Source organism: Podarcis liolepis (assembly GCF_965112155.1).
Source record: "Podarcis liolepis genome assembly, chromosome: 12".
Taxonomy (NCBI): Eukaryota; Metazoa; Chordata; class Lepidosauria; order Squamata; family Lacertidae; genus Podarcis; species Podarcis liolepis.
In genome coordinates, this window is record NC_139563.1 from 52,533,032 (window position 1) to 52,605,120 (window position 72,089).

Below are 72,089 nucleotides of genomic sequence, written 5' to 3' on the forward strand. Positions count from 1 at the left end.
GAGGATGTTGCTGTAAAATTTCAGATAGAGAAATATGAGACTGGTGAAGGAAGAGGAGCCAAAATATATGTGAAGTTTGAGGAAATGGCCCCTCTGTTTTCCAAAACTGGATCTCTTTTCTGTTTTACCTGCTCCTGGTTTGATCGTGGGAGCAGTTAGGGCTTTTGTAGGGGAAATAACTAGAGATGGAATGGAACAGAACATTTCACCAACAAAAACAAGGACACTTATGTTCTTGTTCTATTTTCATATCCAGGAAACTGTCTGAGCACATTATTACATTTTACTGAAAGCTTTGCTCCATTGTATTAATTTCTTTTACAACAATTGATGACAATGCCTTCTGTTTGAATAGGTAGCTATGGAAGTGTGGAAGAAAAGCAATGCACTGGCATTGTACTTCTGCAAGCATCCATTTAAATGCATGAGCATTAACATCCAGAGTGGGGAAGCTTCTTCAACCAGAGGGCCACATTCCTTCATGCACTGCCTTCTGAGGGCCAGATTCTAGTGGTGGATGGGGCCAGAGGCAGAGCAATGGATGCTGCCCTTACATTTGTACCTACGCTTCTACAAAAGCTCTCCCCTTGCTGTCTTCCATACAGACATGCAAGAGGCATTTTCATAATCCAAGGACACATTGCAACACAACAGAAGCACTGGAAGATGTTGCAAAGCAGCATCAATGACTGGTGTGACATAGGGAGAGGCCATGGAGGAGGACCATAATTGGCTTCTGGACCTTAGATTCCCCACCCCTGGCCAAGATACTTTGGGACCCCTCTCAGAGATTAACAGTGCAGTGCTTAGCACATCTCAGAAGTAATTCCATTCGGTTCAATGGGATGTAATCTTAGTAAAGTGTTATAAGATTTCAGCTATGCATAACATTGTGCTGTTAACTTCTTGAAATCCGGAGAGGGAGCAGAGTCCCAAAGAATTCTGTTCTTGTACATGTGTGTGCATTTTAACAACAGATATCCAGAAGGCAAAATGAGGACAGGGTTTGACCATGTATAAGCAACCCAAAATCAGGACAGTTGGTTTACATGGAACGTCATGTATTCCTCGGCATGGTTCTGAAAGGATTTGCTTTGGTGCTTGTGTCATGCCTGATTGTACTGGCAGAAAGTCAAGACAAGCAGAGCAGCCTCCTGTCTAATCAAAATGAATATACAATAATAATTGGAAGAGTGCTGGAACAAAATACTGAATAGAACCAGTAAGGCAAAAATATCATGCTGAGCCCAATGTGTACATTGCAAAAACAAAAAAAGGAGACTGGAGCGGAGCAGCTTTTGACTGTGTGTGTTGGAGAAGCAAGCTGAAGCAGAGGAGAGAGGAGAATTAGTAACCCACCCTACTTCCCAGATTTCCTTGCTAGCATTTGGGAGTTTGATCCAAGAGACAACTGCATAGGTGCCAAATTTGGGAAGCCCAGGGGGCAAGGATCAGACTACAGCTATGTTTAAGATAGTGAGAAGCAGGCTCCTTTGGGGACAGAACTGTTGTATTTTCATCTGCTGTTTCATTCTGTTTGCAAGTCTCTCTGCGTGTGTGAAAGAGAGAGAAAAGAAGATATTTTATTTATCATTTGTAATTTACCAGAGCTCCACCTAAAACGGTAGTAAACAAGAGGTTCTCACATCCTTAAGACCCAATATCTGACAGCTTGTGTGGGATTTGTCTGATGGTTTGGGTGTTAAGCTGGACTTGGCATTAACTTCAATTTGCTATCCCCAAATGGAATATGAAAGGGCTGCCTCCCATTTGCGTGTGACTGAAGCAGATCAAGCAAAAAGCCAGAGTGAATGGTGTAGGGGAGAGATGCCAGCAGAACAGATAGGCTAAGAAATGAATCAGAAAGAGCCATTGGGGCAGAATATCTGAGGGGAGAGACTCAGAAAATAAGAAGAGTTGGACAAAGAAGTGAAAGATCTCTGTGGCCACCATTTGCTTTCCTCACCAGCATACAGGGCACCTGGAAATGTGATCTTGGAGCTCAAAGTAATCTAATATTAAAATTAAATACACAAGGAATTGCAGCTGTACTGAAAAGATTCCTGGAATCATTCCATAAATGTGATAGAATGGTAGACAACCTAGACATTCACAGTTGAAAGCTGGGTCTCTTTACCTTCAACTTCAGCTCTGTCTCCCTTCACACATTTGCTCTCATCTCAGTAACTCCCTCCACACAAAATACATGTTTCTTATACTAGTGAAAGCCATTTTGTGGACCTTTGGCTGTGAAAATGACCCGGAGAACCCTTTCACCGCCTCAGATTGATGCTCCAGTTACACTTTTTCCAGTGAGATCTGACCTGACTACATCCGTGTATGCTTTGGTAACACCCAGGTTAGGATCACAGAATTGTAGAGTTGGAAGAGACCAAGAGGATGACCTTGTCCAACCCCCTGCGATGCAGGAATCACCCAAAGTGGAGCTCGAACTCACAACCCTGGGAATAAGAGTCTCATGCTCTACCAGCTGACTACTGTAGTCTGTGCATAGCTGGTGCAAAATGCTCTACTTGGAACCTACCATGTGGCACATATGGCACCACTACCGAATTATCTGTAGTCCTCTTCAGTCAACACACACACACCATTACTATTGTGAAACTGGAGAATGAGATGGGTAGACTTCCTGGCCCCATGCCCTCCATTTCATCATCATCACTGATGCTCCCACTGCCCTCCACATGTTGTGGGGCTGAGCAGGGAGCCTTTTCTGGTCATGATATTTCCCCATGCAACTTAGAACCCCGATTTCCCATGTTTCCAAATTGAGCAGGAGTCCATATGACTAGAGAAAACTCACCACTGCAGAAATTCATGGTGGACTATAGCAGTGATGATGTTGATCAAACAGTGGGACCAATGGGACCATTGACTGTGTCCTCACTTTTCCCAACAGCTGATGCTAATTACATGGCAGGAAGAACACCTGAATGAAATATGAATTCTCATCTTGCTTTCAGGCACAGTTCAAGGTATTCATTCACAGAAGAGGGAGGAGGTACTCATGGTATACATACAGCTCTTTGAAGACCTAAATGGCTTGGGCCCTTTAGCTGGCTGTAATGACTTCTTCCATACCAACCTTCCTGCTCTCTTAGCTTGACACTTTATAGAAATCTGAATTTATTTCTCAGCGTTTCCAGCATACACATGGAGAAAAAACCCTATATATCCAACTTGATTTTTGCAAACTCTACTTCCAATATAATTTCAGGGAAGGGGGAAATAAACACACCTCAAAAAGAGTCTTATAAATGGGAGGTGGGTTTCTATAGCTGGAGAGAGGCTAGTTTAATAATAAAGTAATTAGTTTGTAACCTTTCGATAATTGCTTTGAGTTCCCCATTAAATCTAACTCTGATTGTTTAACAGATGTTCCCTTGCAGCAGATAGTACTAGCTCTTCTACATTCAAATGTTAAATGCTAATTTAAATTTGGCTGTAGCTATTTGCAAAACTGGCTTTAGGAAAGCTATATTTTTCTTTTCTCTCTCTCTCGGCCTTCTCTTTGCTTCACCATTCAATTCTTTTTGGGCTTGTTAATAGACTCAATTCTCTCCAAGATACTGCAACTAATACGGTTAATAAGGTCACAGCTGCTGTTTAGGGTACATGATGATTTGAGGAAGAGAATGCCGGTCTGGAAAGCTTGTATAATAAAGACAAAGGATGTGAGGCTGCCTTATGTTTACATTAGTTTAACTCTGGATCCATCAAAGTTAGTCTTTATCTACATCAAAGAGAGGAGATTATAATTCATGGTGTACATACAGAAGGGGGAATATGTGGACTGGTAGATGATAACAGAATGACATCTAGGTCTCCATTTTTCTTTCACATGATATAGTCTGTAAAATTACTTCATTTTCTGAGGAATACTGGCTGTAGAAAGCATCAGCTGCCTCTTCTCTTTACATTCATATTCAATAACTTCAGCACTGCTTGAGAGAGCTTTAAAAAACAAAGAGCATATGCCTATAAAATGAGGGGTGGGTGCATCATCTCACATCTGTTCCATTCTGGTTCTTCATGACACTGGACTGAGGTACGTTTCGTCTCATTTTCATGTCAATTTTCAAAAGAAAACTCATCAAAAAAAAAATGTGATGAAAAAAATAGGATGAAACAGACTGGGAGTGGAGGGGGATATAAATACATATGAAGTGGTCCATATGTATTTTTTTCATTTCAATTTTGGGAAACAATATATAATGAAATGAAAAAATGTTCAGATATTCATTTAGGAAAACATCAGAAGGTTTCCTATTGGGAATAGTGCCAGAAAGTCTAAAGGAAGAGGACAAGGCATTATATTTATACGCAACAGTAACCGCAAGGCTATTGATTGCGAAAAATTGGAAAAGTGGTATAAAACAGAGTGGCTTGCCAAATTATTGGAGTATTACAATATATCCAAAACAGTGGGAGAAATCGGGAGGATCTCAAAAGAGAGGATAGACAAGGACTGGAAGGTGTTTAAAGGATATTTGCAAAATCATATTGAAAACTCAGAACTCCTATTAGAAGAAATAAGTTCCGTTATAAATACTGAAATACTAAATAAGATGGATAAGAATGTGTAACAGAAAAAGAAGCAGAAAGCTGGTTTAAAAGTGTGTGAAAGAAAGTAATAGAAGTGGAAAGAAATTGCAACTGAGTAGATTGGAAGTCTAACACAAGGGTGGGGTGAGGGGTGAGGGATGGTGGTGGGAAAAGGAAGTATCTGTGGGTATGTATAAATGTGGGTATGTGTGGGTATAAGTGTGGGTATGGATAAATATTTTTAAGGATTGTATGAAATGTATGTTTGTATATTCGTAATATGTATGTATTAAAGTTGTATTATTTTAATAAAATAAATATTAATTTAAAAAACTTTTTTTTAAAAAAAGAATTGGTCCAAGGACTGCCTCTCTCTATTTTTTAAAAGAATTGTAATTGCAACCACCTACATGAGTGGCTAACAAATGCGTGGGCCTCTGCTGCTATGCATATACAAAACAATGGAGCGGTGCTCTCTGGGAGCAGCAGGAGAGGACTCCATGGGGAGCAGCCATCTTGGCTGTGAGTCCTGCAATACTTGCTGCCTGTCTTGTAGGCCTTTTTCCACCTTGACTGGGAGGGCAAGGCCTGGACTGACTCCAGCTGCAAAAGCTGAGGCCGCTGAAGAGGCCAGCTACCATCTTGGCTGTCTCTTAGTGCAGACCCACTTCACTGAGCCTGATCTTCCACAGGTGCCTCCCACCGTGAACCACCATTGACAGAACTGGCAGCAACAGCAGTTGCTTATTATAATACTTCATTCAATTGGTAGTTATGCTTTTTTAAAATGTGCATTTTCTAATTGACCTTTTTTTGGTAATGTTTTATTTTGAAATGTTTAAGATAAAAAAATGTGTTAACTTTGCTGTGTTGAATGTGCACTCTGCAGTTGACCTCTTTTGTACTGTTTTATTTTAAACATTTAAGATAATATTTTAGCTTTGCTTTGAATATATACTTCATATTTTCTTCTGGGTTGTTTCATTTGATGTTTTAATGTGTTGTAAACCACGTTGAGATTCCCCCCCCCCTTACAATGAAAAGCTGTATAGAAATGAAATGTATAATAATGATAATGGTGCCTTTATCTGCACAAATATCATGAAATCCTGTTTCTTCACAGCAGCATTGCTGAGTTGTTTTGAATATGGGTGGTGGCAGAAACCCAGCATGGAATTATAATTCCCTCCTCCTAAAAAGACACAGAGAGGTAGCCCTCAGTAATTTATTTTCCAAGCCTCTGAGTTTCTGGAGGCGGTTGGAGGATCGATGGCAGCTAACAGATTGAGGTTGAATCCTGACAAGACAGAAGTACTGTTTTGGGGGGACAGGAGGCGGGCGGGTGTGGAGGACTCCCTGGTCCTGAATGGGGTAACTGTGCCCCTGAAGGACCAGGTGCGCAGCCTGGGAGTCATTCTGGACTCACAGCTGTCCATGGAGGCGCAGGTTAATTCTGTGTCCAGGGCAACTGTTTTTCAGCTCCATCTGGTACGTAGGCTGAGACCCTATCTGCCTGCAGACTGTCTCGCCAGAGTGGTGTATGCTCTGGTCATCTCTCGCTTGGACTACTGCAATGCACTCTACGTGGGGCTACCTTTGAAGGTGACCCGGAAACTACAACTAATCCAGAATGCCGCAGCTAGAGTGGTGACTGGGAGCAACCACCGAGACCATATAACACTGGTCTTGAAAGACCTACACTGGCTCCCAGTACGTTTCCGAGCACAATTCAAAGTGTTGGTGCTGACCTTTAAAGCCCTAAATGGCCTCGGTCCAGTATACCTGAAGGAGCGTCTCCATCCCCAGCGTTCTGCCCAGACGCTGAGGTCCAGCTCCGAGGGCCTTCTGGCGGTTCCCTCGCTGCGAGAAGCCAAGTTACAGGGAACCAGGCAGCGGGCCTTCTCAGTAATGGCACCAGCCCTGTGGAATGCCCTCCCACCAGATGTCAAAGAGCAAAATAACTATCAAACTTTTAGAAGACATCTGAAGGCAGCCCTCTTTAGGGAAGATTTTAATGTTTAATAGGTTATTGTATTTTAGTGTTTTGTTGGAAGCTGCCCAGAGTGGCTGGGGAAACCCAGCCAGATGAGCGGGGTATAAATAATAAATTGTTATTATTATTACTGCAGCTTGGCTCCTGGAACAATCAAAAACATGCCTCAGACTTTGAGTTCAGAGGAATATATGCTGGAACTGAGAAAGGTGGGTGAAAGAAGGGGCAACCACAGCAAATATTATTCATTTATTTCTAAAAATATTTATATACTGCTAGCTCACATAGGAAGCATCTAAGCAATATACAGCATTTAAAAAGAAACACAACCCCCACAATAAGCATAAGAAAAATACAAAAGCAACAACAGGCCAATCATGAAAAAATTATCCAAATGAAAAGGCCTGTCAACACATGAAAGTCTTCAAAAAAACCATGGTGATCCTCTTTTTAACTGAATTTCATTTAGGCTTTTGTTTTTATCCAACTCAAAATCAAAACAGATGGGGTTTTGAACCAACACTGACCATATTAAAGCAAAAGGGATTGAATCTATCAAATCCCCAGCGAGCCCAAATCACCCAGTTGCAAGTAGCTCTAATTCTGAAGTATACTCATACATCAGTTGTTAAATTCTACCGCAGTGCTCCAAATATATTGTGAAATATGCTTCGTTTCCTAGTGTGAGCATGATGAAAATGGCAATCCTCTGAGGAGAGTGTATCGTTTTATGTTTGTCATAATTCATCTTCTGGCCCAGGCAAGACAAGGCTCTGCAAGTACACATTCAAACCTGCCACACATCCAAATTGAGGGAAGTGTATGGCTTGAGTCAAAACCTCAGTGACAGTCTGTCCAATTAGCATTATCAGGCAAAATGTTAGCAATTAAGAAGATCTACAATTGGCTAATAGGAGGTAGTGATTTATGCTCTGTAAGCTAAAATTGTTCCATTGCTATGGAAATTTCCTCTTTATTCATTCCCTCACACAATGAAAAATGAAACAATATATAAGAAAATTAAACCGAGGAGCTCCAATTAGTTCTGAATGCCATATATAAAAAGCTTACAAGACAAAAAGAGTCCCATTTTCCTCCATCACCCCTTTCTTCCTATGGAGTTTACACATTTACTCTCATGCTAAGCTCAGTGGATATATTAACAATTTCCAGAATATTCACACAATTTAAGAAGCCGTCATCTCGTTTCAGTGGCTGTGTTCCATGTTCGTTGTATTTGCGTGGACAGGCGGAGTCCCCAGATTCTGCACGGTCCCCCCGTCATGTGGAATAACGACTCAAGACAACGTGCTATGGGATTAAATTGGCCACAACTTTATTAAATTTCAAATGTGGGTAGACCTTGGCTCAGGCATTGGGCGTTCTCCCTCCCCGGTCCCCAGCCGGGGACCTAGGGAGCATCAGGGTTATCCAGTGTGGGGGGGGGATGGGCCGGCTCTGGAGAACATATGTTCAAGCAGAGATGGCCGCCCCCGTAACGCTGCCGCCACAGGAGAGAGCAATGATGACCTTTCGGTGTACGGCCAAAGCCTCCCTTCAGAAAACCCCTTTAACGGGGAACCCTGGTATCGCCGCCGCAAGAGGAAGATGGACAAAAGGATTCCGCCCAAGGCCTGATACCGCCAAAGTTGTGACGTTTTGCTCCGGGAAAGGCGAAACCTGCCAATGCAGGGAAATTCCTTTCCGGCCCTTTAACAGCGACCTTAACGTAGCAGCGCCCGCATACCTGTGAAGAAAAGTTAACCTGCAAAATAAGACATTAACTGAGGGTGGGTAGGGTGGGAGAAGCTCTGGAGCCAAGTGAGGATTCCTAGGTAAGATCCTCCCTCTATTGTGTGGGCAGGTAATCCCTCCCCTATCTGGCCTGGTCTCCTTGGTAACGCTTCCCCCAGGTGGGATTGGACAACTGACTGAGGTAGGCGGAGACCTCCAGGTATCCCACCTGAGGGAAGGCAAAGCCAAGCCTATGCTGTTGGAGCCGCTCCAGATCTAGGGGCTGCACGCGCCCGCGCAAAGGTCGCCCCCCGTTTTAAGCGGGGAGTGGTCATTATGAACACATTTGGACCCTATCCTATCTACATTTAGGCAGCAGCCCCCTACCCACTTTCCTGGGAGTAAGCCCTGTTGCATTCAGTGGATCTCACTTTTGAATAGACATGTCTAGAGTTCCAGTGGTTGCGTGGCAAGGTCCCAAACCCTCCCAGTAAGTGGAATAAAGACACACGAAATAGTATTTTAGGTTAGTGGGCGAAAATGGCCACAACTTTATTGGTTACAGAATGTGAGTGGTATTGGCTTAGGCATTGGAAACCACACGACTATATCTGACTCATACCTGTCTGCAGGAAGTCTTGGAAGGGTTAACCACCAGTAGGGGGAGCCCTGCTGATGCACATCAACTAGGGACTCCCCCAGGGTCACCACTAGGTGTCTTGACATGGCCCTAGCCCCCTGTCTGGGGCTTCGGACAGAGACCACGCCCCTCAGATTCCTTTAATGGAATACCCTTGAATTCGGAAGGGTAGGCGATGGCCACTACCTCCCCTCCCCTTCAACCGAATACTCCAATGCCTAACCGCCAAACCTTACAAAGTTGTGACAATTTGCTACGAGGTAGGTGAAAAACCAAATGGCCGGTGCCAATTTGCCAAGTGGGAAAAAAATCCTACCAGGCCCCTTCAACAGGCGACCAACCGAGGTCCATAGCAAGGTCAAGAGATAAAGAGCCTAACCTAAGGGAGGGAGGGCAAGAGAACAGACTGAGCAGGGAGAAAAAGGGGCAAGTCCTCAGCCACGGGCAGTTTAAATAGCCTGCGCCACGCCCCCGAACTGTCCGGATTGGACGGCCTAGGGATGATGTGGCTGAGGACCCTCCAATGGCACAGGGGCTATCCCATCCCTTGCACGTGGGGAGGGCTTGCTCCCAGCCCGCAACTTCATTTCCCTGGGAACGGGAGATGGCTTATTTAGTCTTCCTTGCTTTCTGTGGAAGTAGTCTGATCTTTGTTCTTACTGTGACTTCTTCATTCATCTGGATAGAGGCTCATTGTGGTCTGTCTCCCCCTTTCTTGGGACTCTAAACCTTTTCTTCTTCGAATTTAAAACGATGTAAGCCCAAATGGATCATTGGGGGCACATTATATACTTGTGCTACACAGTTTTGCCTTGCTTTTCTAATTCCAAGTACTGGCCTTGACCTAGAAAACTCTTAATGTCTGGGATCCAAACTGCACAGCTTTCATTCCATTGTCCCATCACAATTTCCGACCTAAACCAATGAGGACATTCGGCAATATACCATCTCAGCACATTGCATGAAGGTACAGAGAGGAGCCGCTGCTCTAACTTAAAATCACAACAGCTTGCCACTCCCATTCCAACTTGCTCTGCTACAGCTCCTCACTCCAAGCATTTCTTTCAAAGTAGCCTCAAAATGGAAGACCTGGGAAGCTCTGCCGCCACCAGTCTGCTTGAGTGAGGAACTGTCTAGGCAAATTGAGCAAAGCCCCACTTTAAAAATCATTTTCAGAAGCACACATTTCTTATGTTTATCAACTTCCCACCCCATTTTCCATGGAGTTGTTGTTTCTCTCCTTCTGCTGCACCCCATCTTCTACCTATTAAATCATAATCACCAGTGCTTTTTTTTCCTAGGGGGACACACAGCTACACATACCCCTAAACATTTTGGGAATCTAATGGGGGAAGAAGAAGAAATTAAAATTTTTAGTTTCTTTATCACAATGAATCATCAGTTCCGTTGAATAGCACAGTAAATCATCAATTCCGTTGCTACCCCTGATGGTGCCCTCATTTCCTGTCACACTGTTTCCTGAGTTTCAGATAGAAGTGAGCGTTTAATGTGTGAAGTAGGAGTTGGAATCTAACATAGTGATTGGTCAGTTTAGTTGTTACCACCTCCTATGGCAGCTTCATTTCCTTTCCCGTTGTTTCCTGAGTCTCAAATGGAAGCGAGCGTTTAATGTGTGAAGCAGTGTATTCATTTCCCCCGATTTGAACTATAAAATGGTGATTTTCTTGAGTCAAAATGAGAGTACCCCTAAACATTTTTTTAAGAAAAAAAGCACTGATAACCACAATATTATAATCTAATTACTTCTGTTGCTCATAGCTCAAATCCTGCTCACAAGTTCATCATATTATAATATTTCTTTAAATAGTCTGAAAAAGGCATCCATTCTTCCATAAAAACACTCATCATTAGATTCTGTTAATTTTGCTGTTAATTTTGCCAGTTCTGCATAGTCCATTATCTCACTTATCTGTTCTTCTTTGTGGATGGAACTTCTTCTTCCTTCCATTTCTGTGCATATAGAACCCTAGCTGCTGCTGTTACATACATAAACAACTTTAACATTTGCGGGGGGGGGGATTCTTCTGTAATGACCCCTAACAGAAACGCTCCAAGAAGGAAACCCTGATGTTACATGAAGGGTCAGCATCTGCAAAATGTGCACGATTTCTCAGTAGGGGGCAGAGCAATGTCCACATTTCCATGCTCTGCAAGGAGAGTAGTAAAGCTAAGATACAGCACCTGTATGAGGCCAGGTACGATATGAGATTTCATTTATGCTTCCTTCACCATCTCTGGTTCTCTGATGGTGCAGAGAAATGAAACACCTGCTGAAAACAACACTAATTAGGTGTGCTAATGTAGCATGACCAATCTGAATATTCATACATCGGGTGTCCGGAAATAATTTGCAAAGCATGTACATTATCTGGCCCTGATTTGCAGGGTCGGCGCATTGCAACCTAGCGAAGGTATACCCATCAAATGCAAGGAGAATTTGCAGCCTGCTTATGCTGCTAGCTGGTAAAGGCAGGTGTCAATTCATCAGCAGGAATGGGCTATCTCCTAGGCTTCTTTCTCCCGGGAAAACTCAACTGAGACCCAGAAGCAGTCTGTGAGGAGGGGAGGTGCTGTGCAACCCCCTCAGCTGAGTCACTGCTGTCTATTGAGAGAGCAATATGTGGGGCAGTAGAGAAGGTAGCAATTGAGAGGAGTGCTGGGTTGCCTCTCTTGAATTAGTGGCAGAGCGATGAGCTCCCCACCACCTTTCACTGCCCCCTATCATAGAAAAGGTAAAGGACTCCTGGATAGTTAAGTCAAGTCAAAAGCGACTATGGGGTTGCAGCACTCATCTCGCTTTCAGGCTGAGGGAGCCGGCGTTTGTCCACAGATAGCTTTCCAGGTCATGTGGGCAGCAAGACTAAACCGCTTCTGGTGCAACGGAACACCGTGAAGGAAACCAGAGTGCACAAAAATGCTGTTTACCTTCCCACAGGAGCGGTACCTATTTATCTGCTTGCACTGGCGTGCTTTTGAACTGCTAGGTTGGCAGGAGCTGGGACAGAGCAACGGGAGCTCACGCCGTGGTGGGGATTCAAACTGGCGACCTTCTGATCGGCAAGCCCAAGAGGCTAAGTGGGTTAGACCACAGCGCCACCTGTGTCATAGTATATGAGCACAACTAAGTGTTTTCAGCTAGTAGCCTTATCCAAGTGTGCACATAAGCTAGGCAACTGTAGCATCCTGCCAACTTGGGGGGGAGACTTTTGCAATAGGTTCTGTACACACAGTCAGAAATTCAGGAAAGGTTAAACTTCCCTCACCATTTGGCAAGCCATGACATAGAAGTAGTTAATTATATGAGCATTGTGGTAAGTTATGGCTTAGTAAACTTAACAAAAGGCTACAGCTCAGTGGCAGAGCAACTTCCTTGCATTCAGAAGGCCCCAAAGTGTGGCTGAGAATGCCCCCTGTTGGAATCCAGGAGAGCTGCCGCCTTCCCGTGTAGACAATACTGTGCTGGGTGGACTGATAGCCTGACTCAGTATAAGGCAGCTTCTTTTGCATGTCAAGTAAAATGGTTAAATATACTCACACTTTGAAGCCGAGCTCTCCCTGCTCTATTTGAATTAACATGGGGCTGGATCAGATGATATATACCGTATTTTTCGTCCTATAGGGCGCACCGGCCCATAGGGCGCACCTCGTTTTTGGGGGGGGAAATGAATTTAAAAAAATTATTCCCCCCCCCCCGCCCTGGCTGCCGCCCCAAGCCTTGCGCTCACCTGCCCGAAGCACGGGGCACCCTCCGGAGGGCTCCCCGTGCTTCGGGCGACAGGCTGCCGCCCCAAGCCTCGCGCACCCGGCGGGACCTCCCGCCGGGCGCGCGAGGCTTGCGGATAGCTTCCTGAAGCCTGGAGAGCGAGAGGCGCACCGATGCCTCTCACTCTCCAGGCTTCAGCGAAAGCCTGCATTTGCCCCATAGGACGCACACACATTTCCCCTTCATTTTTGGAGGGGGAAAAGTGTGTGCTATGGGGCAAAAAATACGGTATCCCCAGTCAAGGACCCCGGCTTGCCGTCGCAATGGAGGGGGGCTGGCATTGTGTGACATGCACCCACCATGCAACAAGCCGGCATCATGTGCACATGCTCGCGACACACTGCGCAATGTGCTTACATCACTCACGCATGCCGCTGGCATGTCGTATGCATGCTACGCAGCTTGCGCAAGTGGCGCAAGCACACCACATGGCATGTGTGAGTGAGGTCACCACCACAGAGTTTTGAGAGGACCCAATCCCTATTGGTAAAACCTATTTGGTGTTTCGCAACTTTCTGACTAGTTGCAGGACCATAGCCAGACCTAGCAGAGTAAACGCAGAATCCACGGAAGCAATTGGTGACTTGGCTGCAGACAGGATAGACGAAGCAGGAAGCAGGAACTTGTAGTTAGGTGTTTATTATATACAGTGGACTATTTACAGGAACAGAACATGGATCTTTAGTTAGCTCTCTCTGACACGACTCACAACTCCTACACTGACACAGAACAACTGAACTACTGAACTCTGAACCAATACATTCCAGTTAGTAGGCCGTTAATTATCACTCCCTTGAGAGAGCATGACCAATCAGGGAGCGGACTCCATGTCTCTGTGTTATCACCAGGCAGACTTACGCCTTCAGGTTGCCTTCTGGCTGTCTGCCGAACCTTAATTGGCTCTGTGTGAGTAGCTGCACATACACAGTTTCCCAACAGTCCCCTCCTTGAAATTTTTTTGGGGGGGCCTCAGCCCCCACCCCATGGTGCCCAGTTTTGGCCTCCATTGGCTACTGGTCTGTTTCCTGGCACAATTCAAAATGCTGGTTTTAAAGCCCTACACGACTTGGGTCCAAACTATCTGAAAGACCGTGTTGCCTCAAGTTCTGAGATCTTCAGGGAAGGCCCTTCTCTCGGTCCCACCACCCTCTTAATACACACAGGAAAGGGTCTTCTTGAATTGTGTTGCAAAATACTGTGTGGTGGTTCTTTCTGTTGAAAGCAGGACATCAGCCGCATGATTTACACCTATGTGCTTTGAACTGAACATGCAGAGATAAGGTTGGCACAAATGATTTGCCAGGTGGGCAGGAAGCACCTGTGTGTACTGCTGCCTTTCACAAATTGGGCTAGAAGTGGAAAGGAGCATACCTATAATCTGATGCAGAGTCTTGTCTGCAGTAAGAATGCAAGTAAATTAACTTTCGCTGACACCTTTCGAATGGAAAGAAAATATAGAAGTTGTATTAGTCACAGACTATTTAAGTGGTTTTATCATGGTATGTTTTTACTTGCTTGTAAAGTGCTTTGGGGCTTTTCTTAGTGAGAATCAATACATAAATTTAATAAACCGAACCAACCAAACCTGACACCATTACCTTTTGATGCAATGACTCGTGTGTTATTGACAGCTACATATAACAACAGATTTCTTGTTTGAGAACAAAAACTAATGGAAATCATAGGACACGGAGGATACAATATTAGGTTCTAAGGGTGGAAGGATAAAGTATACCCTGCAGATGTCATGCTCAAAGTTTCTAATTTAAGTTATAGCTATAACATTTAAAAATATGGTATTTAATGAGATCTGATTAATACTGCAGTTATCATCAAGTATTTCTGCCAAGGGTTCTCTTGTAGCACTTACAAGGTTTACTGTTGCAGTCCTGTGGCAAAAATCCTGCAAGAAAAGAAAATGGAAATTCATACTGTATATAACCTTTACTATGCAGTCTGAAATTACGGGGAGAAAATGTTAAATATACTGTTTTCATTTTAGCTGTAAACTTTATACACCATTACTGAACAGTACCATAACAACTTTGTATAACAGCAGAAGCAGTTCTTTGTGCTGCTTTCAGATCCTTCCAAAGGCAGCCTTTCTCTTTTTGATCTCTCCTTTTCACCACTCAACCCTTATTCATCATATGGAAGTGAATCACATTCTGTATCCTAGCCTGTGTTGGCTCATGTGCCAAATGGGAGATGGAGCTTCAGCTGCAGAAATGTTATATGGGATGGGGGCCCACCATAAAACAGCATTTAGGACCCTCTATTTCCATTCCTAGCATTGGATTTGTTTGTATGGATGGTTTTTCACTGTCATCCCAGCTACTTTTTTGGGATCCCAATATGGATAAAAGCATATAATAAGTGATTTAGATAAGATACACTCAAGTTTCTTGAGACGTATCCTGGGGCTCCCAATTTCAGTCAAGTATACACACAATGAAGGGACGTGGGTGGCACTATGGGTTAAAACACAGAGCCTAGGACTTGCTGATCAGAAGGTTGGCGCTTTGAATCCCCGTGACGGGGTGAGCTCCCGTTGCTCAGTCCCTGCTCCTGCCAACCTAGCAGTTTGAAAGCACGTCAAAGTGCAAGTAGATAAATAGGTACCGCTCCGGCGGGAAGGTAAACGGCGTTTCCGTGTGCTGCTCTGGTTTCGCCAGAAGTGGCTTAGTCATGCTGGCCACATGACCCAGAAGCTGTACGCTGGCTCCCTTGGCCAATAAAGCGAAATGAGTGCTGCAACCCCAGAGTCGGCCACAACTGGACCTAATGGTCAGGGGTCCCTTTACCTTTATACACACAATGAACTATTGGGTGTGGACTAGCACTAAAAAAACCTGGTTGTGTTGCCATTTTCATTGCCAACCTTTGAGTCTGCTTTCTGACTTACTTAAGGACTCTTATAAATCCAGATGGTTCTAACTCTGCAAAATTCGATCTATTGGTATCAACTTGGAACTCTTCTGGGTTCTTCAACTTATTGTGATTACCTTTTTCCTGCCAGAGAGGACGGTAAATGCTTGTGGTTTTATGTGTCGGGGCTCGAATGCATCATGTGTGGCTGGGATGTGGAGAAGGAAACATTTGCTCCTCCACCTCAGACAACAAAGAGACAGCGAGAGAGAGGGTGGGAAGATGTTGGTGCAGTGTAGGATGAAGTTTTAAGTTCTGCATGTATTTATTGCTTGCAAGTTCACCTCTTGTGACTACCAATATATGGCTGACACTGGCGTAGCTGGCGTTTAGAGGTCCCACTGCCCACATACCTATTGCATTGGCACAAAGTCATTGCTAAAAATCAGGTAGCCAGAATGACAATATGTACAAACTGGGGAAATGCCATCCCCCCTTCTGGAGATTCTGTTTAAGGCAAAATCTGGAACACGGCAAACATGAGGAAATGGGTGGATTTGGACAGAGTGAGAGAGTGTGGGCAGCAAGAAGCCAAATTTAACAAGACGTTGAGTTTGTTTATCTCGTATTGGAACAATGAAGTACAGCATTTGGCAAATCCACCCTCTTTGCTGGGGGATGTTTAAAGACTGGGAGTACAGATGAGTTAGACTGAATCTAAAGCTGATAAAGAAAATATTTTTAAGAATGTATTGAATTGAAATAGCAAATATAAATACCGGATATAGTTATTTACTGACAAATATATATTCTATTTATTATAATTTTAGAGGTTTGCTTATTGGATTAAATATTACATATTTGATTAAATATATAGAATTCTATATTATCAATGGGTGGCACTGTGGGTAAAACCTCAGTGCCTAGGACTTGCTGATCGCAACGTCGGCAGTTCGAATCCCCGCGGCGGGGTGAGCTCCCATCGTTCGGTCCCAGCTCCTGCCCACCTAGCAGTTCGAAAGCACTCTTAAGTGCAAGTAGATAAATAGGTACTGCTATATAGCGGGAAGGTAAATAGCGTTTCCGTGTGCGGCGCTGGTGCAGGCTCGCCAGATGCCGCTTAGTCACGCTGGCCACGTGACCCGGAAGTGTCTCCGGACAGCGCTGGCTCCCGGCCTCTTGAGCGAGATGAGCGCGCAACCCTAGAGTTGGACACGACTGGCCCGTACGGGCAGGGGCACGTTTACCTTTTTTATATTATCCATACAGCTTTCCATATATATATTTCATTTTTTTAAAAAAGATATATAGGCTACCTATGCAAGAGAGTTCTTAAATTAGCTCCGCATGCAAAATTCTACCACAGTTCTTATATCACCATTGCTCCGCTCCCCCCTCACTTTTAAAGCAGCAGCTATTTTTATTCCCACTTCTGAGACTAGTAGCAGGTGGCTAGCGCCATTCAAGCCCACAAATATCCTTTTAACATTCCAGTTTGTTTGTTTTTTTGACAAACTCCCCAAATTGCAGGAATTCAAAAGTACATGTTGCCCATGACTCCTGGCTTAGGAGCAATTTAAACTGTAATACAGGCATTTCTGGCAGCAAACGACATTCAATGGAGCTAGCTGAGGAGTGTGAGGCTTGTGGGAGAAAACGCATTGCAATTTGTAATGCAGATCTTCCTTGATTCTCTGCAGGATTTCACAAATCCCTCACGGTAGACACAGCAGGGAAATTCTTACCTTTCACATTTCTACAGTGCAGGCTCTCAGAGAGGTCCTTGAATAACGCCATACGATACAATCTACTTTATGAGCTGGTGTACCGCAACTGCAATGTATATAGTTTCTTCGATGTTTATATCTTTGCAGGGTCCGCACCTAAATTTTAGGCAAGGAATTGGGCTTTGTTTCGTTTATGTTTTTAAAGTCTAAACACAAAATTGATGGCTGGCTTTCATATCCTGGCATTTTTATTTCTATTTTAATGCTATTTTGAGTTCTTTACTTGCACAGTAAGAGAAATGGAAAGAGACTGTTAAATAGATTGGCAGGAGCCTGCACAACTGGAAAAGATTATTTGTGTGACTGGCAGTTATAAAAAAAGGTAAAGGACCCCTGACAGTTAAGGCCAGCCTCGAACAACTCTAGGGTTGCAGCGCTCATCTCGCTTTACTGGCTGAGGGAGCCGACGTTTGTCCGCAGTTTTTCCAGGTCATGTGGCCAGCATGACTAAGCCGCTTCTGGCGAACCAGAGCAGCACACAGAAACGCCGTTTACCTTCCCGCCAGAGAGGTACCGATTTATCTACTTGCACTTCATGCTTTCGAACTGCTAGGTGGGCAGGAGCTGGGACCGAACATCGGGAGCTCACCCCATTGTGAGGATTCGAACCACCGACCTTCCGACCGGCAAACCCACAGTGCCACCCGTGTGGGACCAAATTTTCATAGATGCTTGGCAGCCATGTAATCTCAGCAGGTACTAAAAACTGCACCATTTGTACTGCATTGTAGGGGTGAGAATTCCCCCCCCCGGGGGGGCACATATAATGGTCAGGGACTGCACTAAGGTGGTGGTGGGTAATTCTCTCTCTCCCCCCCCTCTCTCACAGACACACACACATACCCCACTAATTTCTTTTTACTTCCTCCTCCACTCCTCCATAGATGGGAGTGCATTTCTGGTAGACTGGAGGGGAGCTTGATTCCTTAGCCCCTCCCAAGGTGAGCTAAGCCTGGCCTATTCTATTGACTTAATCCCTTTGTGCATTAATTAGACTTAAGCATGTTGGTTATAAGTTATTCCCGCAGTTGGGAGAAGGGTGAAGAAGTTGCACCATCTCTGTCTCCACCCTTCCCCTCCTGACTGCAGATTTATTTAGAGTTTAAAACACTGTTTAAACTTTAGAGCCGCTCACCCCATCAACTTGGGCCCCAGATCCAGGTTGGGTTGACACTGAATGCGCATGGATTAGTGTGTTTGTGTGCTAGTAATCATGAGCCTTTGCCACTATCAATGCTTTCCCCACTGATTTCAGGGCTGCCCCTGTTTGGCTTGCACTATATTGGGGAAAGGGTACTATTATATGGCTGTAGGACCTTCAGCAGAGACTTTGTGACAATGGCATCAACATTTATGCGGTTGTTTGCACTTCTCACCCTTCTTCCCAGCAACGAGAGGGGAAAGAATATTGATGGGTAATGAAGAGACTGCACAATTTTCTTCGGGATCAGCACAAAGTTACACATAGCACAGGTGTGCTTTTAACAGAGATAAATTTGGAAAGTTTGCATTGATTAATTACTCTCAAGTTCTCACATTCATCTGCCTAGTGTGAAAAGAACCGGGATCAAGCTTATAGACACAGACACACATTCGTGTAGGCATTATCATGCATACACATTATATATTTTTAAAAAATGTTTAAACTGAGGAATAAGTAGCAAATGCTAGACATTTGAATAATTTTGTTCCTCAGGAGCCAATTAACAACAAATGTCAACAGCCACATTACCAATTAAAATTATTGGACTGGTTAATTCTGCGTCTAGCTTAGGTTCTAGAAGGTTATTTTGTGGGGGTTGGAGGTGGGGTAGACGTGTTATAACACTAGAGAAAACAACCAAGTAGTAAAATGAGAAACCAGGACCAAATATTTAGCCCCGTGGGCCTATCTTTTAGATCTGGGAACCTAGCAGCTACATGGAGAGCTTCTGTGTTGCAGTCCAGACACTGATTATTAATCTAATTTTAATAGTCCAGTTTTTCTCTTTCCCAAAGTTCCCATTTTCCATTGCAGTTTATTTCTTTGAGGCCTTGATGGGCAATCTCAGGGCCAGGGTCCTCCTGGCTTCTCAATCTGGCCCTTAGAACTGTTCCCAGGATACATCCCTCACCAGGGTGCTTAAGGATGCGCAAGTATGTGCAGAAACTAGTCTACTGTACAAAAGTTGCTCTGCTCACTTTTACCCACTGCTGCCATGTGACACCCCCATGCCCCTCCTTGAAGGTTGCTCAAAAAGGAATGAAGCCCTCTGGCAGAAAAGAGTCCCCCATCACTGCTTTAAAGTAATAACACATTCACCATAAAAACAAATCACTTCTGAGTAAATGCAAAACTTCCCATAAGCCAACTTGAGGGACTTCCTGGAGCACAGTGCATGGAGCCTTGATTGAAGGGGGTATCAGTGGGAACCCAAGGCATATACGAAACCCAAACATTCCTAAGCAGTCAGTTGATAAAACGCAAGAATTTGATGTGCTAGCCACACCAACTCAAACTTCAACTCAAGTGGCTCTTGGGAGAGGGTACATCACACAGAGGTATTCAGGAACACCAGAAGATGCCTTATGTTAGGGTTGTTGCAATGGAATTCTTGATCCTGTCCTTGTGCAGAGTATAAATGAATGCTGCCCATCACAAGAATGACTTTCAAAGCTTTACTGGAAACTGTCCTAAAACAGATACAAATAAATGTCACAAGATGCAAAGTAACACATTGCTACTTTTTTTTTTTTTACAAGCTAGCAATGCAGCCCTGTCTTCTTTAGAGTCCTTAAAACAGTTCTATAAACTTTCCTCTCTCTGATCCCAGAGAGACAGATATCCTAAGCAACTTGTTTTTTCACCATCACAGAGTTTAGCTTCAATAGCTACTAGCTCCATTGCTGTTTGTTTGTTTTTTTAAACCACTTTGGTTCCGCCTTCCTTCTGTGAAAGATCTGCAGCCTAAAGACTGAAATGGAAACATCCAACCTTTTCTGCCGCATTTGCCAGAGTGTAACCTCCTGAGCCTAATGCAGCCTTCCCTCTGCAAAATGTTTTCAAACACAATGCGTACAAACATTACATTTTGAGCATATTAAGTTCTATCTTTAACACCTTAAACTGAATCAGGCCATTGGTCCATTTAACTCAGTACTTTTGACACTGACCGGCAGCAGATCTCAAGGGTTTCAGGCAGGGATCTCTCCTAGTTCTACTTGGAAACACCAGGGACTGAGCCTGGGACCTTCTGTATGCAAGGCAGCTGCCCCACCACTGAGCTATGACACTGCAACACTGAGATCCCCCTTTTTTTTTTTTTTTGGCCAAAATATGCTGGGTATTGAGCTTGGGATCTTCTGCATGCAAAACATGTACTCTACTTCTGAGCAGTTCCCCCTTCCTGTGAGCAGGTTAAAGTCATTAAGGTAACTATAGCTGGCTGATGAGTTTGACAGCCTCTGCATTCCCCCCCCTTCCCAGTCAACATATTTAAGTGCTGGTGTTTGAGCTGTTATTGCTGTGGTACACCTCATTTCTATTTACAATGTGCCCATTTCTATCCAACAGGAGAAAAAGAGATAGAGTGAAATGATTTCACAAAATTGCAGGAAGGAAATGCATAATGTAATTGAGAATACAATAAATGGCACTGCCCAGACTAACATGCTGCATTCTTCACTCTAATTAGCTCCTTTGGAGCAGAGCAGATTGCTTTCAATAAGCCCAAGAAAATTGAGTTTGATTCACTGGAGACAATCTGGGTTCAGTGGTTAACCTCACAGCCTTTAACAAGGGAACTTCTTAAGGATACACAACAGTAACGAGTGAACTTGTCAATAGAAATTGGGGGCAATGTCAGGATTTGACCTGGTTTCAGATGGAAACAGCTCTTGGAGGGAAAATTTGGACAAGAGAGGGGAACAGTGGCTATTTCAGCACATTGGAATGGAATGGAATTGTACGTTTTGCAAAATGGAAGTCACGTGTGACCGAGATAAAGGCTCCGTCCTGCTCAAGCAGCTTTGTATTGTGTTGCTACTGTCTTACCATAGATGTGTGTTTATTATGAATACCAGTGAAAAGTAGGTCTCTAATAATATTTGATCAAACCGTTGGCCAGAGGACCAGCTGCGGCAAGGAGCTTGCTTTCTCCTCCAATCAGAAGAGAGCTTCGATGTTTCATTTCCTTAGCAAGAGGAATGACAACATGATTCTAATGATACAGATATGAGTGGCTCTCTTCAGATGATCATGTGTATTACTTCCCATACTTCAGAATGTGGTAAGTTACCCATGGTGTATTTATCACCCTCCTGATCATTCTATGTAGAAGAGGCCCTGAACTTCTGCCCCAAAGTGCTACCCTGATGGTACCACTAGTTGGAGAAAAAATAGTGGCAGTAGTGGCAAATTGAGATGGTGGCATATTGGGATGAGAAGAGAAGGGATGGCATGGAGATAGCTCCTGGCTAACAAACTCAGCTTGCTTCTTAATGTTGCAGTCCTGTGCACACGTCAGTTGGGGTAAATCCCATTGAACTCACTTACTTATGAGTAGAGTTGTACAGGATTGTGTTGCAAAAATGGACCCAAACAAATGATTCCCAACAAGCAAAAATGGGCCCTTTTGTTCTGTACAAGTTCATTATAAACATGCAATATGATTTAAAATTAAGCTTTGAAGAGTCATTGTTATATATTGTTGTACTGTGTATTTTGGGTCTATGGACTGCAATAAAAACACTGTGTGTGTATACTGAAATTGTCTTCTGCAAACATGTCACACATAGCTTGAGAGTTCCAGATTTGCTACTTGGGTTTCTTTCTTTTGCAGTTCTGGAAGGGGTGGTGAAGGTCACACAAAGTAAACGCTTCTGCTATTTGTATTAAGCATAAGAACTTAATGTCATGGTCTGGCCTACAGCTGCGGACGTCGGGACCGGGGGCAAGATGGCGGGGTGGGAGCAGGAACGAGGGTCCAGAAGTCAGGGGTCCAAGGGTCAGGAAGCAAGGAGTCACAAAGTCAAGGGTCTGAGGGGCAAGAAGCAAGGAGTCACGAAGTCAAGGGTCCAAAGATCAAGAAGCAGGGAGTCAGGAAGCCGAGGTCCGAGGATCAGGAAGCAAGAAGCCACATGCAGCAAGGCAGGAAACATGTTGCTGTGGCAAAGAGCTGAAGGGAAATGTTGCCCCAACCCAACCACCACATTAAGATGGGAAAGGAACTGTAACCATTCCGGTCCGATGAGAATCTTTGAACAGCAGCTCTTAATACATTGCTTTAAGAATGTTCACCTCACGTAGCGAAGTAGTTTTTAGCATCCTGCAATTAACCTGAAGGAAGATCTGGCAGCAGTTGTGGAGGTGGGCAGAGGGAGGCGGGGGAGGGAGAACCTAAAGAATAAGGGATCTGTTCATGTCATGGAACCAAACATTTGGAGAAGAGCTTTTAAGCAAGATCGATGCCTATAATGAGAAAAGGGTTTAAAAACCAGCAAAGCAATAATGCACATATTAGCTTTTTGATTGAGCGTGCTGATATCTTCCTCAAAACAATTATGCCATTCATCCTGTAACAAACATAATGACCCTGATAGGCTCGCACGGGAAGCTTGAGTCAATCAATCCCAACCTCTTATTCCGATAGACACCAAGCACTGAGGCGGGCCAGCCCTGCTTCCTTGCTGCTCTTTTATTTGCTTCTTGACACATGCCATTAAGGCCTAAACTTTACGGAAATGTTGCCCTTTTTGCTTCCCCCCTCGAACAACCCCACCCCCCTCTCTCCAAAGCCTAATTGACTCCTCTAAACAATATATTATCAGGCTAATGATTTGTTCTTGTAGCCTGGAGAGTTTCCGACTGTGTTTTCTTTTGAGAAATGCATAAATTGTAGCCCCATAATCCTATCGGGAAGGTTTTTAATAAGACATGACATTTCAGAAAAACTAAAGCAAGGGACGGGGTGTCTGCCACTCTATGGGCATTGTGCTCAGGCCTCGGCGCTTAATCTAAGATATTGAATGCCAGCTGCCAAATTGTGTCTGTAACATTTGACTGTGCAATGCGGTATGGTTTTAATATTCATCAGAGAGCTTCAATACAGGCTGACAGTACAGAGTACACTGCTATTATTACAAAATGATTTCTGGGCCTTGAGGGAACTTGGTACCATGCTGACTGAAGCCATATAGCTAAGTACTGAAGTACATGGCAGCTTTGTATTCAAAGTACCTTTGCCATCTTTATTCATCCTTGGAAGAAGGGATGTGGGTGGCGCTGTGGTCTAAACCACTGAGCCTCTTGGGCTTGCTGATCAGAAGGTTGGCGGTTCGAATCTGCACGATGGAGTGAGCTCCCATTGCTCAGTCCCAGCTCCTGCCAACCTAGCAGTTCGAAAGCATGCCAGTGCAAGTACAGTGGTACCTCAGGTTACATACCTAATTCGTTCCGGAGGTCTGTTCTTAACCTGAAACTGTTCTTAACCTGAAGCACCATTTTAGCTAATGGTGCCTCCCACTGCCGCCGTGCCGCCGGAACACGATTTCTGTTCTTATCCTGAAGCAAAGTTCTTAACCCGAGGTGCTATTTCTGGGTTAGCAGAGTCTGTAACCTGAAGAGTATGTAACCTGAAGTGTATGTAACCCGAGGTACCACTGTAGATAAATAGGTATCACTGCGGTGGGAAGGTAAACGGTGTTTCCATGCACTCTGGCTTCCATCACAGTGTCCCATTGCACTAAAAGTGGTTTAGACATGCTGGCCATATGACCCGGAAAGCTGTTTGTGGACAATCACCGGCTCCCTCAGCCTGAAAGCGAGATGAGCACCACAACCCATAGTCACCTTTGACTGTACTTAACCATCCAGGGGTTCTTTACCTTTTTTACCTTTACCTTCATTGGAATAGCCCTACAAAGTTAATCAATGTTCCCCTTTTACAATGGTGAAATTAAGGCTGAGAAATACCAGTTTGCTCCCAGCCAGTGTTGGCTCTAGGTTTTCGTGGCAAGAAGACACTCTCCATTCCTTTGGGGGGGGTTCCTTGGTGGGTCTAGCTCCTCATTGCAGCTGGTCATGGAAGCAGAGAATTGTAGAGTTGGAAGGGATCCCATGGGTTGAAGGAGCTGCGTATGTTTATCCTGGAAAAGAGGAGATATGATAGCCATCTTCATGTGGTAACATGGAGACGGTTTTTTTCACTGTTGTCACCAGTGTTGTGGAATGCCCTCCCTGCTGAAATAAGAGAGTCCCCATCAGAATTGGCATTCTACCAGTTCCTGAAGACACACCTCCCATGAATTGATTGTGATTTCATTGTTTTAACTGTTCTAATTATTATGTTTTTAATTATTTGTTTTATTGTATAATTTAATTAAGGATGCTTTAATGTTATTTTGCCTTTAATTATGGATTGATTTTGGAGTTGTAAACCTCTTAGAAGATATTTTGGTATTTAAGCAGTATATAAATTAATAAATAATAACACTAACTGGATAGGCCAGAGATTGACCTTCTGCATGGAGGTCTACCACCAACCTAAACCCCATCCCCAAATGCATATATAATTGCATGGAGAGGGAGAAGATGGGTGACCAACAGGAATCATGCTGCCCCTTGTTTACAGATATTGCTGGCGTCTGACCGGATACCAAAATCTGGTTGTATATTAGCCACAGGGGAACTAGAAAATATTTTTCCAGATCCAATATTAGGTGTCCACAGCAACATCTATCTGATATCATAAAAATCTCTGTGCAAACTTCCCTGAAAGAGAGGGGAAAGTGCAAAGGTACCAAATATTAAGAAGATATTAAAGCTCACTTGAGGTTTCAAGATTTATTGAATGGAAGGGTAAATATTGAGAGAGATTAAGAAAGATTATAGAGAGGTTATCGGGTCATTGTTGACTCAGTGGGAAATGAATCGCACTATTCACTCGAATAAGTGCATGGGACTAGGCAAGAGGAGGAAGAAAAGGTACCCTACCTAGCTAGCAGACACAGAACGAAAGGAATCTTAGAGTAATTTAATTCAGTAGATGAATTAAAGCTGAATCCATAACATTCACATCTTCCATCATTTGAAGTTGGTGCTCATCAAAATTTTGCAATGCAGTTCTTCAAGCAATGTTTATAAAAGTGTATATATTAGGGGAAGGTTTGCATTAAAATGAAGATATTAGTGAATTAAGGGGCACAGGTGGCGCTGTGGGTTAAACCACAGAGCCTAGGACTTGGCAATCAGAAGGTCGGCAGTTCAAATCCCCACGACGGGGTGAGCTCCCGTTACTCGGTCCCTGCTCCTGCCCACCTAGCAGTTCAAAAGCATGTCAAAGTGCAAGTAGATAAATAGGTACCACTCCGGTGGGAAGGTAAACGGTGTTTCTGTGCACTGATCTGGCTCGCCAGAAACAGCTTTGTCATGCTGGCCACATGACCTGGCAGCTGTATGCCAGCTCCCTCGGCCAGTAAAGCGAGATGGGCGCCGCAACCCCAGAGTCAGCCACGACTGGACCTAATGGTCAGGGGTCCCTTTACCTTTTATTAGTGAATTACTGCTTGCAGAAATGTGTACATTAATCAAAACGACATAGAGCAATGTGTTTAATCAGATAAATTTGCACGTTTACAGGTTTCTATAGGCATGGCAGTACAGAACAGTCCATTGTTTGGTCAGGTGGTATAACATCTAAAGGCTCTTGTAGGCCAGATTAGGTATTGCAGGACCTGTGCAACTGCCGCTGAAAGCTGCAGTCCTGTACATCTGCCTCCAATTTCCCCCTATAATGTCTACAAAATGCATGGCATACATGGCATGAATGATGTTACTTTCTCACACCAGCTCCACTTCATTGACTGTGGAGGTGAGAAACTTGCAACATGATGATATCATGCTGTGACATTAGCAGTGAAGGCAAGAAGAGGAGAGATGTGTCATGAACACATCTGCCCCAAGTAGAGAGGCACAGCATGAGTTAAGAAGCAGCCAGCAGCAGGGAAGCTTGCATTACCCTCAGACAGTGGGGAGCAGTCGGCTGTCTGCTCCCCTCCCCCCCCCCAACAATGAAAGGAACGCAGATAAGACGCTAGCAGAGAGTGGGATGGAGAAAAGCCAACTAGCTCAAGAAGCACAGGCAGGCTCAGAAAGCAGGAGGGGGGATATTTCCTCACCGGAAGAGGAGGCAATTAATCCTATGAGCCCAAGGAGTAGACGGATGGGAAAGACAGGAAACAAAACCAGAAACGTAAGGGTCATAGGTTCAGGATATTCTGCAGAAGCAGGAAGAACTCATCAGAAGGGTCAACTGAATTGTAAGTTACAGAAGCTCCGATAGAGCTTCCAAGGCTGGTTGTTTGTTTTGGAATAAATCTTCAAGCTAATTACGATTTGTGTGCTGTGTTATCAAGACGGTAGCCTGGGCTCCTGACAAGATGTGGCATCTTCCATCATCACATGTCATAATGTCTAGTTCTGACTGGACTAACACATCTTGAGAAAGACTATGTTCTAACCACATTCCAATTCATAGATTTTGGCTCGAGATTTGTCAGATCTGTCTATTCCTGTGTGAACCTGCATGCATATCATGGGCAACTTCTGATGCCCTATTCCAGGTCCCTCTGCTGCTGTCTCCAGAAACAAGAAGTTGATTCCAGAGAGCATTCCATACATGGAGAGCTGCTGCAGAAAAGGCCACCCTCTCATGTTGCCACCCTCTGAACCTCTCATGGAGGAGACACATGGAGAATGGCCTCAGAGGATGATCTCAGGGTCTTGGTAGGTTCATATGAGGAGAGGCAGTCCTTGAAGTATTGCGGTCCTAATACTTAATGGGTCAAAACCAGCACTTTGAATTGGGCCTGGAAACTAATTGGCAGTTAGTGCGGTCTGACCAAGATCGGTGTAATATGCTCAAACCTTCTTGCCCCCGTGAGAACCTTGCTGCTGAATTCTGCACAAGCTAAAGTTTCCGAACTGTCTTCAAAGACAGCTTTATGTATAACACATTGCAATATTTTATTTTGTGGCATTTTGTTATTGCTTTGCTTTGGTTATATTGCTTTTATTTATTTTTATTTTTGGTAAACCGTTCTGAGAGCTTTGGCTGAAGAGCACCTGCTAAATACTCCAAGCAAGCAAATAATTGATACTCAACTTCTCACACAGGCATAGCCACTCCATCTTGCTTTATGCATTCGCACACAACATAGACATGTGTTAGTAGACAGATATGGTGAATTTAGCATCTCCAGTGCAACACAGGCAATTAGGATGGTGATGGATGTTTTAAGGGCTCCACTAGTCCGATGCCATGCACATTGAACTTGATTAGCATTGTGTCCACTGTTTGCATTGTCAGCTCACATATGCCTGTCGTCTTGTACAGCTTCCTCAAGCCGGCGTTCCAAAATGATGCACATGTCACATCAAAGCAAGCAATGTCAACTTGCATTGCATTACATTCTATGACATGCTGTGATCTTATGTAACTGAACACAGCACATTCTGTCATTTTGCACGACAGGATTAAAGAGCAGGGAAATTATCTTAAAATAGACCATAACACATTATACAAAGCTATCTCTATCTTCTCCTACCTTCCAAGATTACAATTATCCATTAGGCGGCACAGGCACACAGGAAACTTGACTGAGAATGGGACTGCCCTGGGTAGACTAGTTTGAAGTTACTTGTCCATCTCCAAGTCCACAACATCTGAATGGCATCACACTGACTACCCCTGAAATACACTAATATATAACCACTTCCAAACCACAGCAGTAAAAATAATAAAACAGCGGCATGTCCAAAACCTGTATCAGTTTTATTTATTTATTTTAAAATGTGGGTTTTTAAAAGTCTTTTAAAAGTGGAACCTGGTTTATCAGGGCAAATGGGTCACTGCCCCACCAATCTTAGTCTACCCTCAGCCTCAAAATCACAGTCATGAGGCACCATCATGTTCTACCTTGGGTTGACAGGCTGTGGGGAATGAGAAGGAGGGTGAAGAGGAGTATGGGATGTGGGGGCTCATGCAGCAGAGCAGAAGTAAGATGAGGGAGTCCTCCTCTTTCTCTGAATCTGGCAGCTCTGGCTGGAGAGGCCATTCACATAAGACATGGGGATCTCGTGAGTAAGCTCAACACACCTTGCCTTTAAATGTTTGGTGGGTGGGCATAGGAACCCATTGGGACAACTCAATAGCTCCCATGTGGTCTGGGAACCTCTTGCCCTAGTTTTGAACTCAGGACCTCCTGCTCCTAGCTCTGCTAGTCCTGTCATTCAAATGCTTAGTCAGAACCTTGGAGCTGGTATAACTCCGAGTCTGTTGGTGAGTCTGAGCCGTTATGTTGCCTCAACAAAAATCTCTTCCCTCCGTTGAAGAGCCTCTACCATTGTGTTTTGGATGTGTCAGGACATAGCTCAAGCTCCTGAATTGGGCCTGGATATGCACCAGCAACTCAGCTTCCAGTCCATTGATTCCTGGCCAGCAGAAAATTTATTTTACTGGTCTTGATAGTCATGTTCAACCATTAAGTTTCAGGAAGGCCTCTCCTCCTCCCGGAGGGGAGGTGTTGTGGGCGGGAGACGACTCCCGCGTCACGCAGGAAGCGTTATGCCCCCTGCCCCATCCACATGGCTGGTGCGCCACTCCTCCCGGTTGAGCACCCAATCGGGCGGCTTGGTGGGGGCGTGGTTTGCTGCTCAAGACGCAGCCGCGCCAGCCATTCAGCCTCTTTGCTCACCTTCTCGTCGCGAGTCACCCACCCACCACTCCCTTAGGGTTTGGGGCTTAGCTTTTCTCTTGACCTTGCTATGGACCTATGGTTGGTTGCCCAGGTTGCCCAGGGGGCCTGGTAGGGATTTTTCCAACCGGCATTAGGCCTTTTGGTTTCTTCGCCTACCTCGTAGCAATCGTCACAACTTTCTTGGTATTGGGCGGTTAGGCATTGGAATGTGTTGTTGGTGTGTGGAAGGGCAAGGTGTGGCCATCACCTACCCCTTCCAATTTGGGTATTCCATTAAAGGAACCCAGCAGTTGTGTATCCTGTCCGATGCCTGTGTGATGGGGGGCCATGGCACGACCCTCGGTGACATCAGGGGAGAGCTTATAGTTGTATTAGCATCAACAGGCTCCCCCTACTAGTGGTTAACCCCCTCTTCAGACTCACCCCTCTTCAAATGGGTGGAGTCAAATTTTCCATGGTCTAATACCTAAGCCAATACCTTCTCACTTGCTGTAATCAATGAAGTTGTGGCCTTTTCTTGCCCATTAACCTTATATTCTGTGTCAACGTGTCTTTATTCCCCAAGCAGGGATCGGGTCCTCGAATCACAACAGCATGCCTTTGAATACTGATCGCAGAATAGGGCTGTTTTCTTTGTTGAAGTAAGGGTAGCAAAAATGCAACTAAGAAGCTCACATCGTAAAAATTTCTTTGGAAATTAAACCAATGTCCAGACTTTAACATTCAAAAACTTTACTTGCAGAAACTGATAGTTATACAGCAGATGAATTAAAACGTAACATTTACAGTCACATGCTTTTCCAATCATGGGTTTACAGTTTCTTCTTCTAACTTCCCAACAACCAGATTTTCCTCTCTTTCCAGAGCTCAGCACTCAGCCTTCCATATCTTAATTAGGCCATGCCTTGCAGAACCTATGAGAGATTTCCATTTTTACCTTCTCTTGCAGTTTTTCTTTCAAGCAGAGAAGAAACCCTCCAACACTCTATTCAACTTAGCAGTGTTCACAGTGGATTAAAACACAGTCATCTTGCTTCACAAAAAATGGAGTCTCTCATTTGCTAGATACTTCCCATGTGACCAACTTTACCCAATCACATGAAAACTACTAGAGAACTCTCTAGAATTCAGTTACCGACCAATCAAATTTAAATACATAATAATGCATACAATTATTTACAATTTCAGTGAAGTAAATTACTATACTTAGCAGTCTTCACATCCAGCTTGCAGACTTCCCAGCTCAATCTGATGGGCTACTGTTAGTAACAGAAAGCTAGACTAGCAAGGCCTTTGATTTGATCCAACAGGGTTATTCTTACGTTTTCTTGGCCTGAAGATAAGTTGTGTGGAAAACTTCACCTAATAAATTTCTACATGCCTGGATATTGTTAATGAAGCGGGGCCAAATTAAAAAAATCAAATTCCAGTTATCCTATCCAAGAACTGCTATCTTGTCAGCTGAGTGCAAAGAGCTCTAAAATACAAGAGTCTTATTTGGCAACTGAGCTTAATTCAGTTAAGTGATGATTTCACCTTGCACAGTTTAAGGTTTTAACCATGATTGATATAGAACCTTCTAAAACATAAGTAATTATGGATGCCTGGCAGAAGGGGGGGGGGCGGCATTTGAACTTTTTCACTTGCTTTGTGAAAGGCAGCTATAAATCCTTCAGTATTTAATTGCTGCAGTTTATATGCCAGCACCTTTTCTGCCCCTGTCTTCTCTGTCACATCTTCCTTTACTTTTTACTCTGCCAAAGATTTACTTTTCCCAATAATTAAATTAAATTAGATAAATTAAAGCCTAACTGAAGCTAATTTTGCATAATATCCCAAACCATTTGTGTAAGACTTCTAAAAAAGAAATCTTCCAGCTATTTCTCTAGGCAGTAGGTTAGCTAATTATCTACCTCTCCAAGCAGCCTTTGAGCTATCACGGATCATATGCTTAGAAGGGGAGAAAATTCATTCGATTGCAAAATGAATGTCCATTACCATCCTGATGTATCATAAACATTCTGCTTTCCTCCCACCGGGAATAAACAATTTTTCCTCTCTGGGATATGTTTGATCACATAACATAATAAGCAGATTACATATTATCATTATCCTCTGAATATCATCAAGTCGGCAATTTATTCCTGAAACTTGTGGGAGATGCAAATTTGGCTGAAGTTTAGAACTCCAAAACTTTGAAGGTGAACCCCGACTGCTCATGGCCTCCAAATATTTGCTGCTATTTCAGAGTGTGCCTGTCCATCCAGCACATTAATTCACCACACCAGAGGTGGATTTAGAGGAGCCTGATCAATTCCTTTACATTGGATGCAGAGTCTTGGGGCCACCGCTGAGGGCACTATGGTTTAGAATGGAGCAAGACAGGAGGAGGAGTGCTTAATTTTGGCATTGCACAGGATGCTGCCGAAATTTGAGACCCCAAGATCCGCCAATAACCAAATCATATTTCCAAGTTTTATGCTTTTCATTGAGTTCCTCAGAAGTGAACTGTACAATCCTATGGCTGGGAATTCAGAGGGCTTGCTCTCAGTCCTCAATCCACCATATGGCAGCTCCCTATTGCACAAATCATCCCAAACTGGGGAGGGAGAGGGGGGTGAAAATGGAAGTCACATGATGGGAGGAGCAATTGTCTTCTTATCTCATCCCCACCCCCCAAAGTCTATGAACTGATAATTACATCCACCAGGTCCTGCTCTGTAGAATGTTTGTGGGCAACTCCATGGAACTGGAGAGGGGGCTTAGCTCTAATAAAGGTGTGCTCCTCACTCAGACCCTGTCTGTGACCTCATTTTCAAGAATCTATGGGCAGCTCTTTCAGTGGAGGGCCACCACAGGAACACAAAGTCATAGGAGTGTGCTGGTCAGTAATCAAAGAAGGAGTTAATGCTTTATGGGCAAAAACACAATCTCTACAGACTTGGTTGAGTGTCTGGCCTAATGAGCAGACCAGTTCATTCCTGATGGTCTTCCTCCATGAAAATCAGTTGCCGAGACTGCCTCCTCACAGCTGTGCCCTCCTTTCCAGGGCTTTCCCCAAGCAATCAGAGACTACGCCTGCATGCAGCCCACCTATCCACCACTCTTTTCATGCCTCTTCTGGTATTGGGAGACCAGGGGGAGAGGAGCTTGTTGCAGGAGGGGAAGACACCTGTGATTCTTCAGCAGCCTGAATCAACTCTGCCTCTTGGCCTCCCTACGTCCTTACCAATGAATGGTGAATGTGGCCTATAAGGGTATACTAAGAAAGCAGAGACATCACCTTGCCAACAAAGGTCCGTATGGTTAAAGCTATGGTTTTCCCAGTAGTGATGTATGGAAGTGAGAGCTGGACCATAAAGAAGGCTGACTGCCGAAGAATTGATGCTTCTGAATTATGGTGCTGGAGGAGACTTGAGAGTCCCATGGACTGCAAGAAGATCAAACCTATCCATTCTTAAGGAAATCAGCTTTGAGTGCTCACTGGAAGGACAGATCCTGAAGCTGAGGCTCCAATACTTTGGCCACCTCATGAGAAGAGAAGACTCCCTGGAAAAGACCCTGATGTTGGGAAAGATGGAGGGCACAAGGAGAAGGGGACGACAGAAGATGAGATGGTTGGATAGTGTTCTCGAAGCTACCAGCATGAGTTTGACCAAACTGTGGGAGGCAATGCAAGACAGAAGTGCCTGGCGTGCTCTGGTCCATGGGGTCACGAAGAGTCGGACACAACTAAACGACTAAACAACAACAAAGAAAGGATTGTCTACAGCTCTGTCAAGTGTCTGCTCAGTGGCCAACTCGGATTTGTCACCATATAATTTGTAAAAGTGCCCTGGGTAGAACTGATTTGTAATGGAAGATAGCAGAAGGGTTGGACCATTCATTTATACTATCATAAAGTCCCATTGCCAGTTTATCTTTCTCTTCTAGCAGGGCTTTAAAAGTTAAACTGTCCATAAGGTATTTTTGCCACATTAATTTCCCTTGAGGATGTCTTACAGTGTCTCCAGTAAATCACAGCCATGACTGACTATATCTGTGGGTGCATCATCAGTCCAGAGGAATTAGACAAACCACCAAAGATGAACTCCAAGAATGCAGCTAACATGTCATGTTACCCTCTCCAAAGCTGATGTTCAGAACAACTAATCATGTCCAAAGTACAGACCATATCAAGGTAATTACTTTTAAATCCAGCCCAATAATCATGTTTTTAATACCAGAAACATACAAGTTGAGCTTGGGATGTGTGTGTGTATGTTTCAATTCTGATGGACGCAGCATCATAAAAAGCAAAAATGTGTCCCTGATGGTAAGGGATGAACTTCTTTGTTCATTAATGAATGATATTTTCCCTGTCTTGGGGTTTATTTTTCATTTCAGCAACTGGGAGAATTATCTGCACTGTATATGGACTCATATCAACCTGTTTAACTGAGATAAAAGACACTTATCATCTTCCATTTTTTATATAAAAAAGACAACCTTCATTTCAATTTTTATTTTTATTTTTATTTTGATACTGTCACTGCTCCATTACTTGAATAGAGGGTATGTCTTTTCCAGATAGCTCTCAAATACTTCCTAATTTCACTTGGCCTGGGGAATTTTTTCAGTAAAAAATATATTTAAAACCCCAATTAATTCCATTTTGAAGTCTCAGAGGCAATGCTTGACAACATTCCATTTTTTTCCATGAGAGCTAATAAACTAAAAAAAAATTACATCTGTAAAATGAAATAATTCAAGCTTCAGGATCAAAGAAAAATAGCATGGGGGGGAATCATCAGTAAAACAATGAAATCCAAAGGAAAAACTCTAAGACAAAGGATGGAAGCGGGAGGGAGTTTAGGAGGATGCAAGTACCATTATACACCTGTGTCTTGACACAGGCATAATGAAAACAATATGCTGAATTAGAGCTTTGAGTGACAGAAGAAAATTGGAATGTGAGAGTGAATGGAAGACCTCGGAGTATAGAAAATTTTTAGAATACTGGATTGGAACAAGGAAATTGTCAGGCAGAAAACTATTTAGAAAGCGTATAATAAAGATAGCAATTAAACCAATCATACTCATAAAACATCTTGTTTTGGGGGGGAAATTACAATTCATTTTCATTCCACTAAATTTGTCCTTCATTTGCAATGCATATGTCGTCCGTGTCACACTCATTTATAAAATATTTTTAAAAGAAATATATATATATCTTCTCTGAAGAGAGTGTGTTTAAATCATAGATCAAGATGCAAAGTTTTTTTAAAAAACAAAACAAAACAAAATTGCCTTGATTATTTCTCCTCAAAATCTGCCCCCTGCAGATTCTGAGACTTAATGCACAAACATATGAATATCTACTTAAAACTAAGTTCCATCTAAGATTGTAACCTAAACATCAAGCAACATGTGACATTTGCCAACTGGGTTAGACACCTGTCAGTACCTGAGAGGCCACAGCACTTGCTATCTAAAGCCCTGTGTTGGGGGCAGTGGGTATTGAAATTTGAACACTTTTGACATTTGATGGATACTAGTATATTAGTTGAAAACAGTTTATTGAATACATATATGCCAGATCTTTCTTTGAGAGACCTTAGGTTGTCTACATGTCTCTTCTCCCATGCTCACCCCCCATTTTATCCTCCTAATAACTCAGGTGAGTTTCATGCCCGAGTGGGGAACTGAACTCCTTTCTCTCCAACACTTTTAAGAAAAAGAAGGCCCTAATGGATCATACCAGAAGCCTACAAACTTCAGCATCCTGTTCCCACAGTGGCCATTAGATTGGAGAAGATGCTAGAATTCTTCTCCCTGATTTTCTCCTTGCTAATTTTTCATGTACAGGAAAGATAGGGAAGGATTCTTTCTCTCTCTCTCTCTCTCTCTCTCTCTCTCTCTCTCTCACACACACACACACACACACACACACACACACTTGGAATCTATAGTACAGTACCAGTAGATCTCTACTTCATAATTTTGACAGCATAGTTCCTTCAGTGACAATCCTGCTTAATTCTCTAATCCAGTGCTGGCCTGATCAACCGCTGGTCTCCAAAGTGGTGCTGATAGAGGATTTTAGTGTCTGCATTTGATGGCCTCAATTGCAGCCACAGCCTTTTAATGGGAATGTGTGTGTCTTTCTTCACTTCACTTCAAAATGTAAGAAGATGGCCCTGCTGTGATTGTGGGTCTTTCTGCTCATTCTGCTGAATGAGGCCTTGGACCTCTGTCTTGAAGTCCTGCTCTGAGTGCACCGATGGGTTTCTACAACATCATCAAAGGCTAGCCAAACCTTCATGGCAACATCTGTTTCCATGACCCACAGCAATCCACATTCCATGGGTGTCCATACTAACAGGACATATTTCTTACACCATTGACTGCATGGCCGTCCTTTATACAAATGTGAGCATTGGGTTTTGTTTTGTTTTGTTTTGTTTTTTTTCAAAGCCTCACTTCTGCCTGCTGTTATCCCTCAACCTTTCAATGATGAGCTCTTCTGAAGCAGAGGCTTTGCTAAGAAGCGCTCTTGAGTGCTGCATAAACAAAACAATTGAAAGAAGCATAGGGCTTTTCAGGGCAACAAATGAAAGAAGACAAGCAGCTTTGCAGATTTGCCGTGCTTTCTTTGGGTTACAATTATTATCCTATCTGCAATGAATACTGTTATTTTGTGCATGTTAAAATTTGTATCATGACAAACATGATTCCAAAGAGCCCTCTGGGCAACTAACAGCATACTATTAGAATCCTACAGAAACAATATTGAAACCATGCCCACTTAAAATACAAAAAAATATATGCAATTTTTCATGTAATTATAAAGTAGCAGCTGCAGAGCCAAGTAGTTTTCTTTTGCCCCAAAAAACACTTTTGCCTGATTCAAGAAAAAAATGTAAATTAAGGAAATCAACCCTGGGTGCTCACTGGAAGGACAGATCCTGAAGCTGAGGCTCCAATACTTTGGCCACTTCATGAGATGAGAAGACTCCTTTCTTAGATCATATTTTTAGGGGACCATTATATCAAGCATGGGAAAGGAACAAAAACCTCCTCGAAAGAAAGACCCCATGGTGGATTTCACCAATAGAGGCCTTAACGATTAAGAAAATAAATATGGAGGAGATAAACGCCACCTATGAAGAAATGTTAAGAAAAACTGACCAAGGGCCCAAACTCAGACCTTATGAAGAAATAAAAAATTTATTCACTGGTTGGCTGCAATACCACCAGGTGAATGATTTGTTAAAAGAGGATAAGAGGAAGGCGGGTTTTGATGATAAAAAATCAAAATTTAGTATAGAAGTAATAGAAGGCAAAAATAAAACCCTGTCCAGAATTTATGATATATTACTAGAGTGGTACACAAAAGATGAGGAGGTGAAGGAGGCAATGATTAAATGGGCAATTGACTTTGGTTATAACATTGATTTTGAAAGGTGGATAGAAGTTTGGAATTGTAACATAAAGTTTACAGCATGTATGGCATTGAGAGAAAATATCTGGAAGATGCTATATAGATGGTACCACACCCCTGTGAAATTGGCCAAAATGTATAGATTAAAGGATAAGAGATGCTGGAAATGTGGCGAGGTGGAGGGTGACCTATATCATTTATGGTGGACATGTAAAAAGGTGAAAGGCTTTTGGGAATTAATTTATAATGAACTTAAAAAAATATTTAAGTATACCTTTCCCAAGAGGCCTGAAGCCTTCCTGTTGGGAATGATGGATAAAGAAATTAAAAAGGAAGATAGGACGATATTCCTCTACGCCACCACAGCAGCGAGAATTATGTTGGCACAATATTGGAAAGTGGAAACCATCCCCAACATAAAGGACTGGCAGATTAGAATGGTAAACTATGCTGAGCTTGACAAACTAACAGGTAAAATAAGAGATCAGGATGAACAGAAATTTCTGAAAAATTGGAGTAAATTTTGGAAATATATTGGAATAAATGCTTAAAGTGAATTGACGGGGTTAGAACAATACGACCAGCGAGTGAATTTAAGACTATAGATTGAAAATCAAATACGTAATGGAAGGAGATATTTGATACTTATCAAAAGGATGGAGGGAAGTTCAGATTGTGTGTCTTTCTTTTTTCGGATGTGTGGTTTTTCTTTTTTTTCTTTTTTTTTCTTTGTAATTTTTTCTCTGTATTTTCATATATATCTGTTTTTTGTGTATAACTTCAATAAAAATGCATTTAAAAAAAAAAAAAGAGAGAAGACTCCCTGGAAAAGACCCTGATGTTGGGAAAGTGGCCAAAGTACAAGGAGAAGGGGACGACAGAGGACAAGATGGTTGGACAGTGTTCTTGAAGCTACGAACATGAGTTTGACCAAACTGTGGGAGGCAGTGGAAGACAGGAGTGCCTGGCGTGCTCTGGTCCATGGGGTCACAAAGAGTCGGACACGACTAAACAACAACAACAATGTCATCTTGTTAATCAACAAAGTCTCACACTCCATCCCGACCCCAAATGTCCTGGTGGGCTTCCTTAGGTAGGGATTTCTACCATGAGAAAGTAAACACAAAAAGGCCATGCTTTATATCATCGTCAGTCTTGCTTCTTATAAAATATGAGAGGCACAATGAGAGGAAGGAAGCAGGTAGGAAATCTCTGAACCGCCAAACTTTGTTGGATTCCTACTGCCATCAGTACCAGCCAACATGAGGAGTGATTATGGGCAATGAGAATTGTGGCCCAAAATCTTGAGGGTCACCAGTTCCCCATGCTTAGCATACAGGAAGGCTTATATAGGAGAAACCATTTTCTAAGATAAATTGGAGGAAAGTAGGGCTCAAAATGTTGAAACCAACACTCAGAAACAAGCTGGGGGGTGACCCATAAGCCACTTACCAGCTGATTTCTTTGGAAATAAATAAGGTAAGGCACAATTGTGCCAGCTTATGATTTATGAATCAGAGTCTTAGCTCTCCTTAAGTTATTGGAAAACTGAAATGCATTTCATAGAAACCAATATTATCATGCATTTTTGTTGTCTTTTTTTAAAAAAGAAGTTTGTGCTTTTTAACTTTGGGAGGTGGTATAGAGGAGATGAAGACATTTCTTATATCATCTTCTGTGTGAATCAATACCATTAGTTGGAGCTAAAGAAATCTAACAGGCACTGTGGAAAGACCAGCTGCGTTTATAAATCAATATGTTGCCTCTGACATTTGCAAACATCAAAGAACTATTTTAAAACTCTTTTAATATCATAGTGTGAGGATGGTCTGTCCGATGTAAGGTCTCCTTACCCCTCCTGAGAACATGTACAGTTTAACAGAGTATTTCGGTTATCATTCAAGAAATAAAGGGAGAAATTAAGACTGTCCCTTTTGGTCAAACTCATGTTCGAAGAGCCAGTATGGTGTAGTGGTTAAGAGCGGTAGTCTCATTATCTGGGGAACCGGGTTCGCGTCTCCGCTCCTCCACATGCAGCTGCTGGGTGACCTTGGGCCAGTCACACTTCTTTGAAGTCTCTCAGCCCCACTCACCTCACAGAGTGTTTGTTGTGGGGGAGGAAGGGAAAGGAGAATGTTAGCCGCTTTGAGACTCCTTAAAAGGGAGTGAAAGGCGGGATATCAAATCCAAACTCTTCTTCTTCTTCTTCTTCTAATTTCTTAGCATATATACTGTTGCTATTGAAACTATTGACCTACCTCTCTCTAGTGCCAGTTCTTTCTTTCCTACAGTGATGCAAAATGCTTCTGTTTTACATGAGCAAAGTGGATTTAGTATACCAAGTGCTTGCAAGACACATACAGTGGTACCTCGGGTTACAAACACCTCGGGTTACAAACACTTTGGGTTACAGACTCTGCTAACCTAGAAGTAGTACCTCGGGTTAAGAACTTTACCTCAGGATGAGAACAGAAATCATGTGCCGGTGGCACAGCGGCAGTGGAAGGCTCCATTAGTGGAAGGTCCCATTAGCCTTAAGTGGTACCTCAGGTTAAGAACAGTTTCAGGTTAAGAACAGACCTCCGGAACGAATTAAGTTCTTAACCCGAGATACCACTGTATAAGTTTAGCATAATACTGGGAAAAGGACAGATTAGGTGCATATATTTCAGCACCATAGCAGTGGACAGCTCAACTGCAGAGAAAGGATGGGGTGGGAAGACACTTATTTCGCCAGAAAACTGGAAAACTATCTAATAGGAATGGAGAATAAAGTATTCTTTCTCCCCACTTGTAAAAATCTGGGATGGTGATAATAATAATAATTGTAATATAATAATAAATTCATCGATTCCAGAATCATCAATAGGTTTTAAAGCCCCACTGTTGTGGTGTTTTTTTAAGTGACGCTTGAAAGACATGTGGTGGTCTAGGTTGTGTTTATCATTTCACCTATGTACTGGATATGTATTATTTCAATGTGTTGTCATTTCACCTGGATATGATATCCCATTTTTTGGTGCTCAGTGATATGAATTGTACTGTAGGACCTGCAGGTGATGTTCTGTTTTGATGTGGATTGCTTTGCTTGTCCTGATAAATGTTGGTTGTTTAAAAGTTGTTTTTATATATGCAATTGTTCTAACTATGTATGTATATATGTAACTGGGTGTGTGTGTGTGTGTGTGTGTGTGTGTGTAGCCTCATTGGAAGTGATTCATAAACAAAACAAATATTACTAATAATGAATGTACAATAAGTATAATAATAATAAGTATCACTCGTAATCCTTTACCTTAGGAAGTGGGGCATAAAAGCTTCATTGGTCTCCATACTTTATCTCCTTTCTACATGGTTTCTAATACATTCTTCTCAAGGCAATCCCTCTACAGAGCATCCTGCCTCCCACCACCAAGAAAAGAACTTGTAACAAGGCACTTTCACATCAAATACTTCATGAAGTGCCACACATTCCCAGTGGGTGAAGCATGGGGAGAAAAAACCCCACTTTATCTGCTGTGCAAAAAAAGAACCTCTGTTATGAAGTTGAGTAATACAAGCAGTGGTGGTGCGTGCTGAATGGGAGCATGATTGGAAAGGTTCTCTGAAGAAAGGTAGGTTGATTTGATCCTTGTTCTCAAGGCATTGGATTTCCCCTCAACACAATGTGCACTCTGGGTAACTGACAAAATCAGACTGCCAGCTTCAAGGAGTTCAATAAATTTCAAGTTGCTTTGGTGTCAAAGGGTTGAATCCAGATGAGCTCTGCTGATGCAAAATTGGGATGCTCAAAGGATATTTGGGGCCTCTGGAAATGTCTAAATTGATTTCATAAAAAAGAAGAGGGGATGACCCCTTCTGAAAATGGGATACTCAGGGAATTCCATTAGGCACCACATGCTGAAACGCGCTGCACTGTTCATTATGTCAACAATCTCTTTTTTGAGTGCTAATTACTTTAGTCTCTATGTTTAGGGATATTATTCTTTGCATACTGACATCGTCAGACATCAATAATCTTCTGGACATAATTTTTTGTTATTTGTTCTGGAGGAGGAGAAGAGGAGGAAGAGGGGGGAAGAAGACAATGAGAAGCAGAAATAAATATAAAACAGGAATCTGCTGCTTTCTGACTCTCTCTCTTTGCATATGAATAGGGCCTTTTAAGATGGGCTTAATTTGAAGCACGACTTAATCCTCCATTTCAGTGCCAGGCTCAGGTTTAGAGCATAGTGGGAAGCAATCATAAAATCCCCCAAAAGCATGTGCAGAATGATGTTATTACTTCACCGAATACAGTGGTGCCCCGCAAGACGAATGCCTCGCAAGACGAAAAACTCGCTAGACGAAAGGGTTTTGCGTTTTTTGAGCTGCTTCGCAAGACGAATTTCCCTATGGGCTTGCTTTGCAAGACGAAAACGTCTTGCAAGTTTGTTTCCTTTTTCTTAACACCGTTAATACAGTTGCGATTTGACTTCGAGGAGCAACTCATAGAACGCGGTGTGGTAGCTTTTTTGAGGTTTTTGAAGACTTTGGTATTTTTGAAGCTTTTCCAAAACTTTCCCGACACCATGCTTCGCAAGACGAAAAATTCGCTAGACGAAAAAACTCGAGGAACGAATTAATTTCGTCTGGCGAGGCACCACTGTAACTACATTTTACCCCTTCCTTTGCATCTGGGGTTGAATGGTGGGATTTTGGGACAAGTTTCTGCCTTCCAGACAGGACTGGACCCCAGCCTATGTCATGGATTCCATTGTAGAAAAGGCAGCGCCCTTCTGATTGTGGAAGTGTTTGTCATCTTGGATCAAAGCCAACATCTGATGGACTTATCAGATCAAGAAAGAGTTTTCTGTAAGCTGATATTGACTGGCTAGCCTTTGAGATGTTGCCGCACAACTTGGCTTTTGTGTCCTTGGTGTGTTACCTACTACACTCCAATCCTTAACAGAGTTACTTTGAAATGAGTTCAATTAATTTCAGAGGAAAGTACTTCAGAATATTTCACCCAGTTATATTCTGTTGTATTGAGGCTGCAAGTTTCTATTTTATGCTAATGGCTGGCTAATTTCTTAAATATATTGTTACTATTACCGCTATTCTCTTATTTACTTTATTGTCCCTGGTAAATCTAGCATTGGAACATGATGTTTTTCTTTTATGCATAACTGGGGGTGGGGCGGGCAGGGAATGAGCTTCTGCAGAACGAAAAGAAATCCAAAATGAACATTGAAAACACCTTGAGGTGTTTTTACTACACACATTTAATTTAGTAGTATCCCCACTTAATACAATGGGACTATTTTCAGAGTAAGCATGCATTGTACCTGCAACAGTGTCTCTGCAATTTCCTCTGCTTCAGTCCAGTGGAGATTAACAATACTTTTTTCACCATCTCCTTAGTGCCACCAGGCCCGATCAATGCCCCTCCATCTTATTAAACTGACATTTATAATTATACATCCAAGTTATTTGCAAATATGCCCATTCCCTGATTACACAGTTTGCATGCAATGTTCTCACACAGAGTCACACAAAATATCACGCAGACCATAACATAATGCTTGGCGGTGATGCAAACAAGCTGTTGGAACTGCTGCTTTGGGCTTAGAGCTGCCACAAAGTGTGGGCTGGTCCAAAGTAGCGCTCCCTGTGGTTCTTTGCAGCCCTGCAGCGGTAACAGAAACAGCCCAGTGCCAGAACCTCATTGCTAATGTGATTGCCATCTGTCTGAACAATAGGCAATCTCCAATAACTGAAAGACAGGCACAACAGTGTATTTTACACTAAGTATCCTGGAAATGGCAGTCCTAGTTGCCTCCGGCGAACAGTCGCTTCATTCTAAGGAAAGAATCACAATCACACAACTGTTTCCACCTGCCCAAGAAGGCTTTGGAGTCACATTTTCTTTTTAAAAAATGTATTTCGGGCATCTGCAGGGGTTCATGTCATCTGTGGTCTGCCAAGGTGCCCTATTGACCTCTAAAATATGGATAATGTGAATGTTTTGATTGTGGGCCTTCCTGAATTCAGACGTATTCAGAAATGAGACCAAACTGTCAAATCATTTTTCAACCATGAAAATGCTACTTGCAAGTTTAAGGGTAGCAAGAAGACAGTTGGTAAACTTCCTGTTTTTTTCCAGTGTAAAATTAATGTATAATTTTAAAATAGTATGTGGGTTAATACTGTTTGTAGATGACAATTATTATCAGGATATTGAAAACCGTTCCATTGTTTTAAATGTTCTTAATATTGTTTATGGTGCTGTAACCTGTCCTGGGACCTTATGGTGAAGTATGGGTAATATATAAACAATATATATATATATAGTTCTCCCTTCTCGGGTTCACAATCACAATGCACCTATGTAGCTTTCGTAGCAGTGTTGCACTTTTAGAATTAGAATTTTATTTTGTTCTAATTCTGCTTTGTGAAGTCAGAATTTAATCCCACTGGGAGTCGTTTTTTGTGCTTCTTTATATCAGTCACTATAGGCATTGACTGTATGGGTAAAGGTAGAGAACTTTGGTGAACATCTTGTGGAACCATTTGGATGTTGAACAAGGTCTTCTCAAGACCAATTTCGCAAGGGCCTCCCTTGTGGTATAGCCACCTCCCCAGCCCATAGGGTAAATGCCCCAGGAGAGGAGGGCTCAACCAAATCTCTCACCACATCAAAAAAGTATTGGCTCAGAGCAGCTGAGATTAATCCAGGTGGGTGGTCATCAGACTGGAGCTAGGCTTGAGTAGGTGGGGGTGGCAGATTGTTGACCTCCATTTCCTCCGCAATATATTATAAAGTAGAAGTCCATACTGTCAATTTTCAGTTTAATTTTTTGCTATTGTAGATCAATGGCAGCCCTTAGTTTATGCATTATCTTGTGCTGTCTCATAATTCTAGGTCTGCATGAAAAGAGCTTCTACAGAAGGTGATGGTGTCAACAACAGTGCTCCATTTTATGTGTGTGCAGCCATCCAAAAGGATGCTACCCAGAATGGAAGCCGCACATCAGAATAGCAACAAAGCTCTGTGATGAACTGAGGTCAGTTTTAGTGTCAGTGTATTGCAGACCTATACAAAGAGCCAAGAAGACCAGAAGCAACACACTCTGCCTTTGAATTTCTCACCAGTTAAAAGTACAAGGCAAAACTTCAGGGGGGGAATCTAAATTTAACCAAACAGAAACTACTCAAATAATGCCTAGCAAACAACTAATCAGATCTTCTTATAGCGAGGGGCAATTCTGGCATTTTGAGGTCTAGACACTGTTCAGGGGGAAGGAGTACAAATCCAATTGAAGTAAACTGTTGAGCCATATACAATAACCCTGGTAGTTCCCCATTCATTTTCTCCTCAAATAAAATGAGAGTTTGTAAGAATAGAACATTGGGGATTATAACCATAGCAACATCACTAATAATGGTGGTGTTCCTTTGATTATAATATATAGTGTTCCATTCTGAACTGAATGTTGTACTCACATATTAACAGTCATTAATGAAGCAGTATGTGAATTTGAAAACACTGAATGGAGATTAATACATTTTACCAAACTTGGATGATATTCTATTCAAGCTGATCCTATATTCTGTTACTTTAGATGTTTTGAAATTTCCACAGGATATGGAAACTTCTAAATGAACTCACCACCACTTCTCATGCCAAAGGGAAACGATTGATAACTTACCTATTGGAATTGTGTTAGCTCCAGACAACTTCCAAGGGAGATTGGAAAGATACCACTGCTTCTCTGTGGGCTATGAACAGCATAGCAATTCCAGAATGATTTGCCAAGAACTGTTTGAAGGATATTTATCCACAGGATGTTTCAGATAGTAAAATGAGCCCTATATTAACCGTTAAACCACTAAAGCCTAATCCATGCCTCTTTTCAGAAGTAAGTTCCACTAATTTGAATGGGACTTACTCCCAGGTAGGTGTGAAGGCTTAATATAGATTATTAAGAAGATGCCTGTGAAAGCCTCCATTGACATCCCCAGGTAGGAGACCCAGACTCTGAGCTTTCATTTTTAAAAAGAAATCTCCAGCTGACTCTGCCCTGTGGAGATCTGTTTTCAACACTCCTTCTGCATGGGTGCATGGGTGCTGTACACGAGACAGGTTGTGGAGGCACAAACATTTGCAGGAAGCCTTTCTGAAACTTTGCAATACCTTCCATTGGTAAGATAAGATCTCACATTCCATTCTAAGGTTAATAACCATTTATATTGTCACTTTGCCACTCATCTGAGTCAGGAGACAATTCCCTCCCACCCCAACCTCAGCAGACAGAAACTACTCATCTAACTTCTGCCGGAAAATAGACACTGAGTACTGATTACAGTAGTGTCAGATGTGTGAACCTGCCTGGAAGGCCCAGGTCAATAATGATCTCTCAGGTTTTTCTCCCTTAGTGTTTCAGAAACCCCTGACAGCAGACTCTTCTGTTCTGTGACCTGCTGGGTGCTAATAGTGCCATTTTGAAAGCATGTGGCTAATGCAATAGAAAACCTGAGGAGGGAATGAGTTTTCGGCAGTCTCCTTGGGTTGTATTTTTGTTTAGCTGTGGGATTTGTTTGTGTTTTCTATTTTTTTGCGCCTTTGAGCTTTAGTTCTCATTTTGCTGCAGTTTGTCCTTCGCTTGCATTTGGTCTTTGATCTTGCCACAGTCTTGCACTTTCCAGCACGACTGCTGTTTTGCTCTAACAACCCATTCCATTTTGTGCAATGTTTGTTTACCTTTATCCCTAAAGGCACTGACTTGGGAAACTTGGCAAAGAATTTAAAAGAAGAAGAAGAAGTTTTGTGGCACTGTAGACATCAGTCTGTCCAGAAAATGATGGGGATCTCTTCCCCCTAATCCACTACGCTTCTGGGATGAGGTTACTGCACTCCCCACCAGAGACATTTTCATTTATTCTTACTGCACGTGTTCTATGGTTTAGTTCTGTCAGGGGTTGCTTGGTGAGTGCTAGAAGAGATAAGAGTCTGGGAATCCAGCCATATTTACAAGATTTATTGGTTTCTTTCTGCTATTTACACGGAGCTCTGAGAGTACACCTGCATCATGGAGTGTCAGTTGCAGAGACTGCCGATCTTTTCTCTTTCTTCCAGCATAACCACTTCCGGAACCCTCCCCCTTTCCTTCCTCTCTTACGAGAATGGCTGGGCCCCGGAAGCTGCTCCCCCCTCTCTGATTCATTGCTTCCTGACAACCCTTCCTCACCCTCCTCCTCCGAGGAAGTACAACTGCTAACTATCGGAGGTTTATCTCTATAGGTCCCCATTCTCTCCCCCTTCTCTGCCTCCAACTCCCTGACAAGCCCTGACAATGAACACAAATACTGTGGTTAAACCCTGGTGAGCCTTGGCACTAATGAAATCCTGGCTGGCTGGGGCACTGGCCCACTAACCTCAGCCACCGAAACCATCACCTTGCCTGCATTCTTACTTACATTCAGTCCAGGGGATGGTTGTGTTGGCTCCTTCAACGTAGTCTCAGTGTTGCTTTTGTAGAACTTAGCAAGGAGGATTGGGAGGGGGGGATAGAATTAGTTGGCTCCCCCTGTCATAGGCTCTGTCTCCATCTATAGTTGGTCATCTGACCTTCTACCCTACCACCTGCTCTGGGCTCCAGCCAGATGTTGGATGAAGCCAGGCTCCTTCTCATCTCTGTTCAGGTGATGAAGATGGTGGAATATTGGTGCCATATAATCCGACGGCTTCAGCTGAGTACACTGCTGACGTCAGTCAATGTAGCTTTGCAGCATTAAGATCCAGTGAAAAGAATATTACTTTTAGGTTATAGTTAAGTTGCTGCATCATCGTTTCAAGGACACATTGAACGAGCTAGGCTGAAAGACAAGCAAAAAACAAACAATCCACACCACTCTGGTTTATTTGATTTTATGAGTCTTGGTTCCCTCCCCGCTTCAGTCCTCCAGAGAGATTTGTAACAAATAAATCATTGCTTGTGAAGTGCAGATGTGTTTCAGAGTTCCCACCCCCCTTCTTCTGGCAAGGTGGTCAGCAAGACTGTCCCTACCAGCAAGCAGAGTCTGGAGATTGCTTCAGGTGGCAAGTGCTTGGGGGCAGTAGGAAACCCCCAACCCAAGCTGTCCCTCCTAAGCTACTCCTGGCCATTACTTTCTGCTCAAACTGTGTATGTCACACAGCCAGTCCTGCACCTCCTAAACTAGGCTGCTGCCATCAAGTTGGCTGAAAGATGCTATCCCATCACCATTGCAGATGTAAGAGTCAACTGCAAGTCCAGAGGACTTCTATATGTAGAACGTGGGGTGCCATCTTGATCTTCTCCTCATACAAAATGTCTTGGGCTGGTCCTGGTGAGCAGATCAGGCCTGGATCATCAATTGTTCACATGGACAAGGACCTGATTTGGAATTTCCATTGTTCTATTGAAGAATCCATACAGGGATTAATACCAACCTTCCTCTTTCTTTTCTTTTTCAAAGAGGATGCAAAAGAACGTGCTTTATTCTGATCCTCAAAACTTATGATCCACCAAGCTGAACATATCAGCCACAGGTTCAACTGATGTCACATCTAGTCTGGGAAAGATATCTACCATCAGACTGGGAAGAGGTGCTGTTAGGTTACTGTGTTCAGTTCCCAAACTCTTTTTTTAAAAAACAACAAAACCCTATGAACCACTTGAAAATTGCTGAGAGTCTTGGTGGACCACTGAATGATTTCCATGTTTAGATGTTGACCGGAAGCTGTACGCCAGCTCCCTCAGCCAGTAAAGCGAGATGAGCGCCGCAACCCCAGTGTCGTCCGCAGCTGGACCTAACGGTCATGGGTCCCTTTACCTTTTTAATACCCTTTTAAAAACCAACCCTGATTTGGTCACCCTGAGTCACTCTATCTTGCATGCAGTCATTCTTTCTTCATTCTTGGCATTGACTCTCCATTCTGCTAGAGTGCTTTGTCAATGCCTTTTTCTTGCTCGGGACCTTGCTACCAGCTGCCACCTTGTTTTTCTGACAGAGCCTCCTCTTCTCCTTTTATTTGTTCCACTCACTTTCCAGGCAACAGTGGAACAGTCACCACTCACAGATATGTCACTACATGGAGTTGCCTGAATGAAGCTCACCAACACCTGGTGGTCCATGGACCATACTTTTGGAACCACAGGCCTGGACACCTCCAGGCCTTCTGTTCTGACCTCTGGAATTTTACTCAGGCCAAACCTCCTTCCCAGGCCAGAAACCCTCCCATTGCTGGATTCCCTCTGTGCCTTCCTCAAGTGCCTTGAACCGTGAGAATACTGCTTGCTTGCATGCCTGCCTGCCTGCCTGAATGGAAGATGGAGATATGCATGTGTAGGAACCTCTGGTTTTAGTGTGGCTGGAATGTAGCCTTTCCCATCTATTGTCATCTACTTGTTGCGTATGGATCCGCCATCATTATGCCCATCCTACCAGGTTGCTCATGAGGTAATGTGGCTGTCAGTCTAAAATAGTAGTAGACAATACTGAGGTGGGTGGACCAGGGCTTTGATAAGGCAGTTTCCTATAGTTTTTAAGGTTTTTTAGCTATGCAGTTTCATATGTTTTCATTACATGACAATTTGTTGCTTTTATTAATTAAATGTTTCTTCTTTTTTAATTCTTGCACGCCTTATTTTAGGGAGTTAACCTAAAAGATGCCATATATGGTTGTTGGACCATATTGAAGATTATATGATTAGTAACAATTTTCAATTGTGCGATATCACAAAAGTATCCATCTGCATCTCCCCCAAACTGAGCAAATTCCAGATTGCTGGTTTTGCATGATGTTCTGTCCCAAGTGCATGGGAGATGGCTTGACAAACATTTGCTGATGAATTTGTATTCCTGTGCTCCAGTAACATCACGGGGGGGGGGGGGGCAGCAACTGTTCCTCTTCCTACCTGAAGAGACTCAAAGAAGGCTGAGGCATGGCTTTAGCCTCGCAATCATACGGCAGGGGAGGAAAGGGTGATAATGAAGGAAGTCCTTTAATCTAGTTAAGCACTTTCCTTTCCCAATGCAGGCAACAAACCGTCAACCTGCAGTGATGAAGCAGCAGTTAGCCTTTTTCCAACTGCTCCCCTGGGAGAGAAATGAATTGGTGAAATCCTTGACAATTGGTTACCATTAGACCTCAGTCACCCAACGTATGCGCATTTTTTAAAAAGAAAAAAGACAACAATCACTGATGCAGCCACCGCCAATCACCAAGGCCGTTTCAGTAATCTGGGAGACATCCTGCGGTAGAATCCTGCCTGCTTTCCGGTCGCTGCTACCGTTTCACTGCCACCTTCCCTCCCACTGACACGTCCGTGCTGTTCCCATTAAAGCTGCCAGTATTTCCAGCACAGCACTATTCAGTGTTGCCAAGTTAGGTCCTCCGTCGTGAAGTTAGCAACATTTCACAGCTCCTAGCAACAGAAGCACCAAAACTAGTGACTTTTCCCCCTGCCTATTTTTGTAGCGTTTCCCTGCAAGAGAAGTCACAAAAACCTGCTCGACAGTAGTTTGCAATTATTCTTAGCCTCAGAAACTTTTCTACCATCTGGAGTTAGCTGCACTGCGGTGCATCCTTCCCAGGCATCCCTACCACCCTCCGAACACCCCTGCAATGGAATTTATTTAATGAGCGCAAACTACCCATTTCTTTACTATGAATACCAGTACCTAACTTGTACCTGTAGTTTTAGCAATATTTCCAATGCTGACAATGCTATGGGCAAGTGAAGGGAAGTTTCTTGAGTTCTCTGAAACTCAAAATCGTAATTTAACAAACAAACAAACAAACCAAAAGGAAAAGTCTGGGATTTCTGTGAAGTTGCCATTCCATGTGGAAAGACAGACAAGTCTCTTTTTGGTCTGCGTCTCTTGATTTCTTTGTGTCCCTGATCCTATAACGATAGGCAGGTAGGATCCTAGAATGCAACAACTGATTGGCTTGCAGGAGAAGACCAATTAGGCTCCAAGGGGAAGTTAATCAGCCTATTAGGCTGGTAGGATCGTAGAATGCAACAACTGATTGGCCTGAAGAAGAAGAAGAAGAAGAAGAAGAGGAGGAGGAGGAGGAGGAGTTTGGATTTGATATCCTGCTTTATCACTACCCTAAGGAGTCTCAAATCGGCTAACATTCTCCATTCCCTTCCTCCCCCACAACAAACACTCTGTAAGGTGAGTGGGGCTGAGAGACTTCAGAAAAGTGTGACTAGCCCAAGGTCACCCAGCAGCTGCATGTGGAGGAGCGGAGACGCGAACCTGGTTCCCCAGATAACGAGACCACCGCTCTTAACCACTACACCACACTGGCTCCAGGAGGGAAGCAGAATCAGCCAATCAGATAGGACTCATTGTGTAAATAATGTATATAAAAGCCTGAGGTTTTGGGGGAAATTGAATCACTGTTTTACAAGCTGCAATAAAGAGCATGAAATCACTGCAGGACTCCGAGTATATTTCAGTCCCCCTTTCTTCCTTCGTGGAACTCCAGGTGGTGTGCATGTGGTTCCCAAGGGGTCCTCTACCTGTCACTGATCTGATTCAGACCTGCTTAGCTTCAGCAAGGTAGCAGCACTATATGCCTTTAGGCTATACCACTCATATGTTCATGCCACCATGAAGGCAATCTTCTTGAGAAGCTTCTTCTTCCCACTGGCATAGCATTGAGGGGCACAGGGGTGGTTGCCCTGGGTCCAAAATTGTCAGGGGTGCAAAATTTCAACATCCGGTGCTGCCTCAATACAGCTGTGTGCTTCCATTGCTAGGATACATTGAAAACGGCTTCTTCATACAAACCAAGAAGTGACCATTCCAGACCATGGAACAACTCTTTTCTGATTTCTGTGGCTGTGATCTCTTGGGCGACATGGACACCATTAGACAGTTGGAGGCACATGCATACTCTTTCTGTTTCCCTCCTTTCCCCCACCTCTGTGAGGCCCCAGACACTGGCAACCCACGTTACACCACTGCTTCTTCCACAATCAGAAGATTGTCACTTGGTAACAATGCAGAAATTGGCCTTTTTGGCAACAGCACTCACAATCTGGAACACCTTCTCTGGGATAATTCCTGAAGTAGAGGCTGTAGTGACCTTTCTGCGTGGAAGTCACTTCTCTGAGGAACAAAGTTGTGAATCAGATATGTAATTAACTGAGGGTGATAACTATATACATGGTAAGAAGCCATCACTGGTCACAGATTCCCTCAGCATGTAAAATAGACAGATATTACAAGCAACAAAGCATAATTGGGTATGGTAGTGTGAGACAATCCACTGTGTGATGGGTGGCTGTTTGGCTTATAAGGGGATCAAAACCTTTCCTAAAGCAGTACCATGAGATGCTGTACAAGCAGAGATTTAGAACCAGGACCCAAATTTGGCACCTGAGGAGAACCACAAAATGGTAGCCGCCCCCCACCAGAGAACATGGAGTGAATGAAGATTGGCATCAGGAACAAGGCAGGGGGAATAAATATCTACATTGGGACAAGAGTGGGAGCAGACCAGCAGCACCTCCTGTGGACCAGGAGGCCCCTGTAGAGGTGGCATTTGGGGGGTGGGCTGCTAAGCAGGAGATCCAGGCTCAAGGAATGCACTGCTGCTGTCGGTACCACCATGGCAATGCATGCTGCTGCCTCTATGGATCCCATCGTCTGAGCTGGTTGCCTCACTTTGCCTCTTGGGTGGGCCAACCCTGACACCAACCAATGTGACCAGTGACCAGGGATAATAGGAATTGTAGCCCATAACATCTGGAGGGCACCAAGTTGGGAAAGGCTGTGCTACCCTAGAAGGCTAGATCATCAATGCACATCCCATGTATCATCAACAGGGAGTGTAAGATATCTTCACCAACAGCAGTTTGTCGAATATATCCTGTATTTATATAATATGTGAATACCTCAATTTAGAGAGATGATTGATATAGATAGATCATATAAAGAGAGTTTGTGTGTGTGTGTGTGTGTGTGTGTGTGTGTGTGTGTATGAGGCAGTATTATTTTAGTTGGCAAGATGTGGGCAGACTTCTCCATAATCAATGATACTTTGAGAAGGGAGGCAGATTCTGAGGATGCATTCTACCTGATTATAACAATTTCACATTCAATCAAACTGTGTACCAAAATTGTTTGACAAGTGGCCCTTTTAGCATTATTTAAATGTGGTTATTTTAGCACTCCATTTATTAATAGTTTGATGCCCCACCAATTATCTCCGTATGAAGAAAATTTGCATGGAGATAATCTGACAGTTGTATGCTCACACAAGGGTATTAAATATGAATTTTGAAAACTGACTTCAAGGCATAATAGAAGGATGTCATTCAAATACTAGGATAAGATAATGTCCAAGAAATATGGAAAAAGAACTCACCATAGGGCTTTTAAAATAAAGTTGCCATTTTTACAACTTTTCGGATGTAGACCAAAGTCATTTGTGGATCAAAAATGAACAAGTATATCAAGTGGGACATACTAGACACATACATAAACTCTTTGTACCTTTGCAAAGCCATCCCCTGACATTTAGCAAGTAACACATACGTATATACAAAAAATGCTACCATTCATTTAACCCAGGGCTTTGCAAAATCTGCTCAGAAGAGCCTCCCTGAGCTAAGAACTTGATTTCTCCAGGTTTCTCACATGATATGTTGAGCTCCCCAGATGTTGGTGCTCCGGCTGGTACCCTTCACATGTCAGTAGTGTAAAAGTATTCCTCTTAAGTTGGTAGGCTGGATCATAATGTGTACTGCTTACTGCTTTAACGTCAGTGGCCCTGTTGGCAGACTGGATGCCAGCACAGAGTTTGCCCATGAAACAAACACTGGGCATAGGAAGCAGTCGCAGAGGAACAGCTGTGTGATGACAACTGTGCCACAACCAAATTACTAAAAATGTGGCCCTAAACAGAATATATGAGAACATAAGGAGAGCCCTTCTGGATCACACCAAAGGCCCATCAGCTCCAGCATTATGTTCTCATAATGATCAACCAGATGCTTATGAGAAGCCTGAAGACAGGACCTGAGCACCACATCACTTCCTCCACCTGGGACACCATTGGGGGGGCAAGCCCCCCATATTTGCAAGGAGGGGGCCAGGCCCCCCAAATTTCTGTGAAGATCCCCAAAAGGGCACACCAAGGCAAAGACACTTCTCCCTGCCACATCCTTTTGAGGATCGCCAGGGCGCCTTCCAGGAAGGTGCCCTGGCAAACTCCCCCAGGGACACGCCAGGGTGAAGTGGAGGCTGGTCCACCAGGGCAAATGTGGACCTCTGACAAGCATTTTTACCATGGGTCAGGGACCTCAAGCCTGGGGGCCAAGCCTGAGCTCCTCTGGGCCTCCTTAGTTGACAAGTTCTTTGTAGGCCACACCCCAACCCAGGACACCTCATTCACTGGAATGTGTCCTTGAAATATGATAATGATAATGATTTATTTATTTATTTTTGCCTGGATGGAGGACAGAGAGAGGAGCTGAAATGTAGCCTATGTACAAAGGAAAGAGTCACATCCATTGCTCCACTCACCTTTGCTTCAGGTCATGCCCACCATGGCAAGGCTGCACACAGTAGGTTGTCCACAGGGGAATATGGCCACCTGGATGAAAAGGATTCATAGGAAAAAGTGATGTCTCGGGTAACCTGGTCCCAATACATTTAGGGCTTTGACATGTTGAAACTACTACTTCAAACTTGGAAATTGTCTGGGAGCTGTAAGTCAGCTGCCTGCTAATTTACTCCGAAAGGGATCAGGCCCCTCAAACAGCAATGATCAGAGAAGTCTAAGCAGATGGAGCAAAGAACTGGGATGACTAAAAATGCCTAGGTTATCTATAAACAGCAGAGACCTGAACGTTCAGCACTTCCATGACAGGAAGTGTAAATTACAATAGGTGCTATCTGCCTGAATTCCTATAAAAAGGATAATTAGTTTAATTACAATGATATTCTTAAATCTTGCCAGGGAACAGTTTCCATCGGTGACTTGCATGACTACAAAAATGCCATATTAACTTCAGCTCCCTCCTCAATATGTCAGGGTGACAAAGTGTGTGAAAAGCAGAAAGTTCAGGGTTGTGTGTGTTTCCCACCAACTCCTCCTTTGGCCCTCTCATTTGCCAGTCAATTAAAAAATGTGGCATTCAGCTCCTTTGCTAACAGGTCGCTATGTTTCTGGAAAATAGAAAAAGCTCTTTGTAGAAAGATAGTTCCCACACTTTTTTCCCCCTCCTGCAAGAAAAAAGGTGTTTGTGTGTGTTTACGTGTATTTCTTCCTTATAGAAGGAGGAGGGAGGTTTACACCATAGTGTTGAGTACCTGCTAACAATATTTCACAGAATATTCTCTGCTGGGTTGCCTAAGGCCCTTCATCCATTAGCTGTGCCGTACTCCACTTCCCTGAGGTGGCTTGGCCAACTGTAAATATCTTGGTCTGTATTTTTTTTTCCCCATCGATGAACAAACCCTAACATGTTGAGGTTAAAGGCTTTTCCCTTTTCAAAAAAGAGAAGTCAATAAGAGGCTCCTCGGTTTTAGGTCTCCCTTCTAAGGCTTTGCCATGGATTTGACAAATGACAGTCCTTCACAGTCTAGCTTCACACTAACTAAACAGCAGAAAGCTGTTTCCAATGCTCTAATTTTACACTGTCAGTTTCTTTATGGTCAGCCAAAAGTGACACAAATCTCACCATGCTTCTGTTTATGGACTTGGGGCTTCGTTGTGACACATGTTATAGAAACGGCACAGCCCATACACACCCTCCCAACCCAAATCACAATTTATTTATGTCGTGTTGTACAGTGGTACCTCTGGTAATGTACTTAATTCATTCCAGAGGTCCGTTCTTAACCTGAAACTGTTCTTAACCTGAAGCACCACTTTAGCTAATGGGGCCTCCCGCTGCCGCCGCGCGATTTCTGTTCTCATCCTGAAGCAAAGTTCTTAACCCGAGGTACTATTTCTGGGTTAGCGGAGTCTGTAACCTGAAGCGTATGTAACCTGAGGTACCACTGTACTGTGTTGTGGTGTGGGTGTGTGGGCGTGGGTGTACCTCTGTATCATAAAACTATATCACAGCAGTTTACAACAGTATAAAATCATAAAAAACAAAAACTAAAAACAAAAAGAAGTTAAAAACAAGCAAAATCAACAATCATATTCCACAAACATCCTGCCTTGCAAGCATAGAGTCAGTTTATCTGCTACCTCATCTAGAATGTTTTAGGTTTACCTTTTAAAAATGTAAAATGTGAAAACTGGCTGGAATAAGTTTGTGTTTGCAACAGTGATGCCCCTGAAACATATAATTATTCAGTCCATAAGTTGTTCATAATTCTGATATGTGCCACTGAAATGGTGATCAGTTTAAAACAGAGATTTGTGATGAGTTAATTTCTCTTTTCTGAACCTCTGAGGTCTCTGTTGTTGCCACTGCAGCAGATAAGCAGCAAAACTCCACCTTCTTTGTGTAAGCTTCAGTATTGTTTACGTAATCCTTTTGTTACTCAAGGTAATGAAAACATCCATTGCTGGCACGTGTTCAGAATGATTTTAGTCTTGAGTTACTATTTGCCAAAGAAACCAATTAGTTGAAAACTTTTCATCTGAAATTATACAACCAAGCAGGAAGAATCCCATATGGTCATTTGCACCCTGTCCATTCATTTCTACAATGGCTAAGTGATGTCATGATGCACAGTGATGGAAAAAATACATTGCAGTAAGCATGCTGTGTGTCCAAGATTATGCACACATGCTAAAATTCTGACTGCGATTCAGAAAGAATAGAGGAGAACTTTCATCAGAGTTTCTACTATGGAACTCTTAAAACAATTCCCCAATTCTGAATTGCAGTGAGGTCAGTTTGCCCATCACTAGCTTGCAAACATGTGTATCATAATAAGCTTATACTCCAGGGGCGAAAGCCACGAGCAGTTTTACCAAAATGTGACTTGCCTGGTCATTCCTTCCACCAGCCTCACCCCCGGCCTTTAAAAAAAAAAAAAAAAAAATCTCGTATTGAAGCTAATGTTTAGTTTACCAGGCAACAGAGAATGAAGTCAACCAGCCTTTCCAGATCTGCTTTTGGGAGTTTGGCAATGCTCTCTGTTCATCAGTAGATATTCTCACATGCAAAGCCACTCCATGTGCCATCAAGCATCTGCTCAATCAGTGCAGTATCCAGGTGCGAAATTGCAACAGCTTTCATTTGTTCCCTTTCTGTGCCATGGGTTAACAGGGAGAGAATGAGGAGGCAAGGCCAGATCACAGAATACATTGTGAAATAGATTGCACTAAAAGGATTCTGCTTGTGATGAATGGGCACTTAGAACATCATTGAGCAGTGTGCAAAGGTACTAGAGTCCAAGGAAATGGACCAACATTTCCCTTCTAATTAAAAACCCATCTCTCCTCATTAGCAGCCAAAGCAGTAAGCCTAGAAAGATGGAGATCTTTGCTGCGTTTCAAGTTCATTGTGATTCAAAGGGCCACTTCAACCAGACTGAATTGGTGAGTCTCCATTAAAACCAAGGGAATTGTGGCCGATGACACCAGCCAAAGATTTGACTGCCAAACCATTTCCAGCCTGCCATATAGCTCCCTGCAGAGCAGTCTATATTGTGCTCTTGATGAATGAGCATCACAACATTAATGGGCATTCATTCATCCATTCAGTCCTTTTAATGCTATGTAGAGGGAGGAAATGGAACATTTTAATTCCCCCGCTGTCCATTGGTTTTGAAAACATTTGTATTCAAATTATTGTTTTATTCAACAACAGAATCCAATAATGACACCCTTCAAAACAACATGTTTATCCAGCGAGTCAAGAGGAAACATTCAAAACAATGCCACATTATTTCAGTACATGTCTCAGAGAAGAGAGGAAAAACATCAGCAGAAAATTTTAAATTGGTGTGGAAATACAGAATGGGGAGGAAAGACTCCAGTTAATATTGCTGGGCATGTAGTTAATTTTTGTAAACTCCAAAAGAGGAATTGATCCCAATGTACAATAGAAGCCAGGACTGATCCTGTATAAAGAGCACGCAAAAATGGGTGGAGTTTTGTTTTTACATACCAAGCTACACTCAGGACACCCCCAGGCTAGAGTAGAGGAGGGTAGTGCTTCAACACTCTTGGCTGGAAAATATTTAATTATTATTCATTCATTCATACATTACCTTTTTAAACAAAATATAGTCGCGCCAGGAACCTAGGGGGGGAAACAATACAATGAAATCAAGGTCAAACCCAGCACAGAAGCAAAGCCAGTTCCACAGCAAAATACACAGTGATTTCAAACAACAAGCAGTGATTGTGAACAGCCTAAAAAAAAAAAAAAAGTCCAGTGAAATAAATTGGTCATCACAGCCCATCTAAAAGCAGACAGTAGGTGGGCCAGATATACATCTCTTGGAAACCAGATTCAGGGGTAGGGATAGGGGAACCACTGGTGGAGGAAGGGGGTGCGGTCCACCCGGAGTGTAATCCCTGAGGGGGGGTGACATCGCTATGCCGCCCCCATGGGACGCTTGCTGCCCCACCCCTATGGGTGAATCGCTCCGCCCCCCAGGTGTGCAGCATGTGCCTCTGGGGGGAACCTACTCCTGGGCACAGCCAATCAGCTTTATCTCAGGCATCAAGGGATTGAAAGGAGTGGGGCTCCTTTGAAACGGAGACGCAAGCAAAACATTGAACAGGTAAAGAGGTGAAGGGAGGCACTGGGGACATATATCATTGTAAAGATATACGTCTGATAAACTGACCAACTTTGTTGGACTACAGCTCCCATCATCTCTGGCCATTGGTCATGCAGGTGGAGACTGATGGGAATGATATTCCAACAACGTAGAAAGAACACCAAATTGTTTCCCCTAAAACATTCCATGAATACATCTGGGGCTTTATTTCTGCCTTGTGAACTCATGTGTGAGTATGAACTCTGCCCCTGGTCAGCCTTCCCAAATAAATCAAGGAAGCAGACCTAGGTTGCAACATAGGGAGCTATGAGTTGCAACCTAGGGAGCATTTCTGTATCTTCTTGTTGCGTTGCGAGGAAGCAGGGAACGAAAGCACAACTTTTTTTTTTAAATAAACTATTTATTAAAGTTTTACAAATTTTATCAAACACAACAATACAAACAAACAAAAACAAAAAAAGAACAAGTATAATTTCAAAACCTTATTTTCTTAAAACTTACTTCACCAACCTCCTCATACCTCCCCTTTCTGCATTCCCATTTCAAATATTATGTTCAGCAAATCCTCACCCTTAATTTTATCTAATTATCAACCTTTCTTTTCTTTTAACTTAATCTTTACAGCTGTACTCCACTTAATTTCTAAAACCACATCATTCTAGCACTCATTGATTTTGCAATGTTTCTTAAGATAATTCTTGAATTTCTTCCAATCTTCTTCCGCCGTCTCTTTTCCCTGGTCTCGGATTCTGCCAGTCATTTCTGCCAATCCCATATAGTCTATCACCTTCATCTGCCATTCTTCCAAGGTGGGCAGGTCTTGTGTCTTCCAATACTTTGCGATGAGTATTCTTGCTGCTGTTGTAGCATACATAAAGAATGTTCTGTCTTTCTTTGGCACCAATTGGCCGACAATGCCCAGGAGAAAGGCCTCTGGCTTCTTAAGGAAGGTATACTTAAATACCTTTTTCATTTCATTATATATCATTTCCCAGAAAGCCTTAATCTTTGGGCATGTCCACCAAAGGTGGAAAAAAGTACCTTCAGTTTTTTTTTACATTTCCAACAATTATTATCCGGCAAGTGGTAAATTTTTGCAAGCTTGACTGGGGTCATGTACCACCTATAAATCATTTTCATAATAGAAAGCACAACTTACTTATTTCATTGGTATCCCCACCTTTTCTCCAAGCCACCGTGGGCTTTGAACAGAGTTCTCCCCCTACCCTTTCAATTGTCACAACAACCCTGTGAGATAGGTTAAGCTAAGAGATGGTGAATGGCCCAAGGTAACCCAATGAGCTGCATGGCCGAGTTGGTTTTGAAGCCAGATCCTACGCCGTTCCAGTCCTTTCCCAATGCAACCACCTCCATTCTGACTCTGTGGGAATGTGTGGTGGCTTTCACAAGAATGGGGAGGGCCATGGCTTCATCCTGTCTCACATACCCTCCACGATTTCTCCAATGAAAATAGTGATGCCCTATTCCATTATCATTACCCTGTCCATCTGACCGGGTTGCCCCAGCCACTCTGGGCAGCTTCCAACATATAAAAATAATAATAAAACATTAAACATTAAAAAAAACATTCCCTTTACAGGGCTGCCTTCGGATGTCTTCTAAAGGTTGCATCTCTTTGGTTCAGGGTTGCATAGCCTCTGACATTTCTCTGATGAAAATAGGGATGTACTAAGGAACAGCGGGACATTGCGGAATCAAATCAGAAACAGGGACGGCTTCTCTAAATCCAGGACTGTCCCTGGAACATAGGGACACTGGGTGGGTCTGGTTTCATGGCAGTGGAGCTACCAAATGCACTTGAGGGCCCATCAATGAGGGGGGCTCCTGGTTGCAGCAAGCTAAACACATATACGCACAAAAACCCTCTCCCTGCCTCTCCATCAACTGACTCTGAAGAGTGGGGAGGCAGGTTCCTGCTCTTTTTTCCAGTCTGGCAACTAATTGCAGCACACAACAGCTGTCTCTGAGATCAAAACTATCAATTTGTATTCCATTGTGTATACTTGTCCTTTGGCTAGGTTGAGAAAGCGACGTGCATGCGAGTGTATAGGCATGTGTATCTGCAAATGTGATCGTTAAGGGCTCTTCCCAGAAAGCACTAGATCAGCCCTGACTGAGCTCCTCCATCACTAAATAGAAAACTGCTTTGGGCTTATTTCTAGACGGTTGGCTTTACAAATACAAAGTGGCTTTTAACTGGTCCTGGGGAAACTAATCACTAGCAAGAAGGAAGCAGGACATGAAATTGACTCCATTTAGCTCTCCCAAATGGTCCCGTTGTGTTGTGCATAGTTATTAAGTTATAGATAGCTGAAGATGCACCTCAACCCTGTTTCCAACACTTCCTGGTCAGTGATATCGGAGTCTGCTGAGAGGTTGAAAGTAGAAGGAAAGGAGAGCACATGACCCTCACTTGTCGCTTGCCTCCTTCCCCCTAATATAACCCCCTCTCATGCAAATGCAATAGCAAAGCAGAGCAGGTCATGCCGCCCTAGTGAAACCATCTCCTCCAATAATAATAATAATAATAATAATAATAATAATAATAATAATAATAATAATAGGGGTGTGATTGCTGTACTAAACCTTCATTCATTCACTAACATGGAAAAAAAACAGGAAGTATGTGAAAGTGGCTACATCACCAAGACGCGTGCCATGTCATTAGTGAGAACTAAACCTGGATAAAGTTAAGAAATGCAAGGATCAAAAAGGACACTAATTTTTGTCCCATCCCCCCATAATTTTTATTAAATTTTCTGTTTTACATTTTAGAATATTAATTTAAACAACCTTAAAATATCAGTGGCTTCCCTTCTTCTCTTTCCATGGTTCATTTTACAGAACAGAAATCCCTGCATATTTTATATAAACTAAATCATTCAGTATTCCATTATTGTATCCATCAAAACTTATTTACACTCTTAAATTTATCTTAATGCTGCCCACATTTTCAAATACAGTTTTCCTCCATATATTCAATAAACATTTGCCCATCTTTAGATGTATGATCTTCTTGTTCTCTTATTCTATATCTTAGGTCCGCAAGCTGTGCATATTCCATCAGTTTAAGTTGCCATTCTTTTTTAGTTGGGACTTTGCTCGATTTTCATTTTGGGGCTAAGAGAACACGAGCTGCAGTAGTGGCATACATAAATAACATTTTTTGACACCTGGGAATTTCTGTCTGAATTATGCTCAACGAAAAGGACTCTGTTTTTTTGTTGTTGTTTTTTGTTTTGTTTTTGGGGGGGAGGAAAGTACCGTACTTTTAAAAAAAATTCAATTTATAATGGATTATTTCCCAATACTCTTTTACCAATTTACAAGTCCACATATGATAGAACGTACCTTCAGTCTCTTTGTATCTCCAACACTTATCTGATTTTTGCAGAAGCCAGCTGGGAGCCGGTGGCCTCACTGTGAAAATGATGGCAAGGCAGGCAACGCAATGTGTCCTATAAACTGCAAAATGTGATCCTAAGTTTTACAGGGACTTAATGGCAGCTGAACTGAGGTGGACTGTTACCCCAGAAATTTCCAGCCCAACTCTGGAAGCTGAGGTGTTCTAACAATCAATTTCTTTAGATTTCTTTTTGGAGGGGGGGGCAAAGCCCACACATAGGTAAAAGACCACCGTCACTTATAGATCATATGCTCTGAATTCAAAAGATCCTAGGTTAATCCTTGGCATCTTCAGTGAAAAGGATCAAACAGCCGATGGTGGAGAAAACATCTTGTATGAGACCTTATTTGCAGCCAGTCAAGACTAGGCTTCTCTAACTTTCCTCAACTATAAAAAAAATACCTGCACTTAGAAAACAAATACATCTGAAAGAAGAATTCTAAGCTACAATTCTACTTATCTGAAAGTAAGCCCGCCTGAACTCAATAGGACTTAGGTAAAGGACCCCTGGACAGTTAAGTCCAGTCAAAGGCGACTATGGGGTTGCGGTGCTCACCTTGCTTTCAGGCCAGCATGACTAAACCACTACTGGTGCACGGAGGACCATGACGAGTGCCAGAGTGCATGGAAACCCCGTTTACCTTACCTTACCTATTTATCTACTTGCACTGGTGTGCTTTGGAACTGCTAGGTTGGCAGAAGCTGGGACAGAGCAATGGGAGCTCACCCCGCTGTGGGGATTTGAACCATCAACCTTCCGATCAGCAAGCCCAAGAGGCTCAGTGGTTTAGACTGAACTCAGTAGGACTTATTTCTCAGTAGCCTAACATTCTTCCTGTCAGTACAGAAATCCATGGGGAAGGAAGCAGGTATTTTTTGGTGGGTTATTCAAATCTATCATCTGCAAAATATAACAATTTCAGGAGTGTTGTGCCATGTGATTGTTCCAAAACTGTAGATTGTCCCTGAGAGTCTCTATATCAGGTTGCTTACTGTACAGTCATCCTTGTCAGGGAATGGTCAAAACAGACCCCCTCAGCTGCTAAGATTGGCAGAGGGGGCATTCTTTGTAGTTCAGTCACCCTTGATGCGAGGAACAAGGGCCTGGAAGAAGCCATTTTTCTGTGGCAACCCCCAGATTGCAAAACTCCCTCCCCACAGAAGCGCATTGAGCATCTTCACTGAATAGCTTTTGCCGTGTGCTCCAAGACACAACTCTTTACCCTCACCTTTGAAAGTTATTTTGTTTTACGTTGCTTTTGTTTTATCTCTTATGCTCTCTTCTCACTGGAACAGTTTTGCTTGTCTTACTCTTTTATCATAATTGTAACTGGGATACATGGTATGCCATACCCCTCAACTGTCCTGGGAAAACCAGAACACCCACTTTTTTCATGAGAGAACATGGCGACCATTTTGAGCGTTGTGCGGGTCGTGTGAGTCACCCAGGAGCATGACCCAGAAGATGCATTATCCGGTTTTTGCCCTGGACATGTTGGAAGGTATGGTATGCTGAATGATTGAAGCCCACCTTGATGCTGTATGGTGAAGGTCTGGTATGTGTGTGTGTGTCCCCCAGTGGAGCAAAATGGAAACTAAATTCCAGAGCCAGTGTGGTGTAGTGGATAAGAGCGGTAGTCACGTAATCTGGGGAACCGGGTTCGCGTCTCCGCTCCTCCACATGCAGCTGCTGGGTGACCTTGGGCCAGTCACGCTTCTTTGAAGTCTCTCAGCCCCACTCACCTCACAGAGTGTTTGTTGTGGGGGAGGAAGGGAAAGGAGATTGTTAGCCGCTTTGAGACTCCTGAAGGGGAGTGAAAGGCGGGATATCAAATCCAAACTCTTCTTCTTCTTCTTCTAAATAGATCATTTCAGCTCAGTTCTAATTACGCTATTCTTGGTGGTAGAATCCCCCCCCTTCTTTTTTCCCATAGATCCCCAGCGCAAATTGGCCAGCACTGTGGCTTGTAGATTGCTTTCTGTTTGTGTGCCTTGAAAGGTCACAGGCCCAGTGCAGTATTTATTATGCCATTCCTCTTGCAGCCGACAAATCTAATTTCAGTTCTAGCCATGGTCTCTGGGGGGAAGAGTTAATAAGGAGAGTCTGAATTGTGTCTGAGGTAAAGGAAGAACCTGGCTTAGAATATATGCCAGGGGAGCTTGCATGAGGATGATTCCCTGTTTTTAATTTTGAGACACATTAACTTTTTATGATACCTCTTATGTGTAGTTAAAAATAAAATTGTAATAAAGGGAAACAAGGCCACGTTATCCTCCCAATGATATATTGGATTTCCTCGGCAATATTGTGCATTTTTATTGCCCCAGACATAAGATGCAATTGTATCCAAATAGTTTTATACCAGGGTATGAAAATTTATGACAGGCCTCTTTTATGACAACGCCTCATTGCAATGTGTTTAAAGGGTAACCTTTGGCTCCGAGAATCAATAGACTCCCCAAGAACATGCAAGGCACCTCAGGCGATCAGCACCTCCCCATGTTTAATATCTTTCAGAAACAGTTTCTTGCATTAAATAACAAATGACGCTTTAAAAAAAAATGTATGGGATTGTCATTCGTTGTTAACTTATACCGAAGTGGCACTTCCAGGAACAGAGCCTTTTTTTTAACATGTGTGCAACTGTGCCCAGTTTATTTATTTCTTGAGAGACTAGATTACCTCCAATGTCACGTACAATTCTATGATCCCATGATGCAGTGGGAATGGTGAAATCCAGATTCTCTCATGCCATCAGGGACTTCCTCTCTCTGGGTCTCATTTTCACTCTGGGTTCTTTGCTGGGTTCTCTTTTTGATCAAAGTTGCTGAGATTTTTTTTGGAGGGGTTTTAAAGGAATTTATTTTTAAAAATCAACCTGAGTGTTAACTTGACAGTTTGGAGCAAGGTATGTAAGCTGAGCAAAGATGTTTTGAATGCTGCACAAGCAATTAGGTCCTTGATGCCGATTTTAACTCTGATATTTAAATACACTTTCCCCCCAGGAGCCAGTGTGGTGTAGTGGTTAAGAGCGGTAGTCTCGTAATCTGGGGAACCGGGTTCGCTTCCTCGGTCCTCCACGTGCAGCTGCTGGGTGACCTTGGGCCAGTCACACTTCTTTGAAGTCTCTCAGCCCCACTCACCTCACAGAGTGTTTGTTGTGGGGGAGGAAGGGAAAGGAGAATGTTAGCCGCTTTGAGACTCCTTCGGGTAGTGATAAAGCGGGATATCAAATCCAAACTCTTCTTCTAAAAAAGTTTTTTCCCCAGTATACACATTTCCCCCCAGTATACACTTTCCCCCCAGTATACACATCTTGAAGCATCTTTAGAGAAAAGGAAACTTTTTTAGTTTGGATTTGTAGAGTTTTCTGAGCAGATAATTTATTATAAAATTCAAAGTGTGAAAACCAAAGGTTAATTTTACATTCCAATCTGTGAATTAGTCGGTGAGGTGTGAGTTAGGTCAGCTTGCTTTAAAATCCTCCGCCATTTCTCAACTCAGAGATTCTAAAGTGAAGATGGCCCTCCGAGCAGTAAGAGTCTCTACATTTGATGCGAGAGGATTTGCCTAGAGGGATACAATTTCTCATGGCATCCCCATGACCAGAATAAAGCGAGCTCTGGCTCTGAGGCGCATACTTGAGGGATATCCACCTGAGCGACAGATAGATATCCTGTTAGCCTTGTCCTTGGAGGAGAGAACAATTCATCATGAAGCCAAATCAAATAACCTTGGGCAAAGGGCAGGCGAAAAATCTGAAAAGGGCAATAAGGTTGCATTTCGGCACAACTCATGCCTGACTCCTTTCAGAACGCAAGGAAAGGCAGATTGTCTATAACTCTTGATAATATCATTTCTCCTCAAAACACCCTTTAGTTTACAGCTGCAGGCACAAAGAAGGGAATATGTTGTGATGATTTCTTCTGGCATCAGCTAATGAGCACGTAGAAAGATTGTCACCTCTAGGGTGGAATATGACTGGTATCTGGAAGGCAATCAGACTGTCTAAACAAGTCCAGCTGCAGATATACCCAGTTTAATTTTTTTGTCCTTTCACTGGAAAGAAGGGGGGCCATGAGGGGGCCATGAGCCATAAAAACAGCAGTGTTTACAGGCAGCTCAAATGTGAAGGCTGAATAGGCTCCCAATAATTCGGAGAACTAATATGCAGCTCACACGGAATGGCAGCTTCTTAATTTCTTCAGACTGCTGTAATATACACAATTAACTGGGGCTGAGCCCAAACACCCCAGATTACATTTTTCAGATAGGTTCGTTCACATACACAGCATGCATTTAAAGCACAGAGAATCCTGGAAACTGTAGTTTACCCCTCGCAGAGGTATAATTCTCAAAATTCGTTGGGGAAAACCATGTGTTTTAAATGAGACCCTTTCATGAGATTTCTTTTTCTCGCCACCTAGGACGTTTGTGTGGTATAGGTTTGTAACCCCTCCTGGTGGTTATTTCCTGGATAGTCTGGTGAGGATCAAGTGCTTCTCCATGTTGCTTATGGGAAAAGTCTGCAGCTATGACCTCAAGGCCCTTAGTTTTAGGTCTTGACAGCAGAAGCCTCCAAAGGCCTTCTTATCAGGCTTGGTGCAGTGGGGCTTGTTCTGAGCTGCCGGCTTCTTAGGCCTGTAAGGAAAAGGTTCTTCGCAACTTCCTTGCATTTGTGGCTGGAGGTCTCCAAATGCAGCAATGAGGCTGGCAGAAGCTACCACACTCTCATCTATCTCCCTCACCCCTTCCAGCCTAGTTCCATGGGGCTATTTAAGCCCATATCTTCCAGGAGCCCTCCATTAGGGCAAATAGCAGCTGTTTCATCTCCAGCTGGCCAAGACTGGAGAGTAAGAGAATACTGTACTGCCTGATGGTGCTCTGTGGGCAGGGACTCACACCAGAATCCCAGTGTAGTTCCCAACAAGAACAACTGAGGTTTCATGCAGTCCAAAACATTTCACAAAAAGGCAACCCCCATTTTGGCTCAGCTGTAAACGAAGGATTAATTTGTCGTTGTTGTTCTTTGCAAAATTGAAAGCTAGAAAAAATGGGAAATGCCAGCCTTGAAACATATCAGTTATCCACCAGTATTCCACATCCTTAGCAAAAGGATTCACATATGCCTCAGGTTATGCCTGCATTTGCCATATTTGCTGCATGTAACAGCTAAAAACAAACAAATAACAATGGGCAATAGGTAAACCCTCTGACACACTTAACAGCTTCCATCGGAAGGGCTATATCAAGCCCAGCATCTATAATTAAATTCCTAAGAAAAAATGCTAATTAAACAGGGGAGTGAATTAAACTGGGAAGGGATGAAAAGATAGTAGGAAATATCTGTTTAATAAAAAGAGAGCAGAAAAAATATGATTATAATATGAAAATAGTGACAAGGTATTAAGTCAACAGTCTAATAACAAGCTAAAGTAATATGATACATTCTTGACTTCCTAAGTGGTGTCAAACTCTTTCTGCTAAAAGTAATAAATGATGACCATTTTCATAGCTAATCATTTCTCCTTTTTGTTTCCTTGGGTTATTCTAATTTGGTTGATTGTTTTTTACAAAAAGCCTCTGAAAGGTATCACAGAACTAGGCAGAACTTGCAAATCTGCCCTTAAAGGTAAAGATAAAGGGACCCCTGACCATTAGGTCCAGTCGTGGCCGACTCTGGGGTTGCGGCGCTCATCTCACTTTACTGGCCGAAGGAGCCGGCGTACAGCTTCCAGGTCATGTGGCCAGCATGACTAAGCCGCTTCTGGCGAACCAGAGCAGCACACGGAAACGCCGTTTACCTTCCCACCGGAGCGGTACCTATTTATCTACTTGCACTTTTGACATGCTTTCGAACTGCTAGGTTGGCAGGAGCAGGGACCGAGCAACGGGAGCTCACCTTAAATGGCCTCAATTGCATTCTGGGCTCTCTAATGGAAAGGGAATGATAGAACCATCGAATTGTAGAATTGCTGGAACGTACCATCTAGAACAAGCGTCAAATGCCTGCAGCAACTCATAAAATTAATTGAGATGAGTGCCACCCTCTAATCAGTATCGTTGAGCAAAAGTTAGCTACAACTTTATTGTTTACTGCATTTTTGATTGCCTGGGTTGAACAAATCATTATGACATAAAAGGGTCGTGTTCAACAAGACAGTCAACACTCTTCATAAAGAAAACTCGGTGCCAGTTGTACAGCAGGTATCTGAAGGTGCAAAGTGGAAAACCCTGTACCCTTGCTCTATAGGAATAAAAGTGACCAAACCGCCGCTAGGTCGGCCACGGTTATTTAGTTTTTTTTGCAGGGGTAGCAAAAGCCACATAACCCTGTAAGTAAGGTTGGTTTACCCTCTGTGTCTGCCAGGGCCCACTTAAGATTCCTACGATTTTACATCAACCTTGCAAACACTTCAAACACATTATTGGCCAAACAAGCCTTTGTATCTTTTCAAAAGAACACCACTTGGCACCAAAACTTATCTGAGATCCTGGTTAGATACACCCTACCGGAGTTTAATATCCTCAAACGGTGGAGCCCGGACAAAGTCCGGAAATGGATCCTGGAGAGAGACGCTCTGTTAGATACCACAAAAATACAGATCTCAGGGTCCTCCCACTGGTTTCCCCGACTGAAAGCAGTCAAAATCTGCGCCAATTACTTGGCGAATATCACCAATCCCACTCTTCGGAGAGCCTTTACTATGGCCCGTTTTCAAACCATTCCTACGGCCTATCTGTCAGGCAGATATGCAAAAATCCCAGTAGAGCAGCGTATATGTCCTTGTTATATGAGAACCAAAGAGGATCTCATACATTACATGTTGTATTGTCCCATCTATTCGGCTTTCAGGGATGCGATGTTACAAACTATTCCCAAATCAATAGTCAACTCTGAGGACCAAGTAAAGTTTTTACTGGTGGACGCTGATCCACGGATTTCTCACGTGGTAGCGGTCTTTGTGGTGAAGGCTATGAAAACTAGGGTATGGTTCCTGGATGAAACGGTGAGGTCCCTCCCATTGCTCTCCTAACCTGTTGTTGTATCTTCTTCCCTGAATGGTGGGGTTTATTGGGTAGTTTCCTTGCTGGGACAGCATGGCATGAATTTTAGCTTACTTTTATAATCTTATTGTTTATCTTTTAATAATGTTTTATGGTATTTTGTGTAAAGGCATGGACCTCACAAATTTAATAAATTTGTTGTTGTTGTTGTTGTTGTATGGGCTAAGAAATAGGTGGGCCTACCTGCCTAAAATCAGGTTACAGATCAACATGTTCACATGTTACCCATCAAAAACACTTCATGGGTTCTCCACCAGCTAGTCAAAACCCTTTTGTTCTGGCAAAGCAACTCTGCTGCTGCTGCTGCAACAACCATTCCATCAAACTGCCTCCTTGAGAAAGATGGGAAGCAGTGGTCAGTCCATCAGCTCCTGCCCCTGAGCTGCTTCTGTGTTGGCTGGGCATCATAAGAACTATTACTTAAGAGGCTTTTTTGGCTGAAGAGTGAGGTGCAAATGCTCCAAATCAGACACGTCCAACAGGTAGATTGTGATCTACCGGTAGATCACTGGACGTCTGTGGTAGATCACTGGTAGAGCACTGGCTCCCCCCAAAGAAGCCCAACAAGTTTGGCTCCCCTAAAAAAAGCTCAAAACTTTTGCCCTGCACCCCCCAAAAAATGGGGCTTTCCTCCTCCCTAAAAGAAGCTCAGCAACTTTGAGCTGAACCCCCCAAAAAGGGGATCACTGCCAGTCTTTAACTCTGTGAGTAGATCACAATCTCTTAGAAGTTGACCACCCCTGCTCTAAATGAATGAATGAATATTTATGTAGTAGATCCTCATTTTAAAATGGTTTCATAGAATCATAGACCCCAAGGGTCATCTAGTCCAACCGCTTGCAATGCAGGAATCTCATCTAAAGCATCCATGGCAGATGGCCATCAAACCTCTGCTTCAAAACCTCCAAGGAAAGAGAGTCCGCCACCTCTCGTGAAAGTCTGTTCCACTGCTGAACTGCTCTTACTGTCAGAAAGTTTTTTCCAAATGTTTGTTGGAATCTCCTTTCTTGCAACTTGAAGCCATTGGTTTGAGCCCTACCCTCCAGAGCAGAAGCCTGCTCTATCTTCCACGTGACAGTCCTTAAGATATTTGAAGATGGCTATCATGTTTTAATTTGCCTGACCCATCACAATTTTTATGCTGTTGTTCTTCTTTCGTTTTTAATTTTTGTAAGCTGCCCTGAGTTTTGCAGTTAGTTGCATGCACTGGAAAGAGAGGGTGGACATCTACAAATATATAAAATGGAGTAAATTAAACCATTATGCATCAGAGAAAACCTGATTAAAAAACAAGAAATGTAAGATAATCCTTCCCAAATGTGCAACTGTTCACCATATCTCATAGTTCGATAATAAAAGTGATTTCACTTTCAAGCATTTCCCCATTTCGCTTTTGGTTTTTGTGGAACAACAGTCAAACAGACCTCACACATCTGAACAACCGCGGACTTAGTACAGGCTGAAATGGCATCCTTGTCTCATTCTGTGCCAATAATGTGCCTAGTGTATATTCCATGAGGCAGCTTGGTTGCCACCATCTGGAAAACAATTGAAATGTGGACAAATGGAGTTTGCTGTGTGTCAAAATCAAACGGAAAAGAGAGAAGCTACTAGACCAACTTCTATAGAGCCATTGTGGTGCAGTGAATATCACCATTATCATTATTTGTATACTGTCTTTCATCTGAAGTTCACAACCTAAAAATACAAAATGAGAACACAAAATTCATAATAAAAACAGGAACAAATCAATACCCCCCACACACACAAAAAAAACATATTTAGAAGGATATAGAATGTAATCAGGCCTGGTTAAAGAGGAAGGTTTCTGCCTGGTGCCTAAAGATATGTGCCTAAAGATATGTGATGTCAGGAGAGTCTCCCTGGGGAAGGTACAGTGGTACCTCGGGTTAAGAACATAATTCATTCCGGAGGTCCGTTCTTAACCTGAAACTGTTCTTAACCTGAAGCACCACTTTAGCTAATGGGGCCTCCCGCTGCTGCTGCACTGCCGGAGCACAATTTCTGTTCTCATCCTGAAGCAAAGTTCTTAACCCAAGGTACTATTTCTGGGTTAGCGGAGTCTGTAACCTGAAGCGTATGTAACCTGAAGCGTCTGTAACCTGAGGTACCACTGTATTCCACAAACACAAACCACAACAAAAAGGCCCATTCTTGTGTTGCTACCCTCCAGACCTCTTGCGGAGAAAGTACGTGAAGAAGGGCCTCAGATGATGGTTGCACAGTATGGGTAAGTACATATGGAAAGAGGTGGTCCTTGAGACATTGTGGTCCTGAGCCATTTAAGGCTTTATGTGTCAAAAGAAGAACTTCAAACTGGGTCTGGAAACTATTTGGCAGCCAGTGCAGTTGGGCCAGGATTGGTGCGATATGCTCAAACTGTCTTGCCCCAGTGAGAAACTTGGCTGCCAAATTCTGCACCAGCTGTTGTGCAAATCTCTGACTTGGCCATGTCCACCTTGGGCTAATCACTTTTTCTTGAGCTATCCTACCTCACAGGGTTGTTGTGAGAACAAAAGAGGATGAGACGACCACGTGCGCCACCCTGAATTTCTCAGAGATATTGTAGAATTAAAATGCAATAATAAATAAATGTACTTTGAGCAGGGTAAATAGTGGAGGATTTTAACACACACTTAGAGCATGGAATCAGCTGTGCAGTTTCTGCCACCACCCGCTGCTTAAAAAAACAAAACAAAAAACCCACAAGCACAGGATTGCGTCACCTTTAAGTTGTATTCATCACACAGGTAACCCAAGCATATACTGTATTTTTTGCTCTACAAGACTCACTTTTTCCCTCCTAAAAAGTAAGGGGAAATGTGTGTGCGTCTTATGGAGCGAATGCAGGCTGCACAGCTATTCCAGAAGCCAGAACAGCAAGAGGGATCGCTGCTTTCACTGCGCAGCGATCCCTCTTGTTGTTCTGGCTTCTGAGATTGAGAATATCTATTTTCTTGTTTTCCTCCTCCAAAAACTAGGTGCATCTTATGGTCTGGTGCGTCTTATAGCGCGAAAAATACGGTGCATCCACATGGAAATCACATGGCTTTCCCCAAAGAATTATGGGGGCTGCAGTTTGCTGGGAATCATCACTTAGGGAACTTCCCAGGATTCCTTGTAGACAGCAGGTAACAGATCTAACTATTCCCCTCACTCAGACTAACTCCTTTCTTAAAATCCAAGCCTTTCCGGGGGAAATGGAGGAAAACAATTCACTCCTCATCTTGCAGCCGTCACGAGGCTCTCCGATCATCATGGCAGATTTCTATTTTAAAGGGAGGGTGGAATTATATAAAAAAAAAACAGTTGTGATTTGTGACCAGGGGGAGAAAGAATGATGGATGTTTTTAGGAGAATATGTCTCCTGTATTAAATTTAGGAGATTCCTCCCCCACCCTTACTTTCTTCTCCCTAACAGCAGTTAGTTGCTATTTTCACCACCTGCTAATTACTTAGAGCTGGTTTGTAGGAGGCTTCAGCTTCACACATCAGCCCACACAGGTTGTCATTTTGTCAAGAATTCCGTCATTAACAAGCTGTCAATACACTGCCAACGGCGACCATTTGGTTTGCGAAAGGAATGGGGTCTCTGGTGTGGAGAGCTGGCTGTATGTTTTTGGTTGTAAACACACACACACACACACACACACACACACACGAAAAATAAGGCAAGAGGCATATGTCTTCCAGTCTGTTCCTCAGTGACACATTACAGATTCTGGAGATATATATATATATATATATATATATATATATGCAGAGAAGGGAAAGAAAATGAATAGCACAGATTGTATGTAATGTCTTTCCACCAATTGCTCCCCACCCCCTTGCTACCACTCCCCGAAGAATTTTTGATTCCCATTAGCACGCACTTCCCTGCCATCTTGTTCCCTCCCACGTCTGCCATCCAGTCCCTGACATTCGGCAACTTTTAGAACGGCATTAGAAGGAAAGGCCAACAATAGCGATGATAATAATAATAAACCCTCGCAAGTTTGTCAACCTTTCAAAGAGCCATTTCTAAGGAGATGTGAAGAGAGGCTGTCACTCACACTGGTGGATCCAGAAAAAGCTCATCTTTCCCCTTCTAATTAATGAGATTAATGCAGATGCTGACAAGCGTCGCCAGTTTGCCCCCCCCCCCATCAACACAACCTCCGAAACTTGCTCTGTAGAGAATCTAATGATTTCACATAAGCTTGCAGGAGGGGAAGCATTTGGAATGGGGTTGTATAATTGGTCCCTATCTCCCTCTAGATCAAAATTTAGGCTGATGTCACAGATATTGTTGCTGTTGTTGATGTTGTTGTT

At 43.1% G+C, this 72,089-nt stretch overlaps 1 long non-coding RNA gene across 1 annotated transcript; it reads right to left on the bottom strand.

Annotated features, from left to right (window-relative positions):
- Positions 1–14,537: 14,537 nt before the first annotated feature.
- LOC310690121 lies at positions 14,538–29,512 on the bottom strand. Its single transcript, XR_014517923.1, has 3 exons — positions 28,508–29,512; positions 27,957–28,099; positions 14,538–14,620 (listed from the first exon to the last, which is right to left on the bottom strand). It is a non-coding gene; the product is annotated as an uncharacterized lncRNA (long non-coding RNA).
- Between the last annotated feature and the right edge of the window lie 42,577 nt (positions 29,513–72,089).